Raw genomic sequence first — 71,246 nt, forward strand, 5'->3', positions numbered from 1 at the left:
CAATCTTCCCAGATACCTCACTCATTCTAAATCAATTGTTCCCAGGAACATTTAACTTTAACAAGAAGTCTTTGTGCCATGCTGTTTCAGGGCTAACTTAAGGCAACTTAAGTACATAATTCTCAGACCGTCCTACTTATGATGTCCTGAACAACCTCATTCCCTTTTGTGTCTCACCTAGCTGTGATTTAAGGAAGATTCATGGCCAGGCTTTCTGTTTGGCATCCAGGGAAGAATTTTGTAAGATGAAGCCTTGGGACAGCTGACTTCTTTACACAAAACTAGGCCTGTGCATGGACAAAGAGAGCCAGTGGTATGTTATACCCACATCACAGAATATTAGGGGTTGGAAGAGACCTCCAGAGATCATGGAGTCCAACCCCTCTGCCAGAGCAGGACAAAAAAAACAACGTAGGGCAGATCACTCAGAAGGGCATTCAGACAGGTCTTGAATGAGGTGGGAGCCCTGGTGACAGAGGATGCAGAGAAGGCAGAGTTGCTGAATGCCTTCTTTGCTTCAGTCTTTACTAAAACCTTATGAGCTTCAGACCCTGGATATAGCAGAGGAAGCCTGGAGGAGAGAAGACTCTCCACTAGTCCATGAAGAGTGGGTCAGAGATCAGTTTTGGAAATGAAGTGTGCACGAGTCCATGAGCCCTGATGAGATGCACCCAAGAGGGATGAGAGAGATGGCTGATGTTATTGCCCTACCACTCTCTGTCATTTTCATAAGATCATGGCAAGCCTCTCCTAGGTGTTTGAGGACTGGAGCAAGGCCAGTGTCACCCCAGTCTTCAAAAAGAGCAAGAAGATCCAGGAAATTACAGCCCAGTCAGCCTCACCTCCATTCCTGGAAACATGATGGAGCAGCTCATTTTGGAGGTCATCTCTAGGGCCATGGAAGAGAATAAGGTTATGAGGGGTAGTCAGCATGGATTTACCAAGGGGAAATCATGCTTGACTAATCTCAAAGCCTTCTGTGATGTTGTGACTGAATGGATAGATGCAGGAAGACCAGTGGATTAATTATAAGAAACCTCAAACAGGAGTTCTGCACCTTTCCAGCCCTGCTGAGGTTGTTTCACAAGTGCTTTTGGTGTGTGACCCACGAGGAGCAGGAACAAGCAACCACCAGGCTCAGAGCACTGCAGCTGGTCAGTGAGCAGCCCTCCCTGCAGGACTCTTTGCTCAGCCTCTGCTTGCCAGGAGAAACATCCTTACCAGTGTCTGAACTCAAAGCTCCCATCAAAGAGGAACTGCTTAGGAAGGAAAATAGTTGCAGGTCAGTACAAGCCAGAGGCTTCTGCACAGGTTGAGTATTTGCTTTATTGTGCCTGGTTACCATGAATGACTCTACCTGGGGACCTGCTCTGTGTGGTGAGGAGATGCAGCAGATAACTGTGGTGTAATGTTAATGAGGTAGGAGACCTCTGGCTCAAAATTCACAGCTCAGTCCAGGGCTTGTTAAAACAACATATTTAAAACATGGTTTGGTCAAGCCTGTGCAGCATTGTCTGCTCCTGCTCCTCTCCTTGACTTAATAAAACTTGTCAGGAGAGATCTGGATTCAGTGAGGCTCTGAAACTCCAGGGAGGAACATGGTGTGACATGGTTTGACATGTCTGTTCCAGGGCTTCTGGAAGGAGGCTCACATCACCTGGGAGAAGAAATGCTTCTTAGACCCCCAGGAACTCATTATGCCAGATCAGCTGGAAGTGGAGTTTTTGCACCACTCTGTGTTGTCCTTTTCAGTATTTTGGGGTTTGATTGATTGCCTTCTCTGCTCCTTTTGCACAGATTAGTGAGGCTGTAAATGGAGAGAAAACAGAAGAGGCAGCCCCATAAAAACAGCCCAATACTGAAGAGATCAAAGTAGCACATCACAGGAGCATAACTATAAGTCACTGACTGCAGGTGGCATTAAAGATGTGGAGGGCTTGTTCTCAGCCAGATTGTAATAAGAAGAGTAAATGGCACAGAACTAATCTTGGCTCAAGCTAAAATATTTTCAGTGACTTTGGAAAAAACAATGGGAGTGGGCAGAGAGGGGGAATGGGGCATAAATCTGCCTCAGGAACAGGATAAATTATTTTCCCTCAAATAATGTTAATAACTTTTTATAGGCATTTATTTTTATTAGAAATCTGCTGTAGTTCTTAAGGATATTTGGGGGGTGGGAGGGGAAGCAGGGTTGAAAACTCTAATGGTAGATAATGCACTAAGATATGTTGTCTGGCACAGGTATGAAATAATATAGCACAGCTGAGACCTTTCCCCTGCAAAAGGCAAGTGGCTTTTCCTCCTCAGATGGTGGGTGTCTTGTCCATTCTGTGTATGAGGAGCAGTCCATGAGGTGGACCTCAGCTGGAGCTGGGCCCTCCAGCTGTGCCCAAGCACTGCCCCAAGCACTGTGAGCTGCTGCCTTGGGCCAAAACCACTGCAGGGAGTTCATGATCATTTAACCCCTTTGGATGTTTCTGTGGCATTGATGACCTCTTTAGTGCAGGGGTAGATACCCAGTGTGTGAGCAGGAGCTGTGCCAGACTTCAGCTGGCATTTTTCACATAGCTATGGCAGCATTTCAGGACCAGAACATGGATGTTGTCTTGCTGACAGTGCTCCCACTGCAGGCAAACGGGGCTTATGCTTCTAAATCCTGTGTATGAAGAGTTCTGGAGTTTCCCCAGCATTCAGTGGAGGAGAGGAGGTCTAGGGTGGGATAGTTTTTCAATCTACCAAGGTTTTGCAGTTTCTAGCCTTTGGGGTCTCCCTAGGCAGCTGCTGCTTTTTACCCCAGGGGGGTATTGCATGATGGTCTCACTGCTGGGCAGGTTGTGTGCTGGTGCACAGGGAGGTCACCCACAGCATGTACTGCAGCCCTGAGGGCAGCTTGTGTCCTTCTGGGTATGACAATAATTACAGAAATTGAGAGCAGATTAGAATCCCAGACTGGTTTGGGTTGGAAGGGACCTTAAAGATCATCTAGATCCAACCCCCCCCTGCATGGGCAGGGACACCTCCCACCAGCCCAGGTTGCTCCAAGCCCCATCCAACCTGCCCTTCAACACTGCCAGGGCTGGGGCAGCCACAGCTTCCCTGGGCAACCTGGGCCAGGCTCTCACCACCCTCACACCCAAGAATTTCCTCCTCATCTCCAACCTCCATCTCCCCTCTTCCAGTTTTAATCCATCCCCCTTGTCCTCTCCCTCCCTGCCCTTGTCCCAAGCCCCTCCCCAGCTTTCCTGGAGCCCCTTCAGGCCCTGGAAGGTGCTCTAAGGTCTCCCTGAGATGGGGAGATTAAACATGGAACTATATTTTTGTCTGGACATCCTTTTGGAAGTCTGACGAGTGAGAATTTTGAAGAAATCCAGGCTTTGGAATAAGCTCTCTGTGCTTAGTCAGGGGAACAGGTTGGGTGCTGCTCCTCTGTGTCAGTGCAAAGTCAAATTACTGAGCTTCAAAGCTCATGGGAGGCTGGCACAGAGAGGAACCCAAGTGGGTGCTTTGCACTGTGATGGGAGCACCAGGTGATCTCTGTTAGCTGACACGGGTGTCTCTTCCCTGCAGAAAATAAAGTATCAAACAGCCTGAGCTGGTTTTACAAGGGGATGTTTCACAACAGCCTGTCTGAAAACAGACACTGGCCTGTAATAGAGAAATCAGGAATTGTTATAAAACACCCTGTCAGTTCAACCTGTACTAGTTTGTTGTTGGTTAGTTGGGGGTTTTTTTGAGCTGTGGTTATTGCTAAGACCAAAACTATTTACCTACCCAGGCTGGCCCTTCTGCTGCCTCAAAAACTTAATGCAAGGGCAAATCTAAACCTTTGTATCTAAAATTTCAATAAAGCAAGAGAAGATGAACAAGAATGTGCTAATCCCTGACTAGCAAATTTATGGACTTGCTAGTGTTAACCTTTTGTTTTATTGCCTTTATGGCTATAATATAAAATATAGCCATAGTAAAATATCTGCATATTTGAACTATGCTGCCTGGAATGGTTTGACTCCTGAAGATGAAGAGCCCTTCCTCCCACTGTGAGCTACCCCAAGGGAGCTGGGGGTGGAGGACAGTGGTTTCATTATGTTCAGACATGCCTACAGCCACTATAAATGAGGAGGGTGATGACAGGCTTAGATGACTCAGACTTGCTGCTCCTTGTGGTCCATGAGGGCTTGGCTGGGCTGGCTGGAGTCAGGGTGTGCTCTGTGCCATCACCTGCATGTGGATAGAGTGGGATGGACACGGTCTAAAGGCTGTGAGAGGTAACTGCTGAGACCTTGTGGGGAAAGGAGGGAAGAGGACTTAAAATTCTGCAGTTTGGCAAGGTTTCAGTGGGTTTCCATGCTCAGGTGTCATAAGCAAGAGAGGAACACCAGAAAAAATGGATTAAAAATGGATTAAAACTGGCAGAGGGGAGATGGAGGTTGGAGATGAGGAGGAAATTCTTGGGTGTGAGGGTGGTGAGAGCCTGGCCCAGGTTGCCCAGGGAAGCTGTGGCTGCCCCATCCCTGGCAGTGTTGAAGGGCAGGTTGGATGGGGCTTGGAGCAGCCTGGGCTGGTGGGAGGTGTCCCTGCCCATGCAGGGGGTTGGATCAGGATGATCTTGAAGGTCCCTTCCAAACCATTCCATTACTCTATGAAAAAATAAACAACTCCATTATCTGAGGTAGGAATTTGAGTCATGAGCTAAATGCATTCAGAGAGTGCTCAGGTCTGCAAGAGCTCTGCATGTTAGTTGGGGTTCCCACTAGCTGGGGTAACCTGAAGCTGAGCTGAGGGTGAAGGGAGGTGTTCTTGGGTTCCTCACCCTGGCAAATGGCAAATTGTGAATGCTTTTTTCAGGTCTCTGGTGTGTTGCTATTTGCAACCAGCATGTGAATGTGCTAAAAAGCCCCATTACAGTCGAGGTTGTCCTCGTTCCTGGAGCTGCAGCTCTTCATGATCTGTGCAGAGCACTCCTTGAACTCATGACATCAGCATCTCAGGTTGTATCAACCAAATTCTGCTCCTTTTTGCCCCAGTTAGTCAAACAGTGTCCTCCAGAGCTCCTGGTCCTGAGATGGAGTCACAGCTGCTGTGGGCAACCTGGAGAGCCCCAGAGGTGCTATCAGCCTGTTTGTTAGGGCTTTGTCCACATTGCCATGGCTTGCCAGGAAAGCTCTGGGAACTGCCATGAGACACTTGAGCTGAATCAGAAACCCACTGGCATAGATGTGGTTTATTTTTATGCTAAAGAGCTTTGAGATTTCTGTAATTGAGCCTTTTAGTTAAGAAAAAAAAGGAAAAAGCCAGAAAGTTGCCCTCAGTTTGTCATGTCATTGGAAGGAGCAAACAGGCAGCCCCTACCTGCAGGCACCTCAGCTATCCTGGCAAAATGAATGGCCTGCTCCAGGTTTCACACCTGCAGAACTACCCAGGAGCCTGTGGTTCAGACAATAATGAAGCTCCACAAATTTGTTTACCAGAAGCACTTAGTGGGAGATTTCTATAGCTTTTCTTCAAATGAGATGAGCTTCAGCTCTAAGGATGGCACCACGTCTCTGGGCACCAACAGCTCTGATGGGCTAGAAATGGCTGTGGAGCCAGTTCCTGGTGGGATGTGGCACTAGCAAGTCTGAAATGGTTGCAGATCAGCTCGGTTTCTCTGTGTTTTGCCATCTCCCTAATGCTGTTTTACATTGATGAGCTCGTTATGGAAAATGAGCTGTCGCAATACCCATCCTCACAGCGTATGGTGGAGCAGAAAATAGACCCTTTTTTTTTTTTCTTTTTTGACAGCTTTTGGCCATGATGGGGAATTCATACCTTCACCGGATGTGATAAATTTGCAAGGGAAATTACAAGGCAACATGAGTTCTGTGTTATTTCCTAGAGCTGACAGGAGTGCTTTGCAAGTACATTCAACAGCTCCAGTCACGCTGATTAGCACTGATGGCAGTGGATCTAATGGCCTCATCAGAATTGCTTGTAAACCCATTGTCCTACTGGAGTAGTTAGCTAGGAGCAATGATGGCATCTATTCTGCAAGCACCTGGCCATGAGTGAGTAAATAATAGCAGCACTGAATCTGGAGGTGCTGGGAGCAGCAGGCTGAGAAATCCTATTGGGATCCCTAAAATTGGGAACTGAGCATCTTGAGGGTAGTGTCACTTATCCAGAGCCTGTTGCTGTCAAGGAAGGAAAAAAACATTTTTCATTGACATTAATGGATTATTTAGCTCTGGTTGTGTTTTTTGGAGAGAGGCCTGATGGTGTATGTACAGGCTTGGGACATGATTGTTTTGGCTGTCAGCTATCCAAGGAGACCTGATAATCCTCAGTTTGTGCTTTCAAAAAGTACAGACTCTCACAAAACAAAGCTCTTGATGAGCTTTCTCCAGGAAGAAGAGTGTTGCTGTCAGGGTTTTGGAGATAGACACTGATTTTTTTTGTTGCCCTGCTGCCTGTATAGCAGGAAGAGGTGTTAAAGACTGACAGGAAAGATAAAGTTAGTTCCTATAGTGACACATGGTACCATCCAGTCATTTAGATTTAAACAGGGCACCCAGATGGAAAGAGCAAAATTCAGTCTCATTATCCACTGCAGACCCTGGGAGCTGCTAAGTAAGACAAGAAGCCCATTTATTTCAATAACAAAACCCTAGGGCTTGAATCTGAAATTCAGTGCACAAGGCTCATCCCTTAGAGACAGGGCCCAGAGGATATAATTGGATGTGATTTCCTGTCCTTGGGAGCAAAAAGCATCTGGATGCTTCTAAACCAAAGGCCTTGCTGGGTCTGGCCCTTGTCAGCAGCAGTAACTTGTGGATGGTTCCTCCTTGTGTTGCAGAGCCCCTCACCTCCTCCTCCCTCCTGCACCACAGCTTAAGCACAGGTCCTCCCTTGAGCTCAGTGTCTCAGTGCATTTGGACAAGCAAATCATCTCATGAAGTGTCTGCAAGCTTAAAATCATGCATGTATTATCATATGCTAATCCTCTCCCTCTTCCTCCAGCCTTCACTGCCTCATTTTCCAAAGGGGCTTGACTTCCTCTTGGAGTCTTTGAGGAATGTTTTCCATTTCCCTGGTAAGATCCTCTGTGCTCACGAAGCCATTTCCATTCATCAGAAACTCACCAGCTTGAAACCGATGCTCCATTTATCTCTTCTCTGAAGCCTCCACAGAGCTCCTGGAGCCAGGCCTGGCTGGGTTGCTGTGTGCCTGTCGTCTTATTAAAGTAGTGGTAGGAGTTGGAATGGGACTCTGGACTCTGAGTCCATTTATCTCCTCCTGCTATTTCTTCTGAGTCATCAATATCTGCCTAGTGAATGGGCAGAACTCAGCGCTGGCTGCTGTCTGGAGACCTCCTTGCTGAGGAAAAGCAAGTTGTGTTCAATTGTTCCCCATCTATCATCGGCTAATGAGCATCCCTCTCTGTCTCCAGGACCTTCTCATGGTGTCCCAGGTGGCCTCAAGGATGCAGCTCTGGTGGAGCAGCCCCAGGTCCCCCCCCCTGCCTTTGTTCTTTCTGCTAATGGACACAGAGCAGGTTCTTCCCCTCCCTCCACTTCAGCTCGTCCCACCTCTGAGAGCTGAGAGGAATCACAGCTGAGAGGATGTCTGAGGTGGCATCACAGGCTATGGTGCCACCGGGGACCTTTAGATGAGCAGCAGAAACAAGCAGCAGGCTCTTCTGCTGAGGCTGTATTGATACACATAAATTTACAGCTGTTCCTCTACATTCCTTGGGACACAACTGTAGCTGCCTCTTTTTCTTTGGCCTTTTTTTGACTTTGTGAAGCTTATCTGCCAGGGAGAGTTTCTTCAAAGCTGCAGAGACCTTCTTTTTAACCAATCATGAAACATGCTGGTTTTCTGATTAATATTAACAGTGTCACAATTTGGGGGGGGAGGGGGAGAGGGGCAGTGGAACCAGGTAACTAACTTTTAAATAATAATATGACCCTTACCTACTCTTAATGCTGTTCTCATGCAGTGTTAGCTAGTGGTGTTGAATCTCCCAGGAGGAGAGAAAGACAAAGACTTTTCTTTGTGCTTTTCTTCTATACACAAGACCCTGCTATACCCACTTACTGAAAAAAAAACCTGATACAAATAGCTCTTCCCCACAAATCCTGAAGACTTCTGGGTCTGGGCTTGCAGACCAGAGGAGTAATGAGCTTGAGACAAGGGTCTGAAATAATTTCTGAGGGTATCAGACCTATGGACTGTTTGAAAAGGACATATTTTTGCCCAGCTGCAAGGTTGGACAAGAGAGCCCTGATGCCAGGAGCAGGGTTTGATGTATAAATATAAATAGATGACAAGGAAGATGAGGAAGCTTCACAGCCCACAGCAGAAGCTTGCTTAGTGTTTAAAGCTCAATGGTGTTTGATTACTCCACACCTGCCTGCTCTTCCAAGGCTGAAAGCAGAAAAAATAATCTCCCCTGATATGCAAATCCAGCAAATCTAGATGCAGTTGAGCAGACTAAGAAATAAATCTGGAAATTCGAGTCACCAATTTCAAACCCTTTCTTGATAGAAATTTGATTGATTCCCCCCTTCTCTCCAGCTCACTCCAAAAAGGCTGCATGAGAGAGAACAAGAGCTTCTCATTCTTGTTGCACCATCATAATGGAAAAAACCCCCATGGCTCCTGTGGGTTGGGCTGAGATAGAATAGTCAGGTGTTTTCCAACAACTACCATGCTAAATGTTTTGAAAGGAGTGCTCCTTCACCTTGCTGTCCCATTTGCATCAGGAAAGCTCCCTGGATTCAGAGGGTTCTGTGGTTTTCAGAGCAGAAACACCTTCTGCAGAACCAAATAGTGCTTTGGACTGAGTTCAAATCCCACTGAACTTGAGCTGTTCTGGTAGAAATGCTGCTCACTGGCTTTTCTGTTTTGAAGTTTAATTTTCTGTGAACGAGTAGAAGAAATAGAGGTTATTGGGAAGGGAAAGGGCAGGGAGGGGACAGAAGCTTCACATGAAACTGAAGCAGAGTTGAAAAGCTAAGAACTGTCTCATCCTGATGTGGCTTCCCTTGCTGAAGGGCATCATCTCTGGTTTGTTTCCTTTACCTAAGGAGAAGCTTCTGCCCATGGAGGAAACCAGTATCAAAACAATCCTGGGGAAAAAAAAAACCACCAAAACTAGCTTATTGATTGTAATTGAAGACTGTTTTGAAGTGAAGCAAGTAGGCCACTGCCCTGTGCAATAGAGATTTCACCCAGTTTGGAAAAATAGCTGGAGTTGCTGCTGTCACTGGGGGAGCTGGTTCCTTGATGCTCCTGACCCAGGACTAACAATCTGAGCAGCCAGGTAGGGATGGTGTTTTTGTTGAAATTATCATCTGGTTGAGCTCGACAGAGCTGAACATTTTGGGGAGACAGTAATAGAGTGTATCAATACCAAGGATCTTGTCATCACCTACTGTGAAAGTGGGATTTATTTTTTTCTAACCCGTTGAACTACCAAGCCCTTTAATAGCTTTTTCTAATTATGGGCTGGTCTTTCTAAAGCTTTGTTTTGGTCATCCAAGTTCAGCACAGTCCCAGCTTTCCTTGTACCGACCAAGAAAGTCAGCCCAAAATATATTAAATTGCATGGAAATTAAAAATGCCTATGAATTTGTCTCATAGTACCATCCAAAACACTCCCCAGCTGTCCCAGTCTTTGAACCAGTGCACTGAGCTGATCCTGGTATTTCTCTTTCCAGCTGGATTAAGGAGTTCCTGGACCAGCCAAAGACTTCCTGCGATTCAGGGGAGCGAGGCAGGTGTGTCTTCCTAATAAGTCAGCTCAGATGGAATGGGTGACAGCCAACACTTCCCATGAAGGCAAAAAAAGTACCTTGTATGCCAAGGAGCACTGGTGCCAGTTCTGTGGAAAGAGAGGAATGGAAAGAGGATCTGACTGCAAACGGAGAGAGGAGCTCCTGGCATCCTCGTCCCCAGGGCTGCGGCACCTCGTGACAAGTGATGAATGTCTGCACTTAGGGCTGGGAATAGCAATGAGCTGTCTGCATGTTCAGAGCCTGGGGAGAGATGTTTGGACCACCCTGAGCTGCTGTTCCTGGCCCAGAATGACTCCTGTCTGCCTGGAGCTTGGCCAGAGCCAGGTGGGTGAGAGCCCAGGGCTGGTGCCAGGCGTCGAGCAGCAGTTCCTGGATTCCTGTGGCCTGCACCTGCCTGCCTCACTGCTCCTGGGTGGAAGATGTGCCTTGTTGAGAGAGCAGACAGCAGGCAGGAGCTGAAAGTGAAAAAAAAAAATGACAAAGCCAAGATAAAAACAAGCTGAGAGGATGTTGTGCATCCAAAGGCAGGTCCTTCCAACACTGCAGAGTTAACAACAGGCTGAAACTTCTGCTATGCAGGGAAAAGCCACCGTCTGTAAGACCAGCAGTGTACGTGTCATTCCAGGCAGCAGGACAGGATCTTCCTCCTGCAGACCCCAGCAAATGGTGAGTTTACCTCAATCTTAGATTTTTTTCTGGAGGAACAAAAAGTATCAGCGAAATCGGACTAAATGCTGGTGTGCTCTAAAAATGGTAAAGGGATATTTAAAAGAAAAAAAAGGTAAGGGAAAGAATTTGGGGAATTTGAACATTTTGCTTTGACTTTTGATCATATCATCTTGATCTTTACTTCTAACCAACCTCAGTGTAAGGAAATAAAGGCTTTAGGGAGAAAAAAGTAGGTCTGCAGGTTTTTTTGTTTGATTTTTATGGTTGTTTTTCATTTCAGCTTAGTTTAAATCCTTGTTGGGTTGTACCAGTGGGCTTCAAAGAAACTGTGCTGCAAGGAAGGGATTGGAGGGGGAGGAAAAATGCCCTGACATCTTGGCACTGACTTCACTAAAGAGAGAAGTGTTGTAGGGGTGGGAAAGTGTCCCAGGGTTTTTCAGGGAATGTGTCCCAGGGGCTGGCAGTGGTGCTGGCCTGGAGTGTGCACAGCTAGAGCCTCAGTCTGCCTGTGCTCCATCTGTAAGATGAGATGTAATTGTTGCATTTGCAGACATCCCTGGGGAAGATGCACATGCCTCCAAACAGCTGGAGTGGTAGAGGAGCAGGCTGAGAGCTACAGTGCTCCTGGGTGTGCTCCCTTGCCTCTTGCCCCTCTCTTGGCCACGTTCAGGCCAGGAGGATGGGCCAGACTGTTCTCAAGGGTATCCAGTGACAGGACAAAGGGCAATGGGTACAAACTGGAGTACAGGAGGTTTCACCTAAACATAAGGAAATACTTCTTGACTGGGAAGGTACCAGAGCCCTGGGACAGGCTGCCCAGGGAGGCTGTGGAGTCTCCATCCCTGGAGACATTCCCAACCCACCTGGATGTGTTCCTGTGGGATCTGCTCTAGGGGATCCTGCTGTGGCAGGGGTTGGAATAGGTGATCTCCTGAGGTCCCTTCCAACCCCACCTCTCTGTGATTCTGTGCTTCTGTCTCGTGTGTACCAAAGGAAACAGGTTTCACTAGTGCTGTGGAACAAACCTGGAGCAGGGCTGGGGCTCTGGGATATGCACTTGCCCCATGGGTCAGGCCTGGCTGTACTGCTGGTGGGGGTGGACACGGCTACCCTCTTGATTTTGGCCAGCCAGAGCACTTGCAAAGAGCAGGATCACTGTCCTGTCCCATTACCTGTGGACTTCAGGGCCTGGGTGCACCAGCACCTGCTGCCAGTGCAATGGAGAGACCCTGACTGCAGCCCCTCCTGGGAAGGCATCTGTTGGAGTCTCAAGTGTTAACCAAGGGGATAAAAGGAAAAGGAATATTCCTGGGTTAAGGTTCCTCTTCAGATGTGTGTGCTTGATGTTTTGGGTGTGTGTTGGTTTTTGGTTTTTAATGTGTACACCATTTCACTAGTTCTCAAGCAGCAGGGAAAGGTAAATTTAGATGACATTCAAAACCCACCTGGTCGTGTTCCTTGTGTGAGCTACTCACTGCAGGTGATTCAGCTCTAGCAGGGGGTTGGGACCTTTACAGGCTGGAGAGGTGGGCTCGTGCAAACAGCACGAAGTTCAACAAGACCAAGTGCAAGGTTCTGCACCTGGGCCAATCCCAAGCACAAATCCAGGTTGGGTGGAGAATGGATTGAGAGCAGCCACCATGGGAGGTGTCCCTGCCCGTGCAGGGGGTTGGATCTAGATGATCTGTGAGGTCCCCTCATACCCAAACCATTTTATGATTCTGTGATAGGCACCTGGCCCTGCCTTTGCATTTGTCACCATGTGTGTCTATATCCCTCTGCAGGGACTCAGCCCTGGCAGCACGTTTGACCTTGTAGACAGTCCAGTTGAATTACAGTTGCTGGCTTCCTGAACCATCTTAAATAACAGGGAAAGTTGGCAAACTCCAGAGCTGTCAGGTTTAGTCCTATTAGAGTCAGTTTTACCTTCCAACCTCTCTGCAGCAGAGTAAGGACTGGGAGCACTTGGAGCAAAATGAGTATTCTCTTTACATTTAATCAGCTGTTATATTCATTAAATATGAATTGATTGTAAAGGACATTAACTGAGATTTAAAAGAGATACATTTAGGTGCCCATGTAATTAACTCAAAATAACAGAGGCAATAAATGTGGAAGCTTATTAGTACAATAACCCTGCAAGGATCCTTTGGAGTATTTCCTCCCCACACCACACAATTGCCTAGCACAAGTTACATGTCAATTAACATATTTTCAGAAGATAACACACATTTTCAATTAGCTGGTCTCTCACTTGTTGGTTCTGACAGTGGTTCTACCTTTGAATGACTCTCCCTTTTCCCTCTTTGGTATGTCATACCATTCAGCTCTTTGAATCTCCTGCTGTTCTCTGCTTCCAAGTTAGCTCAGCCTTTTTCATCACCATAATTTGTGAAGGAGTTCAGCTGCTGAGCTCTTTCATCAACACAACATGAGAATCTAATTACAGGGGATCTAATTAATGTCTATAAATACACAAGGGCCAGGCATGAAGAAGGCAGGGACAAGCTCTTGTCACTTGTGCCCTGGGACAGGACGAGGGGCAATGGATTCAAACTGGAGCCCAGGAAGTTCCAGCTCAACATGAGGATGAACTTCTTTCCTGTGAGGGTGACAGAGCCCTGGGACAGGCTGCCCAGAGAGGTTGTGTCCTTCTCTGGAGGCTTCCAAGACCTGTCTGGATGCCTTTCTGAGTGACCTGCCCTGGGGATTTTTGGTCCTGCTCTGGCAGGGGGGTTGGACTCAATCTTCAGAAGTCCCTTCCAACCCCTGACATGCTGTGATTCTGTGAGAGCATCAGGTTGGGAAGAGGTAGAAAGTAGTTTGATTATCAGATCCAGACCTGGTATTCAAACAAATAACTTTTTTTTTCTCTACCTTTCTGTAGACAATAAAAATTACCCAGGGCATCCTAGCCTGTGTGAAGCTTTTTTTGCTTGTTTGCCAGATAGTCCCCAAAATGGGCAGAGCTGGGGAAGGGAACTCTGCATGCAACAGGAAACATGGATACCTGGCACTCAGAGGCTTTTTAAAGCAAAATGCTTTTCTTTCTTTGAATCAATATCTTTTTCCAGCAAGAAAGTCCCCCTTGGAAATAAAATTGTTCATGTGGCCCTTTGGGGCTCGTTACCAGCTGCTCATTGGGGTGTTCTCTTTTGCAGTGGCTGAAAAAAAGGAAAATGCAAAACTTAAGTCAGTGTGTTAACACACTTAAATATATATACATCTTTTTTCTACCAGAGAGATGAGGCTTTGGAATCTAATGATTAATGAATACTAGCCCTTCTGCCTCTCTATGAAGGAGCACTGCTTTATCAGTCAGATGAAAAATTATTGCTGATGGAAAAAATGGGTTTCCCATTCCAGAACAGTTCTAAGGATTTCCAAGATACTTTTCCTTTGTAGAGAATCCCAGAATCCCTGACTGGTTTGGGTTGGAAGGGACCTTAAGGATCATCCCATCCCAACCCCCTGCATGGGCAGGGACACCTCCCACCAGCCCAGGCTGCTCCAAGCCCCATCCAACCTGCCCTTCAACACTGCCAGGGATGGGGCAGCCACAGCTTCCCTGGGCAACCTGGGCCAGGGTCTCATCACCCTCACACTCAGGAATTTCCTCCTCACATCCAACTTTCATCTCCCCTCTTCCACTTTTAACCCATCCCCCCTTGTCCTCTCCCTCCCTGCCCTTGTCCCATGTCCCTCCCCAGCTTTCCTGGAGCCCCTTCAGGCACTGGAAGGTGCTCTAAGGTCTCCCTGGAGCCTTCTCTTCTCCAGGCTGAACACCCCAACTCTCCCAGCCTGTCTCCAGAGCAGAGCTGCTCCAGCCCTTGCATCATCTCTGTGGCCTCCTCTGGACTCTCTCCAGGAGCTCCATGTCCTTCCTGTGTTGGGGCTCCAGGTCTGGACACAGCTCTCCAGGTGAGGTCTCACAAGAGCAGAGAAGGGGACAATCCTTGCCCTGTTGGCCATGCTGCTTTTGAGGCAGCCCAAAACATGGCTGGTTTCTGGGTTGCAAGTGCATATTGCCAGCTCATGTTGAACTTCTGTTTAAGTTTTGTGATCCTAAAGGTCACTTGCTTCTCTTGGAGCTTGAGGAAGGCTGTTCTTAGGTATGTGGCTTGAATCTTCACTGGAAAAGTCCCTGATTCATTCTCCTTGGCTCGTGGAAGGAGGGACTTTCCACCCCTCTCTGTGCTTGCTAGGCCTCAGTTATCTCTTGCCATTAATACATGAATAATCCATGTCTTGAAATTCCTTGCCTGGATTAGCTCCTGGCTGGAGTGCTTAGGTCATGTACATAGAAGATCTCTCCAAGGAGTTGTCTTCTGGTACTTATTCTGATAACTGTAACGTGTAGATAAGAGGAGCACATGACACTGGAAATACAAAATAAATTTACATTTTCAAAACTGCAGAGAGACACACTCAGCATCCAGGTACTGAGTGTGTGTGGCCCATAAAAGGAAGGAAAGCTGTAATAAAGGCTTGTGTCTTGAAACAAAAATTCGGAGCTTCCAAACCCCCCTGCTTTCTAACACTCCTCACTGCAGTGGGGGGCTGGGTGGGGCTGGGTGAGGATTCTGAAATCAAGACCCAATAACAACAAACTGGCTGGTGGTGAGCAGGCATTCTTTCTTGCAGCACTGGGGATCCTCCACCACGAGTGCTCCAACGAGCCAGTGAAACAACCCGACTCATAGACACCAAAACCATGCAGATTCGGTTCCATGTCAATGAGTTCCCAGAATTCTTCTACATAGTCATTTTATTTCCTGGAATTGGCTATCTTTGTAATGATGCCTGCTCGAGGGTCTCCTGTGGAGGTCTTTGTTGATTCTGGTCCTTTGTCGTCTTTGTCCTGGTCTCCCCTCCTGGTCCTGTCTCCAGTCTCCTGCTGGTGGGTTGCCCAGGTGGGTCAGAATCCACATAACTTGTCTGTAGGCACCACAGGGTCTTAGAAGACTTGATGTTATCACAACCTACAGGATGCTTGGCATAGTGGACTGATAGTTTCACAAAGCACCTTGTTTTAAAAGCAAGGCTCTTCGTATAGCAAGTTCATTATTTCAGTAAACTTTCATGAGGCTGTATTTCTATTGAATTTACTAACCAACATCCTCTGATGTGTCAGTCTCCAGCAGCAGCCTGCTCATCGTGCCTGTGTTGGACTTGTTCTCAGGAAATGAGGCCAATTCAAATTAGAGGTCAAGAAGCCCCACTCAGCCACAGACTTCCCCTTACTCAACAGCAGCCTTGTTGCAGCTGGTGGCAGGGGAGGGTACGAAGCAGAGGGCAAATTTTCCCAGAAAGAAGGGTTTCTTTGAATTATTTTTTCCCCTCCCCTTTATTAACTCCTCCCTCTTCTCTCTTTGCTGATGCTCTGCAAACAGCTGGTGAAATTCCTAACGTGCATTGCACTGTCTCACTTTCTTCTCTCAAGAGTTCCTGCTCTGAGCCTGGTGCTGGATGCTGCATTTGCAATCACAAGTGCTGGGGCCTCCTTAAATTAAGGCTGAGTTAACAACCACTGCAGCTTTTTCTAAAATCTACAAAGGGTGTTGTTTTGGTAAAGCTTTGGGCTACTTGAATTCAACTTGATGGGAGGTAATTGCTTTCCTCGACTTGGATTGCATGGATCTTTGCTGTGAAAAAGCAGGAAGGAGCCAAAAAAAAACACCAACCACCAACACAAAAAAACCTGCTTTCAAAAGCAAGTGAATTCTGATGAAATTTCTCCTCCTACATGTATTTAATTCTAATCAGGTGCAGCATTGCCTGGAGAAGCAGGGAGTGGATTGTTCTCTCATCTAGACCTAGGATCTTTTTGCTTGGTGTTTTGTTGTTGGTTTGGGTTTGGTTTGGGTTTGGTTGGTTGGTTTTGTTTGGTGTTTTTTTTACTCTTGAAAATGCTGGGTTGTTTGGGGTTTTTTTTATTAAGCCTATTTTTTCACCAGCTTTTTAGTTCTTCTGTGTCTGGAAGTGTTGAGAAAGGAAAACACTGCAGTAAGGTGCTTGAGCTGGTCTTCCTTTCACCTGGGGCTCATTTCACAGAATCACCAAGGCTGGAAAAGATCTTTAAGGTCAGCAAGTCCAGCCTATGACCTGACACCACCACATCTCCAGACCATGGCACTAAGTGCCACCTCCAGCCTTTCCCTGAACACCTCCAGGGATGGTGCCTCCACCACTTCCCTGGGCAGCCCATCCCAATGTCTGATCACCCTCTCCATGAGGAAGTGCTTCCTGATATCCAGCCTAACCCTCCCCTGGAGCAGCTCCAGGCCAGGCCTTCTGGTCCTGTCACTGGTTGCCTGGGAGAAGAGCCCAGACCCCACCTGAGTACAACCTCCCTTCAGGTGGTTGTAGAGAGTGAGAAGGTCCCCCCTCGAGTCTCCTCCAGGCTAAACAACCCCAGCCTCTCCTCATCAGTCAATTTCTCTCCAGTCCCTTCACCAGCCTCGTTGTCTCCTCTGAACCTGCTCCAGCACCTCAAGACCCTTCTTGCTGTGAGGGGCCCAGAACTGCACCCGGGACTGGAGGTGAGACCCCCCCCCGTGCTAAGCACAGGGGAGAACCTCATCCCTGCTCCTGCTGGCCACACCATTCCTGACACAAGCCAGGATGCCATGGGCCTTCCAGGCCACCTGGGCACACTGCTGGCTCATGTTCAACAGGTTGTCAACCAGTGCTCCCAGTTCCCTCTGTGCCAGGCTGTGCTCCAGCCACTCTTCTCCCAGTCTGTTCTTTCCCCCATCTTATTTCTCATATAATGGTATCACTCCAGGAGCTGAAGCTTCCAAACCTCATCAGCTGCATGTGAGCCCTTTAATTCCTGTGCTACTTGTGTTCTGACTGCCCAGGGTGGCAGGAAAGGGAACAGCCAACGGGGGCAATTGGTGACCCCAGCACTCCTCAGGCAGCCTGGCTCTGCTGCAGCCCAGGGCAGAAACCCAGAAGACTTCACCAGACACAATATTTCAGCCATCAAGAGTTCCCTCTTCTCACTTCAAGCAGAGAAAAGGGAAGTTCCTCTTCTGGAACAATGAAGATGAGGAGTCGTATCAGGTAGTCTTGTCATCAGAGGAAAACATTGAAGATTGAGTCCAAGAGACAATAACTAAAGAATTTTTATAATTTTTTTCTGTCTTGTGAATTTAATGAAGGAGAAGTGGCAGATTTATATTCCTTGAAGCAAAGTGTCTTAAAGAAAGAGCAGAAAAAAGAGAGAGAGAAAGGGGAAGGAGGAGGGAGAGGAGAGGAAAGTGAAAACTGCTCGGAGCTATAATGCAACCAAAGGCAAGAATTCTTCATTAAGAACTTCATTTAAAATTGGTACATCTAAGTAGTTTTGCCACCCTCTGAAAATTTCATTTTCTCTTTGCACAGCACTTTTCTGAATGCATAAATCTTTCATAATCTCATTTTCCAGTGGTCATATATGTATGCAGTTGGTTCTTGGTCTCAAGAGAGGATGGCTTTGTTGTTTGGTTTGGGGTTGGGTTGGGTTTTGTCCTGGGTGTTGTTTGGGTTGTTGGGGTTTTTTGTTTGCTTCCCTTGGAGACTTTTTTTCTCCTTGAATAATAGGGAAGTTTTCTAAACCAGTTGAGGTGTTGCTGGCACTGGGAGGTGTGTTCCCCACTGCATCTGGAAGCACTGGTGTTTGTATGAAGCAGTAACTTTCTCCCCAAACCCCTTTGCAGTGGAAAATGTGTTTTGCCTCTGTGAGGAAAAAAAAGCTGGTTTCCTCTGAAGTGAGTTTTTATTTGCAGCTTAAGAAAAGGAATTAAAAAAAATATATAAAATCTTTGCTTCCATTTCATTGGAGGGAAAAGTGAAATAAAAAAGAGATGAAAAAGGGCCCACTAGCTCCAAGAGATAAATACAGCACAGGTCCATAACTGAAAGTGCTTTTAGAGACCACAGCTGGATAGTGTTGCTTGGTCTGGTTTTTTGGTTGTGTTTTTGTGTGGGGGGGTGGTTTTTTTTCCTAAAAAAACAACCTCTATCTTTTTTATGTGTGCAAAGCTCATGAAAGGAGTCACTCAGATTGCAGCATTCCTGATCTTGATGCCAACAGACTGACAGATCTGCCAGGCATAATAGAAGCACCAGTTATTGAGGCTGCTCATGAAATAAAACCTCTAACAGCTCAGGAGGAATTTTAAAAATGTTGTTCTTAGCAGCTTTCTAGCCCCCCTTTCCTCCCTGCCAGTTCATGTGCCTTCCAGCAACAAGACCTGGAGACATTTGAGAAACCACTGGCAAGGTGGCCTGTAAATACCTACCTGAGTTTGTGTATTTGGAACAAAAGAGCTAATTATATAGCAGCCAGTAATTGGGATGAAGTGGCCTGGCTTTGAATTGCTCCACAATGCTCCTGCCCTGGGTGGGTGGGAAGAGCTGTGACAGAGTGTTGTAAACACCCAGTGCTGGGGACACAGCAGCAGATACTGGGAGGCAGGAAGAGCTGCTGGGGGAAGGAGCTGCTGGATGGAGCTGGTGGATGGAGCTGGTGCTGAGTTTGGAGGGACCCAGTATGGAGTTTTAGAATTTGGGAATGGAGTGCTTGGGTTTGGTTTCACTCTGCTGCCTCTTGTCTCTCTGTGTGACACACAGACTTGCTGTTCTTCATTGGTCAGCTGGTGTGTGCCTGTCCAGGGTGTTGGAGCATGTCAAGAGTGAGTAGGGCAGGGTGGGAACAACACAAGGTCAGGACGTGGCCACTGCCAGACATGGGGGTATGTGCTGGAGAGGAATGGCTGGAGCAGCTCTGCTCTGGAGCCAGGCTGGGAGAGTTGGGGTGTTCAGCCTGGAGAAGTGAAGGCTCCAGGGAGACCTTAGAGCACCTTCCAGGGCCTGAAGGGGCTCCAGGAAAGCTGGGGAGGGACTTGGGACAAGGGCAGGGAGGGAGAGGACAAGGGGGAATGGATTAAAACTGGCAGAGGGGAGATGGAGGTTGGAGATGAGGAGGAAATTCTTGGGTGTGAGGGTGGTGAGAGCCTGGCCCAGGTTGCCCAGGGAAGCTGTGGCTGCCCCATCCCTGGCAGTGTTGAAGGGCAGGTTGGATGGGGCTTGGAGCAGCCTGGGCTGGTGGGAGGTGTCCCTGCCCATGCAGGGGGCTGGGACTGGATGATCCTTAAGGCCCCTTCCAACCCAAACCATTCTATGATCCACTGATTCTATGGTTGAGATGGACATACTGGACCACGATGACCTCCTGGTACTTTCTAGACATCACCTGGTGCCATGAGATGCCCTAGATGTGATTCACTTTTGTTGCCTGAAGGCCCAAGTCAGCTGCAAGGTACTGGAAGCAGAAAGTGTCCTGTGACCCTGGGAGGAACCAAAGCCCAGCCTGCCCAGTGCTGCTGCCCCTGCTCCCCTCCCCAGTGGGATGACCAGCTTTACATGCCTGGCAGTGCATATGAAAGCCTGTAAGCACTCTGCCTGATTTCCAACTCAATAGATGCTTCAAAATCTTTGCTATTTAAAGCGATTCCACTCCTTGCAGGGGCTGTGGCAGGCAGGAAAGGCTCATTGCTAGCTAGAAAATCACGTTGGACAATTCCATGCCGTATTTCTGGCCTTTCCAGGAAAGCTCTGCGGTCAGCATTGCCCTTTCTGATGTTTCCATGTCCCCTTTTCATTGCAGGAGGGGAGAAGGGAGTTCTCATGCACCTTTGGAACATCACATTTTGTGAAAGTGTGTTAGTTTTGTTAAAATATTCACTTAAATCTCTTTCTCCAGAAAAAATGGAGAAGGTTTTTCCGACATTCTAAAATGAGTAATTTTCACCTCATCTGGTTCTCAAGTTTCCTTTCTATTTTTCCCTCTTTAATAATCCTTGAAAAGCGAGAAAACCAAGTATTTCTTTCAGCTAATGCTGCCTTATGTTTGCTGCAGCTCTGAGGTAGGGAGAGACAATCAGTCCAAATCCATATTTTAATTCATAAAGGCCTGAACTTGTGTTACTGTGTCCTGACTTAACAGCTGTAAGTGATGAAAAATCTAGTGCATTCATGGTGAATTGTTCCAATCCTTAGTTCCTCATGCTGGGAAGGAAAAAGGAAACCTTTTCTATCTTAATTTTTACCTTTCACTTCTTCCCTGAAGGCTATAGCCTATCATTTTGCTAAGTATATTGGATTTGGAATAGATTTACTAAGTATAAAACCAGGCTCTTGGAGAACCTGCTGTAATATTCCCAAGCTTGGAAATAGGAACATTTATATTTGATATATATATATATACCTACTTCTCATAGGCAAAACAGAGCCACAAGTGGGACATGGGTGACAAGAAGAGAGAAGCAGTCACAGAATCACAGAGTGGTGGGGTTGGAAGGGACCTCTGGAGATCATCCAGTCCAACCCCCTGCTAGAGCAGGATCCCCTGGAGCAGATCCCACAGGAACACATCCAGGTTTGAAATGTCTCCGGAGAAGGAGACTCCACAGCCTCTCTGGGCAGCCTGTCCCAGGGCTCTGTCACCCTCACAGGAAAGAAGTTCATCCTCATGTTGAGCTGGAACTTCCTGGGCTCCAGTTTGAATCCATTGCCCCTCGTCCTGTCCCAGGGCACAAGTGACAAGAGCTTGTCCTGCCTTCTTGATGCCCTCATGTATTTATAGACATTAATTAGCTCCCCCCTCAGTCTTCTCCTCTTTAGACTGAACAGCCCCAGGTCTCTCAGCCTTTCCTCATCAGGCAGGTGTTCCAGTCCTTTCATCATCCTTGTAGCCTCCCTTGGACTCTCTCCAGTAGATCCCTGGATTTGTTCTCCAATTTCCTTTCTTCACCCCCCGCCCTCCCTTTAATAATTCTTAAATAGTGAGGAAACCAAGTGTTTCATTTTCATTCACCTGACTTTTGCTGCAGCCCTGAGGTGGAGAGAGACAATCAGTCCAAACTGACATATTCATTCAGAAAGGTTTGAATGTGCTTTGCAGCACCCAGACCCCTCTTGCCCTCTCACCCTCCCAGGCCCTGTGCTCCTGGCCTCATCCTCTTGCCTTCCACAGGTAGGAACCAATTTTCAAAGCAGCCTCCCTTACACCTCCATAGAAACCATACTTTTCAATATGAATTAGAAAAAAAAACAACAACCACCACCACAAATATATATATATATATATAAAAACACCCCCACACACCTTTTTTTTCAAACCCAAATGACACCCAGAAATATTATTTTTAGTGCAAAACGAAGTATGCCACTAGATTTTTAGCCCTTTTGGAAGATTTTAGGTGAGGTTAGATCTGTTCCCAAAAGGCAAAATGTTTTCTGGTGTTAGGGTTGCAACAGCACACTTTAACTGCTCAGAAATTTATCTGCCACCAGAGATTTTCCTGCCTGTATTTTTCCTGATGTTTGAGCCATATGTGTGAATAACCATGATTCCCTTGAAACTTCCCTAATATTCTATTTCCCAAACATAATTTATCTGGCTTTGTTCCTATGTAACATGCTTTAAATGGCTCTGCTCTTATTTAACCTGCTTTAAATGAGACAAATATTTCAATGTTTCTGTTCTTTGCCACTTCACACAAAGATACAGCTTGAAAAATGTTGATGTGCTAATGTTTCCCTTCCAATTACTCCCCTATAGACCTGAAAGCACTCCCTGAAATTCTCTCTTTATGGAAGAAAGTCATTTTGGCACTAATATGAATTTAAAAACCCTCACAAACAACCTGAATTTGTCCACACAATAGCTGTAATATTGGGCCTAATTCTACTATTGCAGGAGGGTATGAAAGATTAAGACATCAATAGCTGCAGGAATGTAAAAATTAGTTTCAGAGCTCTACAGGATCAGGTTTTTCTATTTGACTGATTAATGAGCTGTTACCACCAGCCTGGATATGTGTTGCCATTGCCAGCATGTCCAGTAACTGCTGGGCTCTAATCAACGTGGAAAGGGATGTTTGGACAAGCTCTGCAAAGCTGCAAGGCCCAGTGTGAGGCACCTGCAGGGCTGTTGGAGCAGTTTGGTTCCCTCTGCTCATACCTCTTGCTCCCAGGTTCCTCACAACCCCATCTCAGGGAAACTTTCCATCCCACTCCCAGGGCTGGAGGTTCTTGCAGAGTATTGTAAAGTGGGTCTTTTGGGGGTTCATTTTCCTCTTACAGGTACTAATGTAGCATGGCTGTAAACCTGCTGCACCAGACCCTGAGCTGAGGGAGGGCAGTGAAGGGTTGGTTTAAAAAACAACCCCAGGTTCTTTCCAAAAGAAGCTGCTGAGGTTTTCTGCTGCCTCAGCAGGTGGGATTTGGAGCCTGCTGAGCCTGGTTTGAGGGAGCTGCTTCTCCCCACTAATCCAAGCTCTTTGGACCAGGCAGCTTTAATGCAGGGGGAGAGTTGCCCTGCTAAAACCTTCCTCACTCCTGCCTTTAAAGGCTGATTTTCTTTCTGAAAAGCCACAATCCAGATGAGCTCCAATTGGGCTGGAGTGCTGTGCAAACACCAAAAGATCCTGCCTACCCCAGAGACTGCATTTTCTGAGTGTCAGTTACAAAAGACAGAAACACTGGCTAAAATAAGTCTTGCAAAAGGTTTGAAGTAATCCAGAGGGTCAGGTCTGTGCCCTGGTTCCACTGCCCTGGACCCAGGACCAGATTTGATATTTAGGAAGAAGAAGCTTAAAGAGTTTTCCAGCTCCATCCAATTTTCCAATGCACAGAGGATTTCTTGATGTGATATAAACAAAAGACACCTTAGCCAGAAATCCCACTTTACTGTTACCTTGCTAAGAACCAGCTTGTTCCTGGAAAATTCAGCCTTGGAGCTTTTTCAGCAGCTGAACTTCTGCAAACACCAGTTGGTTGCTCAGTGCTGAACGACTGCACGTATTTATCCACGGGAAGCCACACGCTGCTGGATGAGCACTTAAACCTTCCTGATTTATGCTTCCCAATGTGAAGGGGTGGGAAACAGCTCTGGTTCCACGTGTGGTTCTGCTGGCTTTCCAAGCTGGCCTTCATGCTTCAAATCAAATCATCTCCGAAACAGCACGGCCGTTGAGAAAATACAGCACTGCAGAGATATTCTGGCTGCAGTTGTGTGCCCCTGCTTCAGTGCCTCCCATTTTGGTATGCAAAGAAGCTGATTGTGTTGGAAGTAAACATATGCTTCATTTAAAGAAGTAACCGAGTGCTTTTACGTTGAATTCCTGACCAAGTTTATGTAAAATTAATTGCATCACATGTTCTGTGTATCTTTTAATTGCAAAACCAATTAACTTGAAAATGTTCTGCTTTGTAGTTCTCCTAATGGATGGCATGGTTTTAGTTGGCTTTACAAAATCCATCTTTTGTTGAAACTGGGCAGGCAGCCACGCTCAGTTATCTCCTGGAAGTGAGTTCCCCTTCAGCTGAGCCAGTTTCAAGCAGCTGGTGCACTGAAGTTATTTCTCAGGCACGGTTTTGTGGGTGAGCAGCTGTGAAGAGGCTGTGCAGCCCCTCAGGAGGAGGTGCTGGGCTCCTCAGGAGGAGCACAACTGGCTCTTGGAGTTCTGCTGGTGTTTGAAGCTGGAAAGGCTGATTCCTTGGACTCAGCTTCCATCCCTGATGCTGGGATTGCAATCATCGTCAAGTCCAGAGCCACTGCCAGCTTTCTGAGGCTAAGGATGGTACCTAGGATGGTAGGTGGGCTGAAGAGCTGTCAGGGGACCCTGGTGGGCAGGATTCACTCCTGTCTGGGAGACAATGAGGGCTCCAGAATTGGACAGATGCCTTCTATGAGCTGAGCTGAATAAGCAGATCTTTCCACCTGTTTTCTGGTTACCCCCCAGCAAAGAGCTCATACAGGCACCTCTGCCTGTTATCTCACACTCCTCTTAGTACAGGAGTAACTGCAGTGCTTTTAGAGAAGCTGCTCCTGATGGATATGGCAAGATCAAAATCCATCAGGGTTCCAGCATAGAAGTTTAACTTGTCCTCCTGAAAAAGAAGTTCCATTCCATTCAGATCTGTAATCATGATTTCCACAGGGTGCAGGCGCAGGCGGCCCCATCCGTGGCAGGACGAGAGACCCCAGAGAGCTCTACGAAGAGCTTGGCTGGACCTTCCTGAGTCCCCAGCCTTGACTGGATCCCCCTGGCCCTGCTGCCAGGCAAAGAGGAGGCCAAACTGTCCCTTTCCACGGGGGTCTGTGGTGGAGGAGCTCGGACAGCAGAGTCCTGTGCTCCCTTGTGCAGCCCCACGGTGCAGGCAGCAGTTGGTTGCCTTAGTGTCACCCTCTGTTGTCCCATCCTTGTGGCTAACGAACCGGAACTGCTCAGTCTTTGGCTTTCCCACAGGACAGGCTGCACTCTTGGAAATGTCAATAGAAAGTGCTGTGAATCTTTCCTCCCTCCAAACCAACAGGTTCCAGACACGAGCCCTCAAAGAAGCGTTGCAATTGCATCGTCTCGGTACGGCTCCCGGGACGTGTCTCTCCAGCTCTCAGCTCCCAGGACGTGTCTCTCCAGCTCTCAGCTCCCAGACCTGCTTTGCCTGAGACTCTCAGCTTTGCCAGCCTCTGGAAATTGCCTGTGCAGGACCACCAGGACAGGTGCCAAGGCTGGGCCTTGCTGAGACCCAGGTTCCTCAGCTTCCATGCTGTGAGTGCCAGGGCAGAGCAGACAGCCCGTGTGGGTGTCACCAGGGTGTCCTGTCATCAGCATTGCTCACCCTGGGGTGTTTGCACAGGACAGGGGTTTTTTCCCCCCCTTTCTCCTGCAGCCACACAGTCAGTTCTGCCCAAACATGGTCCAACTGCCACTGCAGTTGCTGTGAGTGGTCAGTGATTGACAAACACAGAGACCACGGTCCCTTTCACACCCATACACCCCCAAGCATCCTCCTCCCTTATTTTTTTCTTTACTTCTTCCTTTGGAGATGAATTTCTTCCAAGAGATATTTCTGCTCAGCTCTGCTTCATTCATGTCTCCCACCAGCAGATTACTCAGCCTCAGCTGGGCAGTTCATTTGCTTTTATTAACGAAGTATTTTTGTAATGTGGCATGAGGCCTTTTTAATTGGTGCCCGACCTCATGGATCACCTGATGGTGAGGGCTAATCCACGGGTCGTTAGTTTGGACTGAATAAACAGACATTAAAATACAAGCTGAACCCCACACCCATGTGTCCTCACCTCCTCCACTGGTGGGCTCTGCTCTCCCAGCCCAAACTTGTCCAGCACTGAGCAGGTGGTCTGGAAACGTCGAGTGCTGCTGGGGTCTGAAACCTGCTCCAGGAGCTGCTGGGATCGTGGGCTGGCCAAGGCAGGAGGCCATGGCTGGGAGCCAGTCTTGCCATTTATTTAATAAAAGAAAAATGGAAAGGAATGGACAAAGACAGGCAGAAATGGCTGACTTGGATATCTGGGATCCCCAGCCAGCAAGCGGACTTTGCTATTAAAATCTGGTTCGTATAGCTCATAAGGGCTCCTGGTGCTAGCTCCATCTGTTACCCTGTGGCTTCTGCAGGTTTATCTCATGTACACTGGCTGGAGAGGGGCAACGGGAAGAAACAAGCAGAGAAGAACCTGGCAGAAATGCTGGTAGATTGAATCTGCAGGTTTTAAAATAAGATAAACCTTGTGTACGACAGGTGCTCAGAAGCAGCACTGAGCTGGGGGACTCAGTAGGACACAACCTTTGAGGAACTGCAGCACTTCACAAAAACCCATCGATGGCCCAAGGAGCCCCCAGCTGTATTCCTGGGCTGCCAGTGTTCTTCTGCTCCCCAGGTCTTGGTCACTGCTCCCTCCTGCATGTGTCTGTTCCTTCTGGAAAGCTTTGGAGGCAAGAAGTGCCTCTCTCCGTGGCTTTGTAGGGCACCCAGTTTTAATTTGGTTTCTGGATGCTGCAGGAATATTGACAAAAAAAATAAATACCATAAAAAAAGCATTTGGGTGGCTAATGTGTACATCTGCAGTTCTGGAAGACACAAATAAATGCTGTAAGCTTGTAGATTGAAGTGCCTGATGGAAAGTCAGAAAGGCATTGTCCCACAGAGCCCACTGTTATGGGGGTCAGCCCCCATCTGACCCTGCTGCTAAGACCTCTCTCCAAAATACTTTCCCTGAGGACCCTGAAAAATATGTTGTGGGTCTGGTTCCTACTTGCAGCCCCTGTGGGACTCACCTGTGGCTTTGGATGTTCTTTGATCCAGAATGTCCCTTTCCTCAGTGGTAGCATCTGGGGCATTGTCACCCTTGTAGTAGCTGAGAGTGTCTTGCAAACAAGGATTTCTCTCTGCTGTCCACACTCTTTTTTGAAAGCTGAAGGTCAGAGGTGTCTCATAGACCCAGCTGAACCTGGAGCTGATCATGAGTGGATGCTGCACTGTGGGGCAGGTTAGTCCTCATCCTAAAGAGCAGCAACCTGGACAGGGCAGGTTATGAAGGACATGAGAGGACTCCCTGGTGTTTTCAACTTCAGCAAACAACTGAAGATCAAAATATCTTGGAGAGTTGGAGAAATACAAATATTCCCCTTTCTGATGTTTGAAAGAGACTTGATTTTCTGTTTGTATTTTTCCATGTGGAAGGAAGACAGGTTTGGTGAAAAATTCAGTTTCATAAAAAGAAAATTAAACTTCAAAAGGAGCTTTGTTGGAACTTTTTGAGCCTCAGTGAAAGGAAGGAATTCTCAATCATCTCATCCTTTAGGGGACAAGACATAGACAGGGGGAGAACACAAGAGGAGTAAGCAAATGAGATAAAAGATGTACAAAGGAGTAGCTGGGAAAGTTTATGACTCTGAAGAGTATGACATAAACTGAGGCCTCCTGGTGTTTTTCACTGAGTCCTCCTGTCCTCTTGCCTATGAAATTAACAGCCAGTACATGTAAAACTAATAAAAAGGCTGTTTGTTTTCCCTCTGTGGAGAGCAAGGCTGTGCAATTTGTTACCAGCTGGAGACAGACCTCGCCCATCGGTTGGTAAAAGGGTTGGGTAACTTTATCACCAATCCTGACAGTGCGTGTGGGTAATCAAACCTCTGCCTCAAACCATCAGCCAGGAGCTGTGACCAGGAAAAAGGCTCCATCTGGTCATGCCCTGTCCTACACTCTCCTCCCAGCAGGACCAGGGGATGGGTGTGGGGTGAGGAGGTCTGAGCTGGGCTGGGGGATGAGCCCATCACAGCAGGAGGTCACCAGGAGCTGATCCAGTCCCTTCTGCCTGGACTGTGCAGGAAATTAATTATCTCCTGGTGGGGTTATCTGCAGCAGCAGAGATGTTACACCCACCAGGATGTCTTGCCAGCCTGATGAAGGCTTGTGCAAGTCTCTTGGTTTTTTTTCTGTAATAGGAATTGATTTTGATTCCCAGGTAACTCAACCAATTACAGGAGGGCTGAGGGTAGAGCTGGCTGAGGAGTCTCCATCAAAGCTTGGCCCATTTAAAAACATGTTAGCAAGAAAAAAGAACACAACCCAAATGTGATTTTATTTTTGTTCAGGTTGCTCAACATTTACTGAAACGATGAATTCCATTTTTTTATGTAACTCTCATCCAAAGAAAACCCAACCTGGAAAACAAGCCTCTCCAACAGTCGGGTGTCCTTAAAACAGACAGTCAATTCTCCTATTTCATGAAAAAAATAAACAGTGAGGGTTTCTTTATTCCAGCTGATGTAAAAAAAAAATAAATGATTATGTCTTCTCTTTAAATTCCAACAGTCTTTTAAAAGCCAGGCTTTAATCTCTGTGCAATTCTCCTTTCATGTTAGCTACAGTCTAATCAATTTTGAACTTTGCTTTGAAGACTCAGAAGATGCCAGCACTCTCACTCTTGAGTGGGCAGCCTGGCACTGCTGTGGGTTCCAGTGGGTTCCCCAAAGGGACCCAGTGACTGAAGCTGGGTGAATAATATCTTGAATTCTTCAATTGTTTTAATAACTGAAAACCTGAAAAAGGAAAGGAAAGGAAAGGAAAGGAAAGGAAAGGAAAGGAAAGGAAAGGAAAGGAAAGGAAAGGAAAGGAAAGGAAAGGAAAGGAAAGGAAAGGAAAGGAAAGGAAAGGAAAGGAAAGGAAAGGAAAGGAAAGGAGAAAAGGAAAGGAGAAAAGGAAAGGAGAAAAGGAAAGGAAAGGAAAAAAGGAAAGGAAAGGAAAAAAGGAAAGGAAAGGAGAAAAGGAAAGGAAAGGAGAAAAGGAAAGGAAAGGAAAGGAAAGGAAAGGAAAGGAAAGGAAAGGAAAGGAAAGGAAAGGAAAGGAAAGGAAAGGAAAGGAAAGGAAAGGAAAGGAAAGGAAAGGAAAGGAAAGGAAAGGAAAGGAAAGGAAAGGAAAGGAAAGGAAAGGAAAGGAGAGGAAAGGAGAGGAAAGGAGAGGAAAGGAAAGGAGAGGAAAGGAAAGGAAAGGAAAGGAAAGGAAAGGAAAGGAAAGGAAAGGAAAGGAAAGGAAAGGAAAGGAAAGGAAAGGAAAGGAAAGGAAAGGAAAGGAAAGGAAAGGAAAGGGAAAGAAAAGAAAAGAAAAGAAAAGGGAAAAGATAAAAAGAAGAAAAAGAGTTGTTTGGGGTTGAAGAGATTTTTCTTTCTTTTCCCTTTTTACTACAGATTGAGGGACTGTTTTAATTTGTTGTAGGTAAAATGCAAGGACATTTGTAAACACAGCAGAACGGGTCTTAGAACTAAGAAAAAGTAAACAGTTTTGCCTGTGAAAAGTCACACTAGATCATTTATACTCTGCCACATTTTCTTTCTCACTGCAATCTAGTGAACCAGCAGTGGAGAGACCTCTTGCTCTTCCCAAGTCTATGTTTTGGTCATTGAATCAGTTGTGTAGCTGGTGACAGCAAAAAATTCCAAAATGGGACTAGAGAAACTTGCTGGTCACAGATGTGAGTCTCTTAACAATGTGTGCATGGACACAGATTGGAGATGCTGGAAATAGGGAGTTGTTTTCCAGATTGTTGATAGAAACATCCAGGAGTGCAGAGGAAGCTGGTGGCATCCTGACCTGGGAACTAGAAATGACATAAAGGAGCTGGGAATTTTCAGAGCAGCTTTTCCCAGGACAGTCCAATCACGCTGCAATCACCTTTAATGTGCAACTTCTTGAGAAGCAGATTGAACCACCAATCCAGATAGGCTGGTTTGACATTGTCCCTTCATATAAACCCCAAGATTTGTCTCTTGGAGCAAGTATTTGTGGATTATCCATTCCAGCAGGAACCTCTCTGCCCCTGTCATTCCAACACAGCTCTCAAAGAAACTTCACACCCATCCTCTTGATCATCACATGGTTTGTCTGAAGTATCTTCATGGTTTCCAACTGTTTAAAACTGCTCCTTTCCTTTAAAGAGCTGTGAGGAGAAAAGGTGATAACCAGCTATTTTATCCTGTCAGTAATTCATTCATTTCTCTCTACTGTTTTACTCTCTTTGCTCGTTTTAAAAATCAGATGTTGGTTTCACTTAAGCTGGTGCAAAATCAGGAGTTGCCTCCATTAATGCCAGCAGGAAAGTTTGAGACTGAAGCAAGAACCCACGTGGCATTTCTCATGCTATCAGTGGGGTGCTGTTCAGCTTTGTTTCTCTTCTGTATTGAACTGAAAACCATGAAGACAACTTGCCTTCCATAATTTCTAAAGGCATTTTTTAAGAGAGTGCAGAAGAAGAGGCAAGCAGCCTTACTCTGAGTCTCTTTATTTGCAATTCAAGGATGTCAGCAGCCAATGAACCTTGCTGTATAACTTAAAGCTAGAAGTGCTAAGAAGAGAATTACTTTGAATATTTTAAGTACAGCTGACCAGCTTCTGATTTTTACATGTAAGTTATTTTTTTGTAGCACTTTGGTGATACAAGGGTGTTTTAAAGGAAAAGCAAATTGTTTGGATGCTCACTCTGGGGGTTTCTTGAGCCACTAGAGTGAATTTTCAGTGTTTTCAGGCAGTTAAAAATCACGAGGCCCAAACAAATGAGCAAGAGGCTAAAAATCATGACTTTCACAAACAAATCTTCAGATTTCTTCATTTTTGTCTGGAGTCATGAGGGTGCTTCCAAGTCAGCCCTCTAGTTTCTTTTCCCTGCAATCTCAAGATCCAAAAACCTGGTTCTGGTTTATTTATTTCTCTGTGAAAACAGAACATTTCAGATCATGTGACTTCCAGAAATGTAACATAAATATCCACCATGAGCTCTGGGTTTCATGGTAAGAGGTATGTTAGTTTGACATTACAGCTGCCTAAAAGTAAATTATTTTCACACTTCCTGCCTTGCTAATCAAGTTCTCTTTCAAGGTGGGATGTCTCCATAAAAACACACTTTGCAAGACTCCTTGTTCTGCCAGGAGGAGCAAAATAACCATCTCCAAGCTTGAGCTTTTAAGAAGGCTGCTCTGTAATTTTTAGGAGACATGTAGATGTGGTCCTTGGGAACATGTTTTAAACACTGGACTTGGTAGAGTTGGGTTATGGTTGGTAGAGTTGGGTTATGGTTGGTAGAGCTGGGTTATGGTTGGTAGGGCTGGGTTATGGTTGGTAGAGCTGGGTTATGGTTGGTAGAGCTGGGTTATGGTTGGTAGAGCTGGGTTATGGTTGGTAGAGTTGGGTTATGGTTGGTAGAGCTGCGTTATGGTTGGTAGAGTTGGGTTATGGTTGGTAGAGTTGGGTTATGGTTGGTAGAGCTGGGTTATGGTTGGTAGAGCTGGGTTATGGTTGGTAGAGTTGGGTTATGGTTGGTAGAGCTGGGTTATGGTTGGTAGAGTTGGGTTATGGTTGGTAGAGTTGGGTTATGGTTGGTAGAGCTGGGTTATGGTTGGTAGAGCTGGGTTATGGTTGGACTTGATGATCTTAAAAGGTCTTTTCCAACCAGAATGGTTCTGTGAGTCTGTGATGTTACCACTCTCAGCAACATTTTGAAAGAACAAATGAGGAGGATTTTTCAGAGCTCTTCACACTTCATGGCTTTTCTCACGGAGCCTCCCTCGTCTTTGTGTCTTTTATAACAAAAGTCTTGCAAATGTGGAAGGCTTTTTCTGATCTCTTAGCCTGACCTGCAGAATAGTTAGCAGAAAATTCAGGTTGTGGTTAGCTGGGCTTTCAATCAGGAGCTGGCTCAGCAGTTCAGAGACCCCATGTGTCAAATGGTTGATGTCTGGAGCAGTCACAGAGCCCTGGAGAAGGCCCTTGGGTCCACAGCTGTTGAAAAACATTCACAAGAAGAGCTGGAGGGTTTTTTTCTGGGACGTGTTAAAGGCCACCCCCCAGCCAGCGTGGGTGCAGATGGTCCCTCAGGCTGGGGAGGAGAAGGCAGATGGATGTGACACTTCTTACATGGCTCCCTGACACGGAGCTGGTTGTGAATCTGCAGCATCAGAGCCATCCTAGGCTGGTGAGTAAGTCTGCCCTGGCAGTGCTTTTTTTTTTGCTCAATGCATGGTGATTGATGAAATTAAACTTAATTTTTTTTAAAAAAACCAAATCACAACCCCAGCCTCACATCTACTATCAGTGTAAAAATACATGTACTCATGTACTAACAGTTCAGACTGGAGGCAGCTGCAGTAAAAGGAACAGACATCAGGGGCTGGAGGCAGAGGAGGTGAAGCTTCTGCAGAAAGTGATATATATAAAGTGGATTTATTTATTGCCACCCCCTGATGCCCAAAGAGATTAAAATGAGAAGAGGATGTGAATCCAGGCAGGAGAGTGACTGAACTGAAACGTGATAATGGTGGGGAGCAAATCTCTGAGCAGCAATCACAAGGAGTGTGAGTGCAAGCACAGCCTGTGCAGGGGTGGATGGGGAGGACACGGTGGGATGGAGGGCACCCTCAGCAAGGTTGCAGATGACACCAAGCTGGGTGGTGCAGTCAGCACACCAGAGGGAGGAGATATTATCCAGAAGGACCTGGACAAGCTTGAGAAGTGGACCCGTGTGAACCTCATGAGGTTCAATAACGCCAAGTGCAAGGTCCTGTAGCTGGGTAGGAGCAATCCTTGTTATCAATCCAAGCTGGGGCATGATGTGTTTGAGAGCAGCCCTGCAGAGAAGGACTCAAGTGGGTGAAAAGTTGGACATGAGCAAACAATGTGCACTTGCAGCCCAGGAAGCCAGTCCCATCCTGGGCTGCATCGGGCAGCTGGGAGGTGATTCTGCACCTCTGCTCAGCTCTTGTGAGATCCCACCTGGAGTACTGTGTCCAGTTCTGAAGTCCTCAGCACAAAGGGGCTGGGGAGCTGTTGGAACGAGTCCAGAATAGGGCCACAGAAATGATCTGAGGGATGGGGCACATCTACAGAGCCAGGCTGGGAGAGTTGGGGTGCTCAGCCTGGAGAAGAGAAGGCTCCAGGGAGACCTTAGAGCACCTTCCAGTGCCTGAAGGGGCTCCAGGAAAGCTGGGGAGGGACTTGGGACAAGGGCAGGGAGGGAGAGGACAAGGGGGATGGATGAAAGCTGGCAGAGGAGAGATTGAGGTTGGATATGAGGAGGAAATTCTGGAGTGTGAGGGTGGTGAGACCCTGGCCTAGGTTGCCCAGAGAGGTGATGGAGGCCCCATCCCTGGAAACATTCAAGGTCAGGCTTAACCAGGCTCTGAGCAACCTGGTCTAGGTAACAAGGTCCCTGTGCACTGCAGGAGGGGCTGGACTAGATGACCTTTAAAGGTCCCTTCCGACCCCACACAGTTTATGATTCCATGCCAGTGCCCAGAGGGACACGACCAACCTGAGTCTCGTGGAGAAACAAGTGCAGTCAGAGGTGGCTCTGCTGTCTGGGTTTGTAAAGACAGGGTAAAGTGAGAGGAATGAGACAAAAAGGAGGGAGGTCTGTTAATACATGTGCATGTGTTCAGGGATGATTTTTTTCACTATCTAGTTCTTGTGATTGCAGAGAAGAGCTTGGTAATATCACCCAAAGTGCTTAGGACAGTGCATATTCTTATCTCCTGGCTTGGGAATTCAGAGCTTTGAAAGACTCAATTTAAGAAATTACTCGAGGACCGAAGGAGCTTTTTTTCCCCCCAGACAAGGACACTTGGAGCTGTGTCATAAGCTGAACACTCTGCTTTGGGGGATAGTCTGCTGTTATGCTGCTGTTAAATATTATATTCTTTTTCAGGTGATTTTGGAGCTCTAGAGATTGCAGTCCCAGTAATACAATAGGAGATGAATGGTTTATTCATTATACAGCCCTGTGTAATTCTAGACCTGGGGACACAGTCTCCCTAGAATACATTACAGCTCTTCACAGCACAGGGAGAGAGCTCCAGCCTTGCTGATATCCCTATTTCATCCACTCTGTGAGATTCAGGTCTTTGTGGCAGCTGATTCAAACAGGATGAATCTCAGGAGGTTCAGATGTAACTTTGGCAAGGGTAATGTGTAGGATCACTCTGAAGGCTTCCTTGGAAACTCATTCTTTGAGAGAAAATAAGGATGAACATCAAATCTGGGAAAAAAAATTGTTCACTTTCCACTCTAGGTGCAACTTTGGGCATGCATGGCTGCAATAAATGGGCCTCGTGTTCCTTTTATTTAAAGATCAGTTTTCCTAGTTGGTTTTCCTGGGGTGCACGGATGCCTGTGATGGTATCTGTGGCCTGGAAGCTCAGCCTCCAGAAAGAAATGAGTGTGCAAATCATAGATGGTTGGGGTTGGAAGGGACCTTAAAGATCATCTAGTCCCAAAACCCTGCGTGGGCAGGGACACCTCACACAAAACCACAGAATCACCCAGGCTGGAAAAGACCTTTAAGATCATCAAGTCCATCTTATGACCTGACACCACCACATCTCCAGACCACAGCACCAAGTGCCACTTCCAGCCTTTCCTTGAGCACCTCCAGGGATGGTGCCTCCACCCCTTCCCTGGGCAGCCCATCCCAATGTCTGATCACCCTCTCTGTGAGGAAGAGCTGCTTGGATCATCTTTGTGGCCTCCTCTGGACCCTTTCCAGTAGGTCCATCCAGAGCAGTGACTGGAGAAGCTGTGTTCCCTCCCCAGGCTTTGATGGGATCAGGCCATGTAGAAAACCTCAGCATTTACATACTGCCTTTAAAACCTCACAGCTGCAGAACAATTCCATTCTCTGCTGTTAGCCCCGTGCTTCTGTAAAGGGACCATTTGCTGTTTGTTCTTCACTGGCCCCTTCCTGCAGCTGCTGGGGACTTGCTGCACCTCCTGCCCTTGGCCCAGGCCACCAGCCTTGCTGCTACCAGGTGACTGTGCCAGTTTGTCCTTGCTGCTGTGCCTGGACAATGAGCAGCCCCTCCAGCAGCACCAGGGAGCAACCAGAGGTGCAGAGCAGCCCTGCCCTGCCATGGAGAGAGGCAATGGGCTGCCAGAGGTGCTGGGAACCAGGGGGGGTGTTCTGTATTCATACTGTTCCTTATGCCTTCAGATCACCCCACTGCCTTTGGACCAGGGCAGTCATTTAAAGCAGCCCTGAGTGGTGTTGCAGCTTGCCAGGCCCCAGTGACCACTGACTATGGAAAAGCAAATGTTCCTTCATCCTCGAGCAGAGGAGGGAATCTGCCCCTGAATAAAGTTTGCCTTGAACTCTGTTTCCCCTCAACTCTGTTTCCCCTCTTTTCTGCTTCATCTTGGGCTTTTGGTGTTGATTTGTTTGCCTTTTTATCCCCCCCCTTCATGCACTAAATGTTTAATGAGTGCTCTAAGCGTTCGGGCATCATGAGGTTTCCAAAGTTCTTATGTGTTCAATGCATTTAAAACCCAAATCAAATGGAAAATAAATAAATAAATGAAGACAAATAATGACTGCTGGAAGGCAAATCCATTTTGCTCCATCATAAATGGCCGGCGTGACACGCCAAACAAAGGGGCTTGATGACTGGAGCAGTTGAGAAAATAGCAGCAGGGAGAACTTATTTGTGGGAGTCACAGATGGAAGAAATAATTTACTTGTATTCTGATTAACAGCAACAGGAACAAAAGCTGCACACGCAGCTCTTGGAGTGCCTGCCCTCCCCTCCCTGGCTCCGGGAACTCCTGATCATCCTTCACTGCCTCGTCAGCAGTTCCTGGAAACTAAACCTTGTCATCCCTCAACACGGGGGGCTTCAGACCCACAGAGAGGGAAAGAGCTGCAAACTTTTGCATCTTCCGACTTCTGGGCAGTGGGGGATTTATTGGAGTGGAGTGACTCTCTGTAACACGTGGGTAAAATGTGTAGGTGGGGAAATGGCCCTGCTGGAGAAGAAAGTCACAGCTTAGACTTGGCTTGCAGAAGCCTGACTGTCTCCCAGTGGAAAATACCTCCTTAAAAAGCTCAGGGATTTGATACAGCACAGTGTGCTGGGAGCAGCCAGAGCTCCCACTCTCATACTGACTTTTCTGGGGCTCATCACCCTGTCTGAGGGGCAGTGATAAAGCTGGGGGGTCAGACCTTTCTTTTCTTGATTTCTCTTCCCTCCCATGCAGAGCAGTAGCACTGCTCCCCTGTGCTCCCCAGCCATCTCCAGGTCTGAATTGGCCTCTGTTGTCCTTCCAGGATCATGCCTTGCCCTTCATTTCTCTTTGCACCACGTCTCACCTGTGTTTGGCTTCACTTCCTCCAGCCTGAGGACTGCTCTTCTGAACAGTGTCCTTGGTTTGCAGGAGGCTTCGAGTACCTTTGCAGAACCACCTCATGGAAGAAGCCATTTGGAGACAGAGGAAACCCTCCTCAGAAGCAACAACTGGTGAAGGTGGAAGCCTAAACACAGTTGTGAATATGATCTTTTGCTCTGAGCAGCTTTTTAATGCTTGCTGGTCTTGTCACACGGACTCAAATTGATTGCCAAACATGCAGCTGTCATAGAGGGGGTAAATATCCTACATCACTTTCTTCTCAACAAATGGAGCTCTTTCCTCAGGCCAGAGATCTCGATTGTTTGAGATATTTTGTCTGGCTCCACATACCTCACTTGATGGATATCTCTGGATATTACTTTTGCTTGTCTTTGTAGCAATTTCTTTCATGCTTCTTTGCAAATAAGGACTGTGTATTTATATCCTAATAGCCTTGCTTGACTTGGGAGACTATTAAGAAGTGACATCCTCTTTCATTTTTGATCTCTTGCTCCTGTCAAAGAAGCAAGTGAGGTGGGGGGAAGTCCTTGAGTTTCATGGTGCTAGAAATCAGTAATGATTTCTCCAGGTTCCCCCTGCTGTCTCTGCATCTCTTAGGAGGACAGGGTAAGAGCATGTCTGACATGACAGTGAAATGACTTGTGGACTGCTGCAAAGACTTCCTCTGCACAAGTTTCAGCCCAGAAGCCAACCGTGTTCTGGGCTGCATCACCAGCAGTGTGGTCAAAGGAGAGGATTGTTCCCCTTTCCTCTGCGCTCATGAGCCCCCACCTGGAGAACTGTGTCCAGTTCTGGAGCCCCCAAGATAAGAAGGACATGGAGCTCCTGGAGAGAGTCCAGAGAAGGCCACAGAGATGATACAACCCTGGATCCAGGAAAGCTGGGGAGGGGCTTGGGACAAGGGCAGGGAGGGAGAGGACAAGGGGGATGGATGAAAACTGGCAGAGGGGAGATGGAGGTTGGAGATGAGGAGGAAATTCTTGGGTGTGAGGGTGGTGAGAGCCTGGCCCAGGTTGCCCAGGGAAGCTGTGGCTGCCTCATCCCTGGCAGTGTTGAAGGGCAGGTTGGATGGGGCTTGGAGCAACCTGGGCTGGTGGGAGGTGTCCCTGCCCGTGCAGGGGGGTGGGACTGGATGGTCTTTAAGGTTCTTCCAACCCAAACCAGTCAAGGATTCTATAAACATCCAGGCATTACCAGTGCACTAGCTGGAAAACTTTTGTGCTGCTTAAAAGAGAGTTCACTGAAGAAAAAAAAAAAACAACGACCAGTAAAAAGAAAATGGGCTTCATCCTGCCTCAAACGAGGACAGACTCTAAGTTCAGACGTTTTACACCTGATCCAGTTCTTCATGCCTGAGATCAGTAGGAATTATTACATTTTTCCTCTGAATCTTGATTAGGTCTCTTTCTCCTCGTCCCCTGTGATTAATCAATGAACTGTTTCTTGCATAGCACAGACCTTCAGGAGGGGGGTGCAGAATTGCCCCTGTTGGTAGCACTGGGGGCTACAAGCCAGCAGAGGGTCCTTCTCCTCCGTTGTTAATATTGCTGCAAGTCAGTTCCCATGCTGACAACCCACTGGCTGCCAGAAGGCTGGAAAACCTTGGCTCATAAATGTCAAATCTGAGGGGTTTGTGTAGCTGGGCAAGGTGGCCCAAGGACCTGCAAGTCCTGGGGCTCTGCTGGGAGGTGTGTGATGTGGCCTCTGCACCTTCCCTCTCTCAGCAGCTGCCTTTGACATCCAGAAAAACAGCAGGGCTGCTGGTTTCAAAGATTTGTTTCAAGCCACGTTGTACAAAGTCCTCTCTCCACTAAATCTGACAATGTTTTCACCCTCCCTTTTGTCCGTGGTTGCTCAGTGGAGCTTTCTCTCTCCTATTCTCATTCAGAGGGTCTGGAAGTTGTTAAGGAGGGAACCACAGACAGAAAAGAAAACCCAGGCAAACTATTCTAACAGTAAGATTTCAGAAATTCCAGATACCCAAAATGATTTGATAAAACAGCACCCAGAACACCAAAAACTAACTGTCCATTTTGACATATTGTCCTCTTGTGTGTTGGATTTTCAGTCTCAATCTCTTTATAATGCTTAGTAAAACAAATTGTCCTGGTTTGACCTTTGTAATACAAAGGTCAATGAATGAAATAAAAAGTATAGCAGGAATGAACTAACCTAAATAGAGATGATAAAACAGAAACACATGAAATAATTTAAGTGCTCTCTGATTCCAAACAGTGCTTGCAGTTATGCCTGGTTCTGTGGGATCACCATTGTCAGTCACAGCAAAGGGACCAGTAATTTCTAGTGAAAAGTCTGCTCAGAACAGTTTTTTATTGAGTATCCACAGAGCTGGGCTGGGAGGGGACTGTCAGAATGGCAGGGCTTTCAGGAAGTTCTTGGCAAACTTAGGGCAAATAAAGCAAGAGTTGCAGAGAAGCAGGAGAGCTGTGAAGGCCCAGAAGTGTAACCAAGGTGGGCAGGATTGTCTCCCAGGTAACACGAGCTCCTCTGGAGCAGAATCTATAAAGTGACACCAACAGCTTTGGAGTGGCTGGAGTTCTGCTCAGAGGATCCCCTCCTCTCCCAGCTCGGGTGCTTCTCCAAGGGAAGCACAAAGCCAAGAGCAGTTCTGGAGAAGCAATCAACCTTTCCAAACACGTTGCTACCTACAAGGTACTGAACAAAGAGACCATCCCTGCAGTAAAGCTGAATCAAGGCCAGAATCAAGATAAAACAGCCTGCTGGCTCTGTTCCCTTAACACCCACACTGGTGTTTTGTCCTTCCTGGATCAGCTGAAGATAAAATCTTCCTCTTCACATCTTGTTGAAGGTTCTAGCTGTCGTTCCAGGCTTTGGGATGTCTGCCCTTTTGCCCAGGTCCCACTCCCACAGCCAGGTAACAACCAAGCTGTAGAGGGAACCCTTCTGTATCATCTGCTTCCATGTGCTGGTGGTCACTGGGTCAGTGGGATGCTCAGCATGAGCTCATTGGCCTTTGTTCCCTCAGGTTCTCGGGGTGAGCTGGAAATTTTGCTGAACTTTGTGACGTTGCAGCCTTAGAATTCACCTTCCCAAAGCAAGTCCCCATCTTGCACAGCCATGTCTGTCTGAGCTGTAGCCAGGGCAGAGGGACTGGAGTGTAGGTTCCTTAGAGGAGCACTTTTCTTGGGGCAAGGTGGAGGTGACAGCAGCATCCTGTGGCAAGGAGGAGGGTGGGCAACTTCAGCCACAATTCATCTAGGTAATTTTAAACCAACTTCTAACAAGGATTATGGTAGAGAAACCCTCAGGCACCCTTTTGCTTTGTGTCATCTCAGGAGACAAGCACAAGCCTCTGCTGAGTACTTTGCAGTAAACCATGGGCCACGTTGTCGTTCCCTTTATGTCTTTTTTTCCTCCCTTCCTCAAATCAGAATTATCCAGAGAAGCTGTAACCTTAAGCAAAAAGTAAGCATTTAAGTGCTTCATCAGGCAGCAGGATGGTGTCCCAGAGGATGCCACAAGGAATCTTATTAAAGCAAATCTTCTATCCCTACAAGAGTGTTTGCTCTGTAGGAAATTCCTCTCCCAAGAACACTAGTGAGCTCGTGCTTGTTTCCTAATTATCCATTAGAAACTTTCCTTTACCTTCAATTTTTATACACCCACAGCTTTTTAATCAAATGCCTCTCATTGTTCTTCCTTTTTTAAGTCTTTAGGATGTGTTTAGATTCCCTCCAACTATTTTTTTATAGCCCCAGTACCAGGAATTTAACTCTTGGGCTGTGCTATGACTTGTATGTAATCACAGGACTCTGAAAGCTGAGGTTTTAAAGGCCTCAACAGGGATTACAGAGAAGGTAAAAACTGGTTGTGTTTTTAATAGTGTTGCTGATTAACCACAGCATCCCTGCATGTTAATTAGTTCTGTCATCTCCTCCTAGATGACTCCTGAAAATGGGCTGGTTTGGGGGCACATCCCTTAGAGCACCTTTGACCCACCTGAAACCAGAGAGAGGGAAGGTTGTAGATGTCAGAATTGGTTCCCACCTCTCAGAATTTAGAGGGAAATAACAGGAAATATTATTTAAGGCCTTATTTTTACCCTTGTTTGGATCATGCTGAGTGAAATTATTGAAGCCATGTGAAAATCAGGCAGTCTTTATTCTACTCCATGCATGGAGGACAACAGCACCTTTTCCCATTAACTCTTAAAGCCTCTCCTAACTTTGCAGAACAGCTTCTCTATTTTTCAATCATTTTTCCAATTTCTCATGATTGTTTCGTCCCTTCAATAAAGAAAGATGAAAATTAACACACATGAAAGCTTCAATGTCTGCAGTATGGCTGGGGTGGTGGATAGAAACCTGCCACAAATCACTAATTGGAGATGCAATTTGGGATGCTGGTGTGGAGGTGCCATGGTGAGATGGTGGGATATTCTGTCTAGCACAGATAACTAGATACCAGCTAACCAGCTGTCTAGCCAGGTCTGGATGTATCACAAGACAGCTGAATACTCTGACTTTCCTGAAGGGCTTCTATTTATGAAGTGGAGATGAGACAAAAATCCTGCTCAGAGAAATCTCCAAGGACCCTTGGTCCCTCCAGCTAAATTCCCTCATCTTCTTCCTTGTCTGTGACCTGACCAGAAAGCTTCTGGTAACACCTGGTTGCCCTTTTTTTATTTTGAGAATGATTTGAAATCTCTAGCAGAACTGTTCTAAAGTGTAGAAATATCTCCTCTGGGTCATCTGACTTCTTACAAAGCAGGAAAACTTGCATTTAACTTGATTTTTTCCCCCTCATCCACACACTTTTCTCCATGCATTGAAGTTTTCCTGATTTCATCTTCCTGAACCTTTTCCCAGCATCATTTCTTTCCCTGGTCTGATTTGTATATGGAGGCTCTACAGGGGGAGTTGATGGCTCTTTTGAGAGAGAAAAGAGGCATTTTATAATGATGGGTGCTGTGATTGGCAGGGTGTGTTTCAGTGTTTTGCAATATTGACTCTAATCTCTTCTTTGATTTCATCCTCCTCCTTCAAATAACAGAAAATCATAGAAACCACTCAACTTTAACTGCAGAACAGCCAGACATCTCTCCAATCAAGACACACCCCCAAGACCTGCACTGGGTGGCTCTCTTAACACAACACTCACTACCCAAGCTTTTAAATTGTGGGCTTTTTTTTTTTGGTCTTAATTATGCTGTTTAACTGAAATGGTGCACAAAAATCTCCTTTTATAAGTGTGTGTCTAAATATCTCACCATAATGGTGGTATTTAGAGAGAATGAATTAAGGAGAAGACCCTCTGAAGCCCTTTGCTGCTACATAAACACAGTGATCAGTGCTAGCAGTGGTAGCTGGGGATGAATCACACTTTGCAGATCCCAGAGTCACTGATGTGCAAAAAAACCAAAGCAAACCCTCTGCAGAGGGGGGTCACACCTCCCCATTCCTGTTGAATGGCCACTCGATGGGCAGGGCTCTCTGGGGGTCCAACCTCCAGCTCCCAGGTGGGCAGAGGTAGAAACTGGTGCTTTGCAGAGCAACACTGGGAGCTGCTTTTGGAGCAAAGGCAAGAGGCTGGGGAGCAGCAGCAGCAGCTTCTACCCAAATGTGTCTTTTAACTGTATTAGCTCAATGTTAGTGGTGCTGAATATAACCTGAACATAAATAATTCTTGGGTGTGAGGGTGGTGAGAGCCTTGGGCCCAGGTTGCCCAGGGAAGCTGTGGCTGCCCCATCCCTGGCAGTGTTGAAGGGCAGGTTGGATGGGGCTTGGAGCAGCCTGGGCTGGTGGGAGGTGTCCCTGCCCATGCAGGGGGTTGGGACTGGATGAACTTTAAGGTCCCTTCCAACCCAAACCATTTGGTTATTCTATGATAACGGGGGATCCTGGATTGCTGGTCCTAGTGTGGATAAACTGTAGGAGGGAGCTGGTGCCTGCAGGAGCTTGGACTTCAATCAGCAAGACAGCAAAAGCAAGGAGGAGGGGAGGTGATGGTCCCAGGTCCCAGAGCAGGGCAGTGGCAGGTCTGGCTTTTGAACTCATCTTCCTTTGCCACCAGTGCCTGCTTCACTGGGGCTGATTCTGCCACTGTTACCTGGCAGGTGGAGTCCCTCTGAAGGAGCTCAGAGCTAATGAGCAACATCATAAGGGGACGTGAACATCTGGAGCTGAAATTCATTCTTGCTGAAGTGAATTTCTCTCTCTGAAACCTGTAAATGACACGTTGTGCCCTCCCAGGCTGGTCATGAAGCTCACCAACATCACAAGAAGGCCTCCAGTTCACAATGCCTGCACTGGCACAGCTGCACACAACTCATTTTGGAACAGTTCAGTTCAAAATAACACAGTTACAATAATTGTTACAAAACCCAGGTACAATACAAGCAGGATTTCCCTGGCTGGTGTGAGCTACAGGATCAAAGCCAAGCAGTGAGAATGAAGGGTGGGACAACTTCAATAACCTCACTGCTGATAAAACAAGGGATTAGCTTGCATTTCAACCTTCCATTCTCTTAAAAAAAAAAGTAAAAATGCCCAAATTGAGCTGACACACTCCTCTGAATCTTGCAAAAATGTAGGGAATAGGCAAATGTAAGAAGTTTCATACCATGGCTCTGTTCCCTGCTATGAGAGGTGCCTGGATTTAGAGGCCCAGGCTTCCTCTGTCTGCATTCAAAGAGAAAAAAAAAGACTTTCTTCAGCATCTGACTCAGAGCATTTGGTTAAATCATATGTGGATCTGATATTGCCAGCCAAGATTTGTAGGCTTCAGTGGTTTGGGGCAATTACATAGAAGAGAAAAAAAAAAAAAACAACAAACCCCTGCATATTTGGTAATTCTTTTATTCAATTGAACCACCAACTGTTTGAGGTCCATCCATCACAGCAGCATGCTCCATCCAGATAATCATGCAATACAAGAAGAAACCATTTGAGATATAAATCTGAAAATGTGGGCTAGGCAATATAATCTGCAGGTAAATTAAACTTGCTTTGAATAGCTGAGCTGTACATAATAATAAATGCTGGGTAAGGGCAGTTGAACAATGAGAAATAAGCAGCCAAAGCTCCTTCTGGAAATTCCTGTGCAAGAAGTTTTCTCCCTTACTTGTGAGCTGAGCTGCAAATTAAAACAGGGCAACTTCAGGTGTTGCTGATGAGCACGTGTGTTCTCTGGCTGGAGGAGGGGTTATAAGTACCTCCAGCTGGGGCACTTAAGGGCTCTGAGCTGGAGAAGGGGCTCGGGATGTTTCTCAGGGCTTTGGGGCAGTGTGTGTTGCAGCACCCCTCTGGCAAGGCAGCCAGGAGTTTTCTTCTGACTGTGGCACCTCTTTATATACCATGGAGAAAGGAGCTAAAACCTGCTTCTAGAGATCCAAAAACCTGCTTCCAGAGATGCAAGGTAAGAGCAGAGCTGCTGGGCTCTGGGCTTGGGTCCTTCAGGCTTTAAGAAAGCTTCTAGATGGCTCCTGCTGCTGGGACAAATCCAGGATTTAAGTCCTCTTAGGGAGGCCAGTTGTTTTAAAAGCAGAAGAACCTTCATTAGAGGTGTCAGGAGGGGACAATTGCTATAGAACTACTTCAAGTTGCAATTGCTGAAGAGTTGAAAATAGCTGCAGCAGATGGTGAGGGTGCAGATCTAACTACTGAGTCTGGCAGGCAGTTTCAGAGCTAAAACACTTTCTGGTCACCCAGCTAAAAATGGCCTAAAAAAACCCAAAAAACAACTTCCAGGAAGCATCAGCTCCTGGGGAATAGCAAAAGGCTGCTCCCCAGCCAGGCAGGGGTGCTGGGGTGAATGCAGCTGTGTGAACTGCTTGTCCCTTCGTGACCTGCCCCCAGAATGTGATTTCTGTCCAGTCTGTCTGGGGAGAGGGATGTGTGAGGATAGACAACCTCCAGAAGTTCCAGCTCTCCTAGGGTTTTGACATTTAGGGCCACCCTGGCATTTCTCCCAGTAGCTGTGCAGCTCTCTGGGGCTCTGTGGGTACCACTATGATGTAGCCTCAATGCAAAGTGCAGAGCTGCACCCCTAAAATAGCCCCATATATCTTGATCTCTGGGACTCTTTGCACCAGAGGAGCTTTGCTGCCCTTGGGGGTGTCAAGCTTGAAGCAAACCCAGACAAAATGCAAGGAGCACAAAACCCTTTTCCCTGAGTGTGTTTTCCCTTGTGTTTGTTCAGGGTATTAGAACCCAGGAAACCATTTTATGTTCCAGATCAGCTGATGCCTGGTAACTTGTTAAGCTGCAGCAACTCTGTTTCATATCTGAGTCTTTGTATACGACTTGAATGTTTTTTTTCAGGCCTACAGCAGGTCCTAGGGAAGTGATAATAGCATTCACATGGTGCAGAGCACACTCTGCAAGTGTGGAGTTCAGATGCAGCAGCTGTAACCCTCATCTTGTAATAAAAGGCACCTGGACATTAAGCAGTCCTTTGGCTTCAAATTGCAGTGCTGCAAGAAAGATACCAATTTAACCCTGGTGAAACAGTTTTGCTTATCACAATAGTTATAGTATTCCCTGCAGCTACTTACAGAAAACAGCAAGTGAATGGGTAACATTATTGTGTGAAGATAACTGGCAATTTAACAAAGGTAGTCTCTCTGGAGAACTCGAACGCTTCTGTGGGATTTGGGGTCTTTTTAAGCCTGTGGAATTGTCCCTAAAAACATGTGTCATCTGTTCATGCCCTTTATGTGGGAGGCAACAAATAGCCTGACAGGTACAATGTAGTGCTGCCAACTCCATTTCCCCACTTCTTTTGGGTAAGGTAGAGATAAGAAGGTTATTGCTTCCTGCTGATTTCCTAGCTAGAGTGTGGGTATCAGATGTAGCAATCCCTTCAAGTGTGGTGGTTTTGGTAGGTTTAAAGTCCTCTTGCTGGCCATTGGATTTGTCATTTCCCTGGAAAATCCTGATGGGCAAGTCAAAAGTCAGGCAGGAAGTCCAGATTCCCTGGCAAAGGATTTTTCTCAAGTTGCTTGCAGAATTCCTGGGTTAGGGAAAAATGGAATGTGGCAGTTGGTGCACAAATGGAAAGCAATTTGGATGTGAGCTGGTGTGATAACTCATGGTCTGCTTGAAGACAAACCAGGCTTCCTGCTCTGAGGCTGAAAAGGAGGAGGAATAAACTTCATTACCAATAGAACAAAGGGCAGCAAGGAACCAGTCTGGCCTAAAGGGGCCTTTAACTGCAGCTGTGGGACTGAGTGGTGGGTCTGACCCAGGCAGTGCATGCCCTGTGTGCTGCTGACACCAGCTGCTCTGCTCCCCAGGGCAGGCCTCAGAGTTCCACCTCTACCTCTTCAGCCTGAGAAGGGTGCTCCTTCCAGACACCCACACCTGATATGCTTAATGGGCCAGAGTCAAAGCAGCAGGAATCAAGTCATCACTGATGAAGCCATTATGGCTTTCTCTCCTAAGGGCTGGGAAAAAGTGTGTCATCTGGCATTAGTGTCCTTCTGTGGTCAGGCTGGAAAGATGACTGGAAGGTACCACTTGCTGGGCTGCACCAGGACTCACCCTGTCCAGTAGCTCTGGAAAGGCATCACTGCTTGTGATCCCTGCTGTCCCCCCACGTGCTGCTCTGTTCCCTGCTGTTGCTGCTCCCCAGGACCAGCTCTTCAAATGGCCTGTGCAGCTGAAGAGCAGGAGGCTCTGACAGAGCCCTGGGCCAGGCTGCCCAGAGAAGCTGTGGAGTCTCCTTCACTGGAGACATTCAAACCCAGCTGGATGTGTTCCTGTGGGATGTGCTCTGGGTGCCCCTGCTCTGGCAGAGGGGCTGGGCTGGGTGATCTTTCCAGCTCCCTTCCAGCCTCTGGGACTCTGTGAGGAGGCTGTTGCCTCTCATGTTGGCCACCCACCTCCCAGGGCAGGGAGTTAAGGGTTTCCAAATGGTAATTTCTGAGGCTTATTTTAACGTGGCAGTTACAAAGGACACAAACAAATGTCTTCCAAGAGAGAAACTTGTTCTTGCTCAGCTGCAGAGTGAGATGTTGGCAGTGGCTGTCCTGTCCCTCAGCACCGTGGTACCCTTCAGCTTGCTTTAATATATCAATACCTTGAAGAGCCTGGATTGAAATGTAAGGTTTGGAGACAGACTTGTCTGGTGAAGGAAACCTGAAGTCTGTTTTGCCTGGGATCAGGTGTTAAAAAAGCATCAGAGAAAGGAGAGTGGGCAAGCGGCAGGGGGTGGGGAGGGAGAAGTAAAACACCCTCCAGCTCAGGCTTTGAGGATGCAGGGGTTCCCACAGCATGGAAATTCTGTCATGAGAGGTGTCTCGGGGCAGACTGCTCAGTGTCAGCAGGTTTCTTTCCCTTGCAGCAGAAAAGTGGGAAACTGTCCCTGCATCTTGGCTTTCCAGTTGCTGCTGAACCTCCCCTGGGAGAGCAGAGGGAGAGATACTGACCCTGCTGGGAAACACCCTCCATGTGCAAAGACTCATTGCCTGAGTTTTCAGTTATGTCACACCCTTATGACACTGAGGAGGCTGCAATTTGTAGGTACTGCCAAGATCCTGCTTGGTAGGAGTTGTCTGTTGAGTTTGAGGGGCTCTCCCAGACTGGCAGTGGCCAGGAGAGGTGTGGGGCATGCACAGAGGGGTGGCACCACCAGCTCAGGACATCCTGACACTGTGCAAGGTGAGCAGCTCCTGTGGTGCAGCCCAGAGGTGTGTTCTCCTGGCAGAACCAAAGCTGTGAAAGCCTGGTTAGGTGGGGGGGGAAGCAGCTCTTAGAGCAACCTGTGCTTTTTTCATTAAAGCCAAGGTAATAAAGAAAATCAGCAGCCTGAAGTGGCTTTTTGTTGTTAGGGTGGGTTTTTTTTATTATTAATTGAAGATTTCTTAAGAAGTCAAGTGTCAGAAAGGCTTTAAGGAGATTGTATCAAAGCTTGAGTTTCAAGTGCCACTTCAGATGGAGAAGTGATGGGTAAGCAGTTCCTGTGGCTCTTTGCTGAAGGCAGCAGGAACCTTATTCAGGGTAACAGGATTTGTGGAAATAAGCTCCTAAAGTCTATCTGCTGGTGCTTCAGCTGCATGGAAACTAATGGGGCATTTCAACACGAAGTAGTGGTGGAACCTGTGACTGGATGTGGCTGTAAGTCCATCTTCCTTTGGAAATCATGAAGGACACCAGTGTGGCAAGACATGGGTTTCCCTTCCCCTCAGACTGTTCATGTCCTCAGCTGACAAGTGATTGACAATAAGACTTATTTTTTTCCTTTCCAGATTGGTGTTAATTGGTGCATATAGAGTGGGGAGTATGGAGGAAGCAAGACATGGAGCCTTTTGTCTGTGGAGCAATCCTCTTGTTCTGTGTGCTCCTTTGCATGGGCTGCCCAAGATCTGCCTCCAAAGCACAAGACTGATTGTTGGGCTTGAGGCTGTTTGGTTAAAAGAGTGATTCCAGTATTTCCATAATGTTAGAATTCAGCCTTAAGGGTGTAAGCTGGGTTTGATCCTTAATTCAGAGGGCTGGAGCAGCTCTGCTCTGGAGCCAGGCTGGGAGAGTTGGGGTGTTCAGCCTGGAGAAGAGAAGGCTCCAGGGAGACCTTAGAGCAGCTTCCAGTGCCTGAAGGGGCTCCAGGAAAGCTGGGGAGGGGCTTGGGACAAGGGCATGGAGGGAGAGGACAAGGGGGGATGGATGAAAACTGGCAGAGGGGAGATGGAGGTTGGAGATGAGGAGGAAATTCTTGGGTGTGAGGGTGGTGAGAGCCTGGCCCAGGCTGCCCAGGGAAGCTGTGGCTGCCCCATCCCTGGCAGTGTTGAAGGGCAGGTTGGATGGGGCTTGGAGCAGCCTGGGCTGGTGGGAGGTGCCCCTGCCCATGCAGGGGGTTGGGACTGGATGGTCTTTAAGGTCCCTTCCAACCCAAACCATTCTGTGATTAATGACCAGGGAGTGAATGTGGTCTAAATACCTTTAAGTACATAGGTGCAGGCAGGTGAACTACAATTTTTTGTGGAAAGAATATTTTCCTGTGTTGGTCTCAGTATCTGTGTTTCAGCCATTAGGGCTAAAATGGAAGGAACTTGGTGTCTAACTCTGGGCTGTCCTCTAGTGCTGAGCACCCCTTCCCTAGTGCTGTGTCTAAGGGTGACAAGGCAGAGCACTTCCAGCTTTCACACCAGCTGTCCTGTAGCCCATGGACTAGGGTTAAATTGCCTTGGAGAAGATGAGTCTCCATGAACAACTGTTCCTTTTTTGGAGGAGAACTGTAACAGCAAACGAACTCGGTGGAGCTGCTGCAGGGCTGAGTGTCGTGCCCAATTTGTGTCTTGCCTCTCTGCTTGCCATTTGAACTACAGTGCTGGGGGGGTGTCATAACTGCAGGGGTTTTTTTTTATATATACTGAACCCTAAATCCTTTCTGTGGCCAGCATCATGCTGCATGACTGCTCCATTTGAGCTGCACTTGCCTGTCTAGCATTTGTCCCTCTGGACTCAGCATTCTACACTTGTCTGCATTAAATTGCATTTACTGGCTGAGTCACCAAAAGATGCAAATCCTCTGAAATCTGAGTGTATTGTCCTTCCTCTCAGTGGGAGGAGTAGGAGAGGGTGATACAAACATTCTTTTCCAGCTGTTACGAATCTCTTTTAACCTAAACTATGAAAATACATCTAAAGGTGTCATTTTTATTTTTTCTTACATTTACTTGAATGTGAACAAATCCACAGCATCTCCTGGGGTGTAAATCCCTCTCAGACTCCAGCTATAAATCCTGCCTGGGTGCCAGTCTTTGCTAGGGATTGGTTTTGCTTCTGTCACAGTACCCAGGAGAGGAACCTGTTGTACCAGTCTCTGTATATTCTCACTGTAAGCAGCTCCTCAACCTCAGGAGACACTAATCTGGCTAAATCTGGAAGGATTAGCCTTGCTTTGCAGGTGGAAATGTGAGACTAAGCAAAGCAGCAGCTCACCTGGGGCTGTGTGGCAGCTTTGCAGGATTGTTAGTTTAATTCTTGTGCCAGCAATACAGAGCTACCCAGGCTGCAAAACAGCTTGAGGAACAGGGAGCTCACCTGGAGTTCCCCAGGTGTCCCTGCCCATGCAGGGGGGTTGGATCTAGGTGATCTGTGAGGTCCTTTCCAACCTTCCTATGATTCTCTGCCAACTGGGCAGCATTTGGAGGGAGATAGGTTTAGGGTCCCCTTAGCCCAGATTTCTGCCTCAGCCCTCCCTGGAGTCCTGCAATGGGGACAAGATGTGAATGTGGGTTTGACAGGGCTGGGGTCTTCCCTCCCAGAGGGCACCCTGTGAGCTGCTGGCTGGGGTCTGTTCTTGCTGCAGGGACCATTGCTGCCCAGCAATGTTAACAGGTCTGTTAACTAACTTTTTCCAGACCCAATTCCCTCCCCTCCAGCCGTGGTGATGTTCTTTCTGTCTCATGAGGATTGCATTAAACAGCTCTGCACTTTGTGAGAATAACTTGCAATTCTTAATCACTCCTAGTAATTACAACTTTCTCTGGTTTATGGCTCCTCAACTCTAGCTGAGGACAGGAGCTGTTTCATATTTAAATAGTATTATAGCTGGATTGCTCTCCTGGGGAGCTCTTGGTCTTGAAGGCTGAGGTTTAATTCTCTGCACCACTAATTAGACCAGGAAAACAACTAGGAGGATGTAAGCAGAAAGTTTGTGGGGTTGCTTTAACAAACATGTCTCCTCTTGCTATAAGAGCAGCATAGTGGGCCTGCTGTGATTCAGAAGCATTGGGGTTTTTTGGGAGATAAAGAGGAGGAAGAGCAAGAATTTTGTTTTTATCCCTACGTGTTGCTTCTACAGTAGCACAGCAAGAGAAGGGAGTGGAAAGTATGAGTCCAAAGATTACACTTGAATTAAAAGCAGAGAAGTTCCTTGGCTGGGAGGGACCTGAGGGAGCTGGCAGGGGAGGAGGTGGTGGCTGCAGGATCATCAAGCTTTTACTTTAAAAGTGCTCTCAGTGATAGGAGACTTCAGATTGCCCCAGGTAGGCTGATTAAATGTCATGACAGTTTGTTTAAATGTGTTTAGGAACTGGGATTGACAGCTCCTTGGAGCAGTCAAGCAGAAAACCCACCAGAGACATGTAGCTGCTGGTTGGAAGCTGTGTACAGGACTGAGCTCAAGAGGGGACTGTGAAACAACCACTTCAGTTCCAGAGACCAAACGTACTCTATTTCAATGTTTTACATTAATGAAACAGCCAAAAAAAAAAAAAAAATCCATTAAGGCAACCCAGTTGATGCTGGTTTTCTTTTTGGAGTGGAGAAAGCTTGTTAACAGGGAGTGAGGAGGAAGGGCAGAGGGTAAAAAGCTTGCAGAGGGCTTGGAGGCTCTTTAGAGATGTTCTGTGAGCAGCTCAGAGTAAATGTTTTGCCACATATCAAAACCAGAGCTAAAATACTTTCAAGAGAACCAGCAGTGAGGTTAAACAGCAAAGTAATGGATGTTTTTAGAAGGGGAGGGAAAACTATGGCCCTTAAACAGGCTGAGCTTCATCATTAGACAGTATCAGAGGGTTAACAGCCAGAAAAACAGACTGCAGGTATGATAGGGAGATATTTGCAAGGTTGTTAAAATGCAAACTGAGAGGACTTATGGAAGATGCCTCAAGATTGAATGACTGGAGAGAAAATACCCAATGGTGATGAAGTTGCTTTTTTTTTGCCCATTTATATTAGTTCTCTGTAATGTGTGGGTGTCTTAAACAGTCCCCATCAGTATGGGGCAAAAGGATGGTGTTGAGAGCAAGTGAGGGGGATCTAAAACATCTTTTAAACTGGGAAGAGGAAAAGCTTGGTGAGGAGGGGGGGGGGGGTTGTTGGAGCTTTTTACTGTACATGGAAGTAGTTCCACCCAGGTGATTTGATCTGCCCATTGGGCTCCTTGTGACAATGCTTTGGTCCTTATGGCCGTTTAGCCTCCTGTGAAGTTACTGAAGACCTGGCAGCAAGCTGTTGCTGAGGTGTGACACTGTTCCCTGCTGCCCTGCTGTTTCCCTCGTGTGAAGATTATTAGAAGTAACACATCCCTGCTTGGCTACTGGAGGTCTTCCTCTCTGCCCATTTGATATCTCAAATCCAGCCTGTTTTAAGCCACCTCAGAAGATGGAGTGAGCTGGTGCTGAAAACTGGACCTGTCCAGGACCTGTCCATCATAGAATAGGGAGCCTTCTCTTCTCCACATTGAACCACCCCAGCTCTCTCAGCCCAAATCCAGGTGATCTTTTAGGTCCCTTCCAACCCAAGCCATTCTAAGATACAAACCAAGGCTTGAATTCATCTGCTCCAGCTTGGACATCTGAAAGCTGTTTAAATCTATTCTCAGTCAACAATTTAAACAACACCCAGCTTGGCCAGATTTCATGTAGTGCTTTTTGCAGCAAATTTCCCAAGTTCTTTTTCAAGAGAAAAGAAAGACTTCAGGCTTAACTGAAGGACTGCAAGTTCCTGTAGAGAAGCCTGATTGCAGATGTAGTTTTGCATGAGTCCATAAGAGTTTGTGTGTCTCAGGAAAAAATATTTTGCATGCTATGACCTTTACAGTCAATAGAAGGCAAAATAGAGATCACTTGAATGTGGTGCAATTTGAAACACTTGTCGTTTCAAACTGGGACAAATGGTAAATCTGTGTTTGGGACACTTAGGGATCCATTTGCTGAGTGTCACAGCAGGACAAAATCTGCTGGAGGCTCCAAAGTGCCCACCTGAGTCGAAAAGTTTGATGTCAAGCTTAATTTTTATCATTCTGCAGCACAGAAGGTGCTTTGAACCCTTTTTGCTTCCAACTTGCAAGGCAAGCGAATTGGGTACCTGCTTTTATTCAGTCATTTGTAAAGATTATTTCTGCCCCCTCTGTTTTGTTACTTACTCCTCTTGAGGGTGTAAAGTTTTATTCTGTGCTGCAAATAGGCTCCAGACTGAGATGAAAAGAGGGCAATTTTGATCAAAATGTGTAAGAGGGAAAACAAAGATTTTGGGTGTTTAACAGTAAAAGCCAAGAGGGAGATTTTTATTTAATAACCCTTAAATGAGTTATGTTAAAAGCTCTGGAAATGCTAACAGAAAATTATGGCTGGAAAAAGGCCACAGTTCTTGTCCTCAGTATCTGCTTAGCAGAGTGGACACCTTTATGGAAAACTCTCTTTTCCTGTAGGGTTTAATTATATAAAAAAAATGTAGCCTGTCAGGGTGGTGGTTCTGTAGTATCTGCAAGTATTTCTGCCTGGCAAAGGTGGCTGTTCAGAATCTTGGTGCTCTGTTTCTTTCTCTGTACTGTTTCCACATCAGCTGCAAATGTGCTTAGGAAGAGGATGGCCAAGGCTGCAGGTAGAGCCTGAAGTTGGGTCACTTCTCTTGCACCTGATGCTCTGACTTTTGGCCAGGGCAGCAGGTCAGTTCTTGCTGTGCCTCATGGTCCCAAGGCACCCATGGGAGCCAGGGAAGCCTAAATTCCCAAGCAGGCACCTGGTGCCCTCAGGGGATTCAGGTTCCTGTGCCTCGGGAAGCTGTAGCTGTGTTTCTGGTCTCCCCAGTCTTCCTTCAGACAGAAATGAAATCAGCTTGTCCTTTCTCCACAGCCTGAGCTGTCCTTGAGCACTTGGAGCCTGTTTGGCCCTTCTGGAAAGGGACTACATGCCTTAGGTGAAACAAATTATGCTCCTTCATGTTTCTTGTGCTCTCTTTACAAGCTAAAGCCTGGAGCTTTGAGCTTTATTATTAACAATAAACCAATAATTAACAATGAACAATAATTAAATGCAGCAAAGTTTATATTATTTAATCAGGACACTTGCTCCATCCTCTCAGTGAGATGAGGAGCCAACAGAGAGCTAAGCTCAACAGTGACAATTCTCCTTTCCCTGCTAATAACTTTTCCACTGAGTTGCAGATCTTGCACCTTTTATGAGAGAGAGGTGGTGGGAAAAGGATACAAACATTTTAGCAACTTATTTCTATTATCTCTCTGCTGCAGAAGTTCCTTCTCCATAGCAAGATGGTTAATGATACCTGGACTCTTGATGATCTCTGTGAAGGGATTAATCTCATTCTCTAGTCCTTCTTGCTAAGGGTGAAGTCAAGGGTGGAGCTGAATACTTTGATGGGTGGTAGATAAGCTCCTAAACTCTGTTCTCCTTACCAAGCAGGAATCCAGTGAAGGTTATCTAAGAATAAAAAAGGTCCTGTGCTGCCTTGGGTTGGGTTGTTTTCCTGACAGCCTTGTCTGCATTCTAGAAGATAATAGTTTTTCATGTGGTGCTTTTCTTTGCCACTTTTCTTGACAAGTTGCTTAAGAGAGAAACTGGACCAAAAGAATGTCCTCTTAGCCATTTTAATCTTGAAGTGGGGAGGCCCTGAGCAGGATCAGTGCAGTCACTGTGCCAGGGCTGGAAGCTGCAGCTCCTGCTGCCAGAGCTCCAGCAATTCCTGGGTCCCTCCTCTTACCTGAGCCATATCCAATGTATTTGTCATCCACCCTCCACGTGGAGGGACAGGGGCAAGTCCATGTCTCATATTCAGCACAGGATCAGTTCTGGGTATTAAAACAATAGCACAGGCCTGAATAGCTCTGAATGTTATTTTTAATAAGTAGTGGTTTCATTTCCAGCTTGGCCTTTCCTAACCTGAGGAGTGACCCTTCATCACAGTCTTCCTCTGAGTGATGGGTATGGCTCAGCTGGGAGAAGCAGCTTTACCTCTTGACCCTGCTGAAATAATCATGGGGTGAAAATGATGGCTCCCCAGGAAGGTGGAGCCAACATGTCCCTTCCTGACTTGGAGGACCTGCAACCCCTGAACCTTGGTTAAAAGGCACAGTAATTTAAAGGTACCACAAGTGGGTCCTGGTGCCAAAGGTGGCTTTGCAGAAAGGGTGGTGCTGGGTGGAGGTCAAGTCCAAAGCTAACCATGGAGAGGAGGAGGCTGCAGGTTTGGGGGCTTTGGCTGGTGCACAAGGGGATCAGTTTATTATTACTGCTGCTGCTTTCTGTGAAAGGGCTGAGTTCCTCCAGCCTCACTGGCCTGAGCAGCCAGTGTTCCTCAAGCTGCCCTTGTCCCAGGGGATCAGACTTCTCAGCTTTTCTGTCTAGGGTGGACGGGAGGTGGTTGGAGCTGCTAAATACCAGTATTGAGTTTTGCAGCTTCTTAGCTTTAGCAATTTCTTGTGCTCATCAGTTTCCCCCACCCAACCTTTCAACACTCCACCTCACTTCCTCTAGCAATCAGGTCCCGATAAGCTCTGTGGCAATAGACAAGGTGAGAAGAAGGACCTTACATATTGCCCAGCTAAGAAAAGGGTGTATGAAAGCTCACTCCCACACCTGAAGCACTGCATTGATTTCATCTATATCCCTCCCACAGGGGAAGAAATCAAAATTGTTTTACACCCCCAAAGCACCAATAGCAACCAACCCTCAGAAAATATCTATAAGGAACCAGCATTTTTTTTTGTGCTCCCCATAGACTCACCTCCCTGAGCTTAGAGAGACCTGGAAGCTGCTAGATGTTCCAAAGAGGTAATTATTCCCCTTTTCTTTCCTGTTGCTGCTTCAGCATGAGAAAGACTATTATATTTTGTCACCATTTTATAAAAATGTCACAGGCTTGAACAGTGAGACTTAGCACTGTTATTGCAGAAGTGCTTAAAATGTTCTGAGGTGCTTGAAGGTGTCAAAAAAATTGAGCTGAGAAAATAATCATCCAGATCTAGGTAAGGGTTTTAATGAACATACAAATGACCTGACTGAAATTCCCTTTACCTCTCTGCTCATCCCTGTGATGTCTCTTTCCTTTCTGCTTTCTGCCACACTAAAGCTGTAATTGAGAAGATCTGAATCTCCATCATGGAAAACAAGGAGAGTTAATTTTTGGAGCTTTCTAAGGCTTGTCCTTTGTAGGTGAGCTATGGTGCAAAAATCCAATAAAAATGTAGATGTTCTAATTTATAGCAAAGCTCCTGCACACCACTCTGGGAATGTAAAGCAGTCCTGACATGAGCATTAATTACCTGCGTAGTTACTGTAAAATAGTCTCATCCTAAGAGAACTAGAGTCAAAGTCCTTTTTCTTAGTGGTGGGGAACTTGCCCAGTGTAGGGTCCTGCAGCTGGGTCAGGGCAATGCCAAGCACAAATCCAGGCTGGGTGAGGAATGGATTGAGAGCAGCCCTGAGGAGAAGGACTTGGGGGTGATGGTGGATGAGAAGCTCAACATGACCCAGCACCGGGTGCTGGAGCCCAGAACCCACCCGTGTCCTGGGCTGCATCCCCAGCAGCGTGGGCAGCAGGGCCAGGGAGGGGATTGTCCCCTCTGCTCTGCTCTGGGGAGACCCCCTGGAGAGCTGTGTCCAGGTCTGGAGCCCCCAACATAAGAAGGACATGGAGCTGCTGGAGAGAGTCCAGAGGAGCCACGGAGATGATCCTTGGGCTGGAGCAGCTCTGCTCTGGAGCCAGGCTGGGAGAGTTGGGGTGTTCAGCCTGGAGAAGAGAAGGCTCCAGGGAGACCTGAGAGCACCTTCCAGTGCCTGAAGGGGCTCCAGGAAAGCTGGGGAGGGGCTTGGGACAAGGGCAGGGAGGGAGAGGACAAGGGGGATGGATGAAAACTGGCAGAGGGAGATTGAGATTGGACATGAGGAGGGAATTCTTGGGTGTGAGGGTGGTGAGAGCCTGGCCCAGGTTGCCCAGGGAAGCTGTGGCTGCCCCATCCCTGGCAGTGTTGAAGGGCAGGTTGGATGGGGCTTGGAGCAACCTGGGCTGGTGGGAGGTGTCCCTGCCCATGCAGGGGGTTGGGACTGGATGATCTTTAAGGTCCCTTCCAACCCAAACCAGACTGTGATTGTATGATCAGCTTTAAGCTAGAATCCAGTTGTCCCAGCCTTGTCTCTAATCTGCTGAAGCTTTTAACATCTGGAGTCCTTTGCTTAAATATGTTCCATGGGAGGATGTGCTGTGAGGCAGAGTAGTCACACCTGAGCTGTAACAACAGAAACCAGTGCAGAGCACTTGAGTGTCCTCATGAACTTGGGGCCAGCAGCTCCAGAGGCATTTCACTGGCTGCTGTTAAAGGCTCAGAATTACATCTCCAAATGTAAGAAGAACATAGAGCTTTTTAATTGTTCCTATACAGTGTGATTAATGACTCCAGGAACAAGCCTTAAAGCTTGATCTCCAGATGGAAGAATATTAAAAATATTGATTTATTGTGACTTCTTGTGTGAACTCTGCTAAAATTGGACTGCTGAGCTGCTTGAGCCAATTTTGCTGTCAGTGTGGTCACTTGGTCCACGAGGCTCAGAGCTGCTCCTGTGAGTTGTTTCCCTGTAGCACTTTGGGGGGAAAACATCCCTTCTTTGCCATTTCTGAGGGTTTAAAAAACAATAAGAAGGAAAATCCCATTCACACATGGGAGCTGCCAGTCACAGTGTGTCTGAAATCCAGCTGCAGCCACAAGGACTCCAGCTTTGACTTCTTAAATAAAATTTCTTCCTTTGCTTGGAAGAAGGACAGAAAAAACTATCTGGACCCTAAATCACTGTCACTTGTTAAATGTGCTCAGGGCTGAGCCCTCAGCTGTTGCCAGTTAAAGTCCTGTGCACCCAGATTAAGTTGCAGTAATTCAAGAGGAGGATCTTTAATTAAGCAGAAAATCATGATCATAAAACTGTTATATGTACCTGTTTTATCCTAGGCTCATCTGCACATTTGATGGTGTCCTAGGAAGTCTGAGTCCCTAAAATAAAACTTAAGAAAACCCACTTCCATTAGCTCTTTTTTACAGCAGTGTTTAAAGCTCATTAAAACTTCTGCACTAATCAGCATCTTTTGTTCTCAGGACTGTGTTAAGTTGGGGACCTTAGGAAGACTGTAGAATCCTGGACTGGTTTGGTTTGGAAGGAACCTTCAAGATCATCCAGTCCCACCCCCCTGCATGGGCAGGGACACCTCCCACCAGCCCAGGTTGCTCCAAGCCCCATCCAACCTGCCCTTCAACACTGCCAGGGATGGGGCAGCCACAGCTTCCCTGGGCAATCTGGGCCAGGCTCTCATCACCCTCACACTTCTTGATCCCCTCTCCTGCACCACCAGCCCCTGCACCCTGGGCCAGGGAAGTCTGCTGCCTTTCTGGAAAACAGACCTTGGTGCCCCCATGTGTAGCCTTCAGAAAACTTTCCCATGTCTGAGCTGATTTTTCTCCCTGCAGTCTCAGCACATTCTTGCTGTTTCTACCCTGGGCATCAGAAACACTTTATTACCTGGTTCCAATTAATCCCCTTAAGTTGGTGGTGTCAGAATGTCAGGAAACCTCCCAGTGGGTTTTCAGATGGAGAGCAGCAGCAACAGGGTCTGACTGAGCCCCAGCTCAGCACCCAGGGGTGATTATGAAGAGCAGTTCAGGACTGAAACACTTGTAGTTCCTGGTGGGAGGTGAAAGGTGACAGTGTCCTCCTTGCTGAGTCTCTGCAGCTGCTTCTTGCTCTTCTTAGGAGCACTTTGGTGGTAATTCATCCAATATATTGTTCCTCTCTGCCTCAGAGCATTGTCTTTCCTCTGTTGTCTTCCTTTTCCTTCAGTCCTTCATTGAGACTAGAGTGAGTCTCAGAATGAATCATCTGAGCCTGTTGGGGTGCTGGGGTGAAGCCCTTCCCTCTGTAAGAGAATAAATCCCATAAAACCAGTGAAGATAAATGGGGGAACTAACCAGCAGTGGCCCTGGGTGCCCGTGTGGGGACCTGGAAGCCCCACTGTGATGGTGTGTGGTGCTAGAGCCAGCAGCCCAATGTCTGGTGAAGCTTGACCCAGCCTGGAGGGAGGAGGCAGGAGGACCCAGGTTTGGTAGGTCTCATGATTTTCTCATCTGGCTGCCCCATCCCCTGGGAGCTTGGTGGCAAGTGGTGTCCCTCAGGGATCTTACTGGGACCAGTCTTGCTTAGTATCTGCATTAACAATTTTGACAGTGGCATTGAGAGCACCCTCAGTGTGTTCAAGTGTTGAAGGGCAGGTTGGATGGGGCTTGGAGCAACCTGGGCTGGTGAGAGTTTTCCCAGCCTATGACAGGGGGTTGGGGCTGGATCATCTTTAAGGTCCCTTCCAACCCAAACCATTCCACGATTCTATGATTTCAGCTTCACCTCCTTGAGGGTTTTGGGTTCTCAGCAGAGTTTGTTGGCCTGACACTGTTCAGCTGGAGATGCCTTCAGGTCTTGGCACCCAATGGCTCAAGGCAAGTCCATTAAGCATGGCCTCAATTACCTGCCTTGGGATCGGGTTAGAGTGCCTGAAATCCCAGTGTAGTCACTCTTCAGAGTGGTCTAATTAGTGCATCTCCAGATTCAGCATCAATTAAGCTCAATCAAATCAGTGCTGTTCTAATTCTGAATAAGAAAATGCCTGTGAAGGGTCTTAATGCAGTTGGAGTGACCACTTAAAATTTACACCTCTAATTCATTTAAATTTTTAAGGTCCTTAAAAGCTTGTCTACACATTGTTTGTGAACATTTCCCTGTCTAGGGTGCTCTGTCTGATGGAAAAAGGTTTGGATAGAGGTTGGATGACAGATGCTTTTGTGGTGCTGTCAAGTTTTATTTTAAATGGCTTTAGGGTATTTTCTTGATTTTTTTTTTGGAAGTTGCTTGTTAAAGCAAAATGAAGAGTTAGCATTTCTGGTGTGAGAACTGCAGGGAGAACTTTGTGTGTGTGCATATACATATGAATGTGGTGTAAAAATCTCCAAAAGGAGATCACAGGTTTTTTGAAGAGTTGGATTCTAAGCTTATTTCTTGATTGTGTGAAGCACAACCACGTTTTCTGAACACACAGAGACCACTCAACTGGGCTTTTTGCCTCTCACAAAGATGAAACTTCTGGTATTTTGAGGCATTGAAAGGAGTAAGAAAGTCTTTTTTTTAAAACAAACAACAACCCCCCCCCCCCCCCCCCAACAACCAGAACTTCTCATAGTCCTTTCACAGCTTCTGTTTCTCACAAAACTTCCCATCTCATCAATGCAGCCAAATTCTGCTTAATTAACAACATTGAACCAAAAAGCCAGGACCATCCCAGGCTGGGTGGTAACTCTTTGCAGATGACTGAGGGGAAGTTCTGCTGGTGGGAGGCTTTGCAGCTCCCACTTCCACTCCTCAGCAAACACCAGGCAGGCTGTAATTTCTCATTTCCTAACAATGTTCAGCCTGAATCTGCAGCTGGAGCATCTGCCTGTGAGGAGAGGCTGGGAGAGCTGGGGCTGCTCAGCTGGAGAGGAGGAGGCTGAGGGGGGATCTGATCAGTGCTGGTCAATATCTACAGGGGTGGCAGGAGGATGGGCCAGACTCTGCTCAGGGGTGTCCAGTGACAGGACAAGGGGCAGTGGCACAAACTGGAGCACAGGAGGTTGAACCTGAATATGAGAAAATACTTCTTGGCTGTGAGGGGAACAGAGCCCTGGGACAGGCTGCCCAGGGAGGCTGTGGAGTCTCCATCCCTGGAGACATTCCCAACCCACCTGGATCCTGTGGGATCTGCTCTAGGGGATCCTGCTCTGGCAGGGGTTGGCCTGGATGATCTCCAGAGGTCCCCCCCACCATTCTGTGAAGCTCAGGCTGTCAAACACCCAAACCCTGATTGTTGCATTTGAAAGTTATAACTTTACCAGCACAAGGAATATTAGTCTGTGTGTTTGAATAAGGAAAAGCTACTTCTATAAGCCATTAACAAGCTGCTGGGCTGCACTTTCTTGGTAATAAGATAAAAAGCAAGCATGGAACACCTTTCCCCCAGTAACTGCAAGTGTTCCCAGGTGTTCTTCTATCTTAAATTATATTTGCTTGCTCCTGATGGAAAGTAACATCCTATTAGTAAGGAAGACCTGAAGAAGCTGTGGAGGGCAGGAGTGTCTGGGGCTCCAGCACCTTTTTTGTGGGAGAGGAAAAAAAGGTATAAATTGCAGAGCCTGGGCATAGAAACCCTTTCCTGGCCTGCTGCTAAAGCTTTCCAGGAAGGAAGGACTTTCTTTTCTGTATCTTCTGACCCAACAACCTGGTTCAATCCAGAGCTGAAAGCCTTCCCTCTTCTTTCCATTTGTACAAGCAAATCTGTCAAGTCCAGCTGATTTTTTTTTCTTTTCTCTCACTACTCTTTCTGGGGAGGGCTGGTCTGTTTAAACCTACGTTGTCTTATTTACTGCAGAAACAAGCAGATCTAAAGCCAAATGCTACATGTGAAGGTCGGGAGATCAAAGTCTGTCTAGTAACTAGAAGAAAAAAAAAATTCCATCCTTTCTCTGGGTCCTTGCCAGGGGCTCAGTTTGGATCCAGTTCTGCTTTGGTGTCCCTAGCCTGGCAGCAGTGCCTGCAGCTCTGAGCTGTGGATGCACTTTAAGGTTAGAGCCAGGTCCTTCCTCCAGGGCAAGAGACTTCCTGGCCTGCTCTGCCCCTAAGAATATGAATTAGAGGCCCCACAGTGAACCAGACACCCCTTTCTTCTGGGGGTCACAGCTGCCAGCTGGTGCACCCAGCCAGAGACTGCTGTGAGGTGTCGGATAAAATCACCCTTGAGTTTAGGGAGTTGAAGGAAAAGGGTTTAGTAGAAGTGAGAAGCTTTCCCATGCTGGTTTCTGCCTCGGTTTCCTCATGTCTCTTCAGCAGTTTGGGGGTTTCTGAGCTTTTTGTGGGGCCACTCAGCTCTAGAGAAGCCTTTTCTCCCCAGCTTGTAGCATCTCAGCAGTCTAGTGCCTTCCAGATCTTCTGACTTCACCCACAGTTCAATGAATCACCTCAGTTGGAAAAGACCTTCAAGATCATCAGGTCCAACCCTTAACCTGACACAAGTCCTTAACCATATCCCTCAGTGCTGTGTCTGTAGACACTTAAATCCCTCCAGGGATGGTGACTCCACCTGTGCCCTAAGCAGCTGTGCCAGGGCCTGACAACCCTTTTGCTGAAGAAATTCTTCCCAACATCCCATCTAAACCTCCCCTGGCACAACTTGAGGCCATTCCCTCTTATCCTGTCACTTGTAACTTCCTTTTCAGATTAAACAGTTCAGCTGAAACATGATCAGAAACATTTCAGATGTTTCCCAGCTGCTCTATCCAACTGCCCCTTTCTCTCTCTCCTCTCCACTTGACTGCAATTTAGTTTTTAAATGGAAATTAACACTGGATCTCTTTGTTTTAGGGGGATGTTGTGGTTTCATACCATTGTGGAGCCATGGTCTCCTCTGTGTCAGCCATGGTCTGTTAGGGCAGAGTCATAGAAAAGTTAATGCTGCATTTTCTATGGTCTGTGGCTTCCTTCAAGACAAGGGTTTTAACAATGTCCCTGCCAGCCTGTGACTGATGGATTGCTCCACAAAAGTTGGAGCTGATGCATGAATTGTCTCTGAGCAGAGTGCCATCAGCTTGTCCCATCCTTGGCTGCATATCTCAAGTGACATGGAGCTGCCAGGGAAGGGATTTTTCTTCTGCTCTCTGTCAAGTGGAGACAAAAAAGCTCTTTGAGTTTGGAGATGGGAAGGAGCAGCTGAGAGAAATGACAGTTTGAGTCTGTAAACCTGGCACCACACTGAAGGGAGCTAACAGGAAGGGCAGAGCCTGAGCTATCAGCTGTGACCAAAGATGTGACCTGGGTGGACCAACATCTGCTTTAGAAATATAATTCAGGAAAGCCACAGAATCACAGAGTGGTGGGTGTTGGAAGGGACCTCAGGAGATCTAGTCCAACCCCCCTGCTAGAACAGGATCCCTTAGAGCAGATCCCACAGGAACATGCCCAGGTGGGTTTGGAATGTCTTCAGGGATGGAGACTCAAGTGTGGGGAGAAATCATCCCACTGCCAGGTTCTTTGTGGAAGCTTTTCCATCTCTCCCCACAAGACTCATCATCAGAAGCTGGTGATGAGGGAGACTGGTAAGACATGTGACCCTTTTCTCATGCTGCTCTGCCTCTTCACTGTCTGCATCTCCAGCCTTGGCCAAGGGAATAATGTCCCCAGGGATCCATAGGGGCATGAGCCTGGCTTGGTGCACCAAAGCTGAAGATGTGCTTGGAGCACAGCTCCAGATGTGGAGAATCATAGACTGGTTTGGGTTGAAAGGGACCTTAAAGATCATCTAGATCCAACTCCCTGCATGGGCAGGGACACCTCCCACCAGCCCAGGTTGCTCAGAGCTCCATGGGGAGCACCCTTGGGTAGTGGTTCCAAACAGGGGATGGGAGGCTCTGGTCAGCTGTGTCCTCCCTTCCAGCCCTCAAACTGGTGGCAAGTGTGTACAAGGACTCAGGCACCTTCCTGAAATCTTCCTTCCTACATTTATTTCATGCAGGCACAAAAAAAAGGAAATAAATCAAGCACATTACCTAAAATTAGCAGCAGCAGCAGCAGTTTAAGTTGCATATAAAATTAATCTGATTGGATTTTTAAGGGAGGCTTATAATAAACAAGGCTGGGGCTGTTTACAAACTCAGTGCAATATAATTATATTTTTCAGCATGAGTTGAGAGCTACAAAAGTGGCTGGACCAGTGGCAGCTTTATTATATTCAGCAAGTCCTAATGAATAGAGAGCAGATTGAAAAATATTGTGTATTTTTGTTATTCATGCAGGTGTGAGTTTTGCAACAAGGAGGTCACTGGCTTTATTGCTCTAGGTTCTTGGGGAAAAGTGCTTTACTAAGATTCAGAAATGAGCTGCTGTCAAGGAAAAGGAGGAGAAAGGTCTGCTCCAGGCTCTCAGCTTCATTGTCTTATGGCAAGGGAGATGCCAAGGAGATGAATTTGATCTTCATGTCAAACTTGGACCAGTTATGTATGTTGTGCAACTCCGTGGACTTCCCAGCTGAACTGTGCTGGTGATGGCAACCTTAACCCATCCCACAGGGGGTTAGGTATAGAATCATAGGATGGTTGGGTTGGAAGGGACCTTAAAGATCATCCAGTCCCAACCCCCTGCATGGGCAGGGACACCTCCCACCAGCCCAGGTTGCTCCAAGCCCCATCCAACCTGCCCTTCAACACTGCCAGGGCTGGGGCAGCCACAGCTTCCCTGGGCAGCCCTGGGCCAGGGTTTCACCACCCTCACATGCAAGAATTTCCTCCTCATGTCTCATCTAAGTCTCTCCTATTTCAGACTGAAACTGTTCCTTCTCATCCTCTCACTCCATATCCTTGGTCCCAAGTCCCTCCCCAGCTTTCCTGGAGCCCCTTCAGGCCCTGGAAGGTGCTTTAAGGTCTCCCTGGAGCCTTCTCTTCTCCAGGCTGAACACCCCAACTCTGGGTAACACATGGTGAGATGCTGTGAGCTTGTCCCCCTCAGCTGCCCATACAAACACCTGGAGGCTTCCACCAGGGCATCTGTCAGGTGGGACAAGATATGACCATCTTTACCCATTGCGAGATTGGCCAAGGGGCAAACCACACTAGTCTGGTCCTTGAGATCACAGCTACAATTGGGATGGATCTGGTCACAACCTGCAGGTGACTACACCACAATGGGCAGGATGAGCCTGGGGACACGTTCTGTGCTGTGGTTCTGCCCATCCATGAGTGTTTGTGTATGTGTGAGTGTGTGCACCTTAGAGCAACCTGCTTCCATTGAATTTCCAGGCCAGAAGTTGTGCTGGGAGACAGAAATGTCAGTCTTGGCTGCTCCTTGCTGGCTTGTGTGCAATCTGGAGAGACATTTCTTCCAGTTTGACCTGTAATGAGAGAGCCTGGGGAGGGCAGAGCCATGAGCAAGCAAGTTTAAGTATTTCTTACAACTTTCTGACCGTTCCTGAAAGAGTAAGAAAGATAAATACACAGACATTACAGGTGAAGTGCCAGCTGTGAATACACACACCAAAAATTGTGCTTGTCTGCATTTTATTTTTGTTTTAATGAGTGTTAATAATATAGTGGTAGAAGCTCACAAAGGTCTTTTTTTTTTTCCTCAGGTGTTTAAATGGGAAGCAATTAAGGCTGTTAAAAGTTGCCATGGTGGCAGGATAGAGATGGTTTGGGGAGGTGAGCTGTGCTTTCAGGCTCAGGTCTGGGTTTGCTGCTTCGTTGCTCTGGTCTGCCCAGAGCTGGGATGGTTCCCCACCCATTGCAGCAGAGCAGTGAGTTATGTCCCTGGGCACGTGCAGAGCTTGGCTCTTTTTGAGGCTGGAGGCCCTGGTGAGATGTGGCTGCAGCTGTGGGTGGACAGAGTGGGACCAGGAGGTGCAGGCTGGAGATGTCCTTCTCCATGTTCTTCTGGTCAGCCTGGCTGTCACCCACCCAGCGTGGTGCAGGGACAGCTCAGGCTCGTGCCCACCTTGTCCTCTGCTCTGGGGATGAGGTTCATACATGGCTCACTACATACCCATCCAGAAGCAGCATGGACAGCATAAACCTGCCTCCTGGTGCTTTTTTTTTTTTCTGTATTTTTCTTTTTGCCAAACTGGTTCTTGAGGCTTCAGGTTGAGTTGGGTGAAGTTTGTATTCGTTAAATAAAAAGCTGTTTGCAAAGGAGCTTTGAAGGAACAGGTCTAGGGCTTTGAGCTGGCTCCAGGGGCAGGAGGTCAAGGGCTTTGAGTTATATGTGGAGATATTCCCAGCCTGTCTAGATCTGTTCCTGTGGGATCTGCTGTAGGTGATCCTGCTTTAGCAGGGGGTTGGACCAGATGATCTTCAGAGGTTCCTTCCAAGCCTGACCACTCTGTGGCTCGATATGTAACTCAAAGACCCATTTTCTTGCTGTGCAGAACCTTCCTTGCCAAACTGGGAATTCAGCAAACTGGCTCCAATACTGCCTGGAAGGTCTTTGGGGGTGGCTCTGTGTCACCAGCCATCTTGGCTTTGCAGTCCGTAGTGGGGCAAACTGAGGACAAGCCTTAGACCTGCAGGTACCAAGGCAATTTTCCCAGCCTGAGCTCTCCACAATTCCTGAGGTTGTGTCTCCAGGCAAGTCAAAGCTGATCTGATGATGGGTGCTGTTGTCCCACCCTGCTGACACACTTTCTTCTGGCACAAGCCTTTCATCCCAGTGGCTTCAGCTCACTGAACGACTGGGAAACCAGCCTGACCAAGTGGTGGATGGTTCCTGCTGGCTTGGGGAGGCTGGGAGGGCAGCCCCATCTGGTGCTTCTGGGCATGGTGGATGGAGCAAGGCAACATGCTTGGGTGGAAGGTTCCCATCAGTCCAGCACTTCAGATGATATTCGTTGACAGGGTGGACTTCAGAGCTTGAACTAGCCCTCCAAAGCTAGACAGGCCTCTTCTGAGGGCTGTTCCTCTCATGTTAAGACAAGTGTTAACAACAGGTCAGAAGAATTGCCCTCTAGCAGTCCTCATTTCCCTCCACTAACCATGGAGAGGGGCACATGAGCTCAAAATTAAACTTCAAAATGGCCAAAACCAGGCAAGGCAAATGTTTCTCCAGGAAGATCCAGCATTTTTGACTTTGCTGCTGAAAAACAGCTCCACTTTTTGTAGCTGTCAGAGTAATCCCTTCCTTAGCTCTCTAAACCCACCATCTTCAGGTGCATTTTGTAGCATGCAGTTTTGCCCAGAGGCTCTTATGGATGATTCCTTGGTGGAAGGAAGCTGGGGGGGATAAATTTTAGCATCCCAGTGAAATCCTGAGCTTCATTTTTTTGTTCTCCACAGCTCTGCAGTGCAGGCTGGCCTGCTGGCTTCTGTGCTCCAAAGAGACTTGGATTAGCAGTGACGTGCAAGCAGGCTGAAATTACTAAAATTACTAAAAATTGGCCCAAATAGCCAGTGTTACAAGAAAAAAAGACTTCATGAAGGCCCTGGTTTTCAGATGGTCAACGTCTGAAACTGTCTTAGCACCTAACCCCACCTGATTAATGCTCTGAGAAGTTAACTGTTTATCTGCAGGGTCACTCTGCTGTTATCATCAGTTGAGACTGATTTAATGGGATGTGGACCCAAGCACTTGTCTCTAAATGATCTTTGTTGCTTCCTGCCGTTGCTTCCCTCCCCCAGAAAATGCCAAAGCCTGGTCCACCAGAGGCTGTTCCCAAGGCAGTGTGGGTGATGGGGTGGTGGAAGAGTGGACAGAGGCTGCATGATTTCTGAGCAAAAAGGGAGGGGGTTCTCTGCCCTGCTTTATTTGCTGCTACAGAATAAGCCACGAGGACAAAACAGTGCTGTTCTGCTTGCTAGAAGGAAGGGAGAGGGGGAAAGGCTTAAAAAATGCATTACAATATTCCACCCCAGTATGCAGAATCATAGAAACAATCTGATTTTCCTGTTCATAAAACCTTTTAGCTGTTTAATACAGTTGAATCCTTTTCTTCAGTACTAGGGTGGTGAGAGCCTGGCCCAGGTTGCCCAGGGAAGCTGTGGCTGCCCCATCCCTGGCAGTGTTGAAGGGCAGGTTGGATGGGGCTTGGAGCAACCTGGGCTGGTGGGAGGTGTCCCTGCCCATGCAGGGGGTTGGATGATCTTTAAGGTCCCTTCCAACACAAATCATTCTGTGATCCCATGATCTCCAAGCTTTAGCACAGAGTAGAGTTTTGGTCTTCCAAGGACTGTGCAGAGGTTAATCAGTTGTTCTTTGCCTTGTGCATTGAGATCTGCAGGTGCAGGAGTGTGTGACAAGCCGTGCTCTTTACTTTCCTCTGCTGTAGATTTCTTTGTTTCCCCCTCTGCAATGCCCTGGATTCGGGTGGGCTTTTGTTTTTCCCATCCTATTTGTACTTAGGACTAACCTGGTGGTGGCTGCAGCCCTCCTGTCTGAAGATGGCACTGCAGCATCTCACAAACCAGATCCCCAGGATAAGCGTTTTGCACCAGCTCCTTCCAACCCTAATGACCATGGGGACTGACAGTCCAAGTGGCAGCAGCAGAGAGAGAAATGCCTGAGCTTGGGAGCAATCAGGGAGTGATGGGGGAGGGAGGGAGGTGCCTGGACATGAGCTGTGCAAAATGTGACACTGCTCCAGGGAAAAGCAGGAGAGAAGATTGTGGATAAAGCCAGAGAATCATGAATTCAGCTGAGGTGCCACTTCATCCTCCTTTGCCACAGGTGGGATGCTGAAGCCCCTGAGATGTTTACAAGGCCAAATTCATCCTGGGTGCAACGTGGCTCTGTTCCTCTAGCTGAGGCTCCAGCATGACAAACTTCCTTAAAATAAAAAAAAGGGAGTGGTGTTGAGAGAGGGAAAGAAATTCCCATTCACTAAGATGATTTAAATATTGAAATTACAACACTGCAGACACTTCTGTGCCTTTTAGCAGCTGCTGGTTAGCTTTGTGGGTTCTGTTGTGCAGGCCAGAGGGGCATTGCTTCTCTGCTGGGGCAAAGGAGGCTGAGAGATGCAGGCAAATGTTTAAAAATAAAATGAAAATAAGAAAATGGATATATATAGATATATATATATATATACATAGAGTGGCTGTTTAGGTGAGGTTCTTCTCTGGACACTGGGGAGTGGGGCTCATGATGTAGGGCTCATCTGGAGGTGCAGGGGCTCGTAGCAGGGGAGGGCAGTGTCACAGGAACAGTGTGCAGGAGAAGTGGGAAAAGATGGGGGAAGCTGCTGCTGTTCTTTGCACACACAGCTCTGAAATACCTTCATCTCCTTCCACCTGGTCTGGTACAAATAGCTGCTCCATGGGCTCCTGAGGGACCGTTTCTCCAGGCAGGAGGGGAGCCTGCTGGCTGGCTTCTTGCCGTGCTTCAGAAGCCCTGACGTGGTGCTTCTTGCGCTGCTCCACTGGCTCCCTGTGAACTTTGGTAGGAAAACAGCCTGGAAGGACTTGCTGTGGCCTATCCTAAGGACCTCCTGCCTCCCTCATCCCTATTTATCTCTGTGCATCCCTATTTATCACCTGGGGTGTCACAGTCTGGGCGAGCTCACCTGCTCTGGGGTAGCAAGGGGAGCAGCCCGTGGCTCAGTCCCCTGGTAACACGGTGTAGCCCTGCAGGGAGCTGCTGTGCCCAGCAGGAGAGCCAGGGCCAGGCAGTCAGTGGGGCCTTGGGATTCCTGGGGCCACTTCTGAGCAGGCAGAGAGGATGTGGGAAAGGCAAGCCCGGAGGCTGAAATCCAGGCCCAGCACTTCTGCTGGGAAGTGTTCAGTGAGCTGCAATCTGAGAGGCTGAAATCCAGCGCAGGGGTGGGGGAATTCGACAAAGGAGGCATTGAGTTCATGCTTATGCCTCTTCTTGGTTGGTTTTTTCTTTTTATATGGTCTGAAAGCTTTTGAATGTAGGCAGCTCCCAGGGATTTCAGAGCCCCTTTGTTTCTCCAGACCTGTGGAAACCTCTCCCTGGCACGCCAGGCTTTGCTGGGAGCAGTGGGCTGGCTGCAGCAGAGCCAGCAGCAGGTTGTGCCGCGCGGTGCCGGGGCGCGTCGGCAGCTCGGCTGGGCCTCTTGCAAAGGAGCTGGAGCAGACAAGTGTGGGGATCTTCCCATTGCTGCCCACCTGGAGAACAGCCCCCAGGAGACTAGAATGGCTGCCCCATCCCTGGCAGTGTTGAAGGGCAGGTTGGATGGGGCTTGGAGCAACCTGGGCTGGTGGGAGGTGTCCCTGCCCATGCAGGGGTTGGATCCTGATGATCTTTAAGGTCCCTTCCAACCCATTCCATGATTCTATGATGTGAAGAGGCTTGGTTGAGCCTTAAGATTTTGTCTTAATGCCTAAAAACCTGGGTGCAATGCTTGCCATGGACCTTCCAAATGCCAGGTGTCTGCTGGTATCTACTCTCTAAGCTGGTGTGAGCTGCTGTTACTGGTGTTGCTGGTTATTCCTCTTTGCCATCTCCCTTCATTGCTGCCAGAGCCCTTTTCCATCCGTGTGCAGCAATGAAACAGCAGGTAATCCATATGTACAGTAAATTGTCTTGAGCTTTTGCCTTGAGCAGCTAAAAATGAAACAAGAGGACAAACACTGATTAAAAACACGTTATAACCTGTGTTGCAAAAGGGACAACCTATCGTCAGAGCATCTTCTGCCATGCTCTGCTTCTCCACTGCAGAGTAAACATTTTTGTCCTCAGTTTGTAATCGAAACACCCAAACTCTGTGGCCTCAGCTTTGAAAAAAATTATTGCAGGTTGAAACTGGGGAGGTTTCAGTTTTCCTCTGAGAGAAAATTGTGAAATGTCAGTCATCCTCCCGTGGTGTCCACAGAAGCAGCACAGCTTCCCAAGCTCCAGTGTTTCAGCAGGATACTGGGCTGCAATCCCAGTACTTCATACATAAACCAGTGTGGCCCCTGTGGGAGGGCTGGTGGCTGCAGGGTGCTGTGGGAGCAGCAGGGCAGAGGGATCCAAAGGGGTTTCTGCTGGCTGGGTACACGGAGGTGGGAACATCCCTGCCCGATGGGCTGCGTGTGACTGTGCTGGAGTCATGGGAATTCCTGTGGGTCTGTTCCAGCCTGGCATCTCTCTCCACTGATACAGATGCTGTGAAGTCTCCTCCAGTTCTGCTTGTGCATGAAACCAATTTTATTTATCAAACAGGGGGTTCTTTTCCCAAGGGGAGCTGTGAGATGTGTTTCCTCTCTCACGTCCCTCCAGGGCTGCTCATCCCCAGCATGCAGAGGCAACCCCGGGCACAGGCACCAGTCTTCAGCTCAGTGGAGAAGCACTTGCAATCAGAGCTGCTCCCTCTGAAGTGATTAGCAAGAATTATCCTAGATTTGTTTGTTTTAGTCACTGTACACCTCTGTCTTTCTTTTATTTCTGGCCATTGATTCAAACTTCAGACATTATGTCGTGGTCAAATCTAAATTTCTTATCCAGGCTCCATCATTCTTACACTTACAACCACAGAATCATCAAGGTTGGAAGAGACCTTAAGGGACCTTAATGATCATCCAGTTCCAACTCCCCTGCCATGAGCAGGGAACCCAACCACTAAACCAGGCTGCACAAAACCTCATCCAACCTGGCCTTAAAAACCTCCAGGGATGGGGCATCAACAACCTCCCTGGGCAACCCATCCTGGTTCCTCACCACCCTTAGAGTGAAGAATTTCTTCTTCATATCCAACCTAAATCTCCCCTCTCCCAGTTTAAAATCATTACCCCTTTTCCTAAGCTCCTTGTAGCCATCCTTCTCCTCTGTTACCAGGCATTTAGCCTTGAAGTCTTCCAGAGGTGTCAGCCCAGGGAGGAAGCGTGGCCTCAAGTCACCATGTTAAGAGCCACAAAGAGATTTTTGTACTGACAAGGGGACAAAGTCTAAATTTTACATCCTTCAAAACACAGCTCAGCTCGTACCAGACCCTCTTTAACAGGCGCCTCTGTCGCTCTGCAGCTGTTTGTCTCCAGGAGAAAATGGGTTAGTGTTTTCCTTTAGACAGAGAAGGTCAGAAATTCACCTTCAAGAAATCTTTGAAGGCTTTAAATCTGAAGTAGAGAAATTAGCTCCTGCTTGTGCTAAGCGAGCACCTAAATCCTGGAGGCAGGATTTGCTGAGAACCTCAGCCAGGACAGGGCTGTGAGTGATTTGGAAATCTCTGCTCTCGTATCAGGCAACACGAGGAAATGATGGTATTTGAGTCCCTAGGGCTCTAGTGGTAGGAATTTCTTTGACTCAGAAGAAAGAAAATTTGAACCAGGGTCCAACAAGAGACTTTAAGCAGGAAAACTGTTTGGTACTTCAGGTTCTGATTTGTTTGATGAGCAGGTACCTCTGGGGGGATTCCCTGCTCTCATCATAAACTCATATATATCAAAAGTGTGGATGAAGGAGGGAGGGAAAGAATTTTTCTCTTATTTTGCACTCTTAGGGAAACAAAGGCCTCTGAAGGTTTGCTTAACATTTTTGAATGGGAGATCTGTTCATGATTTGGGGTTTGCTTTTGGTTTTTCTCAAGTAAACAGGCAGATGTGTTCACTTGACCTATAGTTTCAGGTTCAAACACGTGCTGGTGAAAATGCATTTTCCAATATTAAATGACATGTTACCAAGAAGTCAGATGTAGGTATCTTGGTCTGGGATGCCTCAACCTGCTCTTGCTGGGGGAATTCTCTTGCCAATAAAAAGTTTCCAACCTGGCCCACAACCACTCCTGGGGAAAAATGCCAGGCCAGGGCTATTGGGGAGCATGGATTTGCTGCTGGGTCCATCCAAGTCGTTCCCAGCCCTCAGAAAATGCTCAGCTTGGAGCTTTCACTGCCACGGGCATGTTCCTGCAAAAGGGGACTGGTTTTGACAAATAGTCTCTTTCCAGCAATCATCTATGTTATTTTCCAAAAAAAATTAAGTATCTAATAAATGATGTCTCCATCTCCTGAGCCATTTTGGAGCAGTGGTGCTTTGATTCCCCTGCAGCCTGGAGGAGCTTCTCCTTCGCCTCCTGTGCA

This window comes from Apus apus, chromosome 21, assembly GCF_020740795.1.
Source record: "Apus apus isolate bApuApu2 chromosome 21, bApuApu2.pri.cur, whole genome shotgun sequence".
Taxonomy (NCBI): Eukaryota; Metazoa; Chordata; class Aves; order Apodiformes; family Apodidae; genus Apus; species Apus apus.